Source organism: Oncorhynchus masou, chromosome 2 (genome assembly GCF_036934945.1).
Source record: "Oncorhynchus masou masou isolate Uvic2021 chromosome 2, UVic_Omas_1.1, whole genome shotgun sequence".
Classification (NCBI taxonomy): domain Eukaryota; kingdom Metazoa; phylum Chordata; class Actinopteri; order Salmoniformes; family Salmonidae; genus Oncorhynchus; species Oncorhynchus masou.
The window spans coordinates 6740642-6812730 of record NC_088213.1 but is presented as its reverse complement, the minus strand read 5'-3'; the positions used below and the strand labels follow the sequence as shown (position 1 = coordinate 6812730).

General features: G+C 47.3%; 1 protein-coding gene and 1 pseudogene across 1 annotated transcript in view; both read right to left on the bottom strand.

The window, feature by feature from the left end:
• The window catches only part of LOC135552319 (telomeric repeat-binding factor 2-like), a 15123-nt gene extending 8820 nt beyond the window's left edge, over window positions 1-6303 (bottom strand). Inside the window, exons 1-4 of the mRNA XM_064983878.1 lie at window positions 6066-6303; window positions 3292-3387; window positions 2941-3071; window positions 1541-1627 (exon numbers count right to left, since the gene is read on the bottom strand). Coding sequence (XP_064839950.1) covers window positions 1541-1627; window positions 2941-3071; window positions 3292-3387; window positions 6066-6228 — 477 coding nt within the window. The 5' untranslated portion in view covers window positions 6229-6303. The remainder of the gene's footprint in view (window positions 1-1540; window positions 1628-2940; window positions 3072-3291; window positions 3388-6065) is intronic.
• Window positions 6304-21463: 15160 nt separating this feature from the next.
• On the bottom strand, window positions 21464-59963 carry LOC135554652 (palmitoyltransferase ZDHHC7-like; annotated as a pseudogene).
• Between the last annotated feature and the right edge of the window lie 12126 nt (window positions 59964-72089).

Genomic DNA, 72089 nt, shown 5'->3' with positions numbered 1-72089 from the left:
CCATCAGCCCCTGGAGACATTACCCCCCATCAGCCCCTGGGGACATTACTACCCCCCCATCAGCCCTGGGGACATTACCCCCCCCATCAGCCTCTGGAGACATTACCCCCCCCCCATCAGCCCCTGGAGACATTACCCCCCCCATCAGCCCCCTGGAGACATTACCCCCCCCATCAGCCCCTGGAGACATTACCCCCCCCCATCAGCCTCTGGAGACATTACCCCCCTGGAGACAGGTCTAAATCAGCCCATTAGGTCCCCTCAGGTTAACAGACATCTAAATGTCCTGTCCCTCAGGTTAACAGACATTAAATGTCCTGTCCTCCCATCAGCCTGTCCTCAGGAGACATTAAATGTCCTCTGTCCCATCAGCCCAGACTGGTCTAAATGTCCCCCTCAGGTTGGGAGACATCAAATGTCCCCTCAGGTTAACAGACAGGTCTAAATGTCCCATCAGCCCCTGGTTAGACATCTAAATGTCTCTGTCCCATCAGGTTGGAGACAGGTCTAAATGTCTCTGTCCCTCAGGTTAACAGACAGGTCTAAATGTCTCTGTCCCTCAGGTTAACAGACTCTAAATGTCCTGTCCCATCAGCCTAACAGACAGGTTAAATGTCCCATCAGTCCCTCAGGTTAACAGACATCTAAATGTCTCTGTCCCTGGTTAACAGACAGGTCTAAATGTCTCTGTCCCTCAGCCCCTTAACAGACAGGTCTACTCTGTCCCATCAGGTTAACTGGAGACATCTAAATGTCCTCCCCATCAGCCCCTGGAACAGACATTAAATGTCTCCCTCAGGTTAACAGACATCCCATCAGCCTGTCTGGAGACATTACCTCCCCATCAGCCCCTGGAGACAGGGGAACCTGTCCCTCAGGTTAGACAGACATCAAATGTCTCTGGAGACCCTCATTACCCCCAGGTCTAAATGTCTCTGGAGACAGGTCTAAATGTCTCTGTCCCTCATCAGACAGGTCTGGAGAATGTCTCTGTCCCATCAGGTTAACAGACAGGTCTAAATGTCTCTGTCCCTCAGCCCCTGGAGAATTCCCCCTCCCTCAGGTTAACAGACAGGTTAAATGTCTCTGTCCCTCAGGAACAGACATTCTAAATGTCTCTGTCCCTCAGGAGACATAACAGACAGTCTCTGGAGACATTCTAAATGTCTCTGTCCCATCAGGTTAACAGGGTCTAGACATGTCTCTGTCCTCAGGTTAACAGACAGGTCTAAATGTCTCTGTCCCTCAGGTTAACAGACATGTCTAAATGTCTCTGTCCCTCAGGTTAACAGACATGTCTAAATGTCTCTGTCCCTCAGGTTAACAGACAGGTCTAAATGTCTCTGTCCCTCAGGTTAACAGACAGGTCTAAATGTCTCTGTCCCTCAGGTTAACAGACAGGTCTAAATGTCTCTGTCCCTCAGGTTAACAGACAGGTCTAAATGTCTCTGTCCCTCAGGTTAACAGACAGGTCTAAATGTCTCTCTGTACTGTTCGTGTTGTTGCCATCGTCTCTCTAGGAGTTTAGGAGTTAGCTCACCTTTCCAACCTTGCTTTTGGGGAAGTATTTCATCAAAACCTCCTTGGCTTTGTCAAAGGCCTGGTTCTTAATGCACACAATCACCAACTACAGAGAAAAACACAACAGGGTTCACCGTTATAATGATGTCAGAACAACATGGCAGAATACAACTACACCAGAATGAGAAGACATGAACGGACAACTACACCAGAACGAAGACATGAACCACCAGAATGAGAAGACGAACGACAACTACACCAGAACGGAAGACATGAACGGACAAATGCACCAGAACGAGAAGACGTGAACGGACAACTACACCAGAACGAGAAGACATGAACGGACAATTACACCAGAACGAAAGATGTGAACGGACAACTACACCAGAACGAGAAGACATGAACGGACAATTACACCAGAATGAGAAGACATGAACGGACAATTACACCAGAATGAGAAGACATGAACGGACAATTACACCAGAATGAGAAGACATGAACGGACAATTACACCAGAATGAGAAGACGTGAGCGGACAATTACACCAGAATGAGAAGACATGAACGGACAATTACACCAGAACGAGAAGACGTGAACGGCCAACTACACCAGAACGAGAAGACGTGAACGGCCAACTACACCAGAATGAGAAGGGGAAGACATGACTGGACAATCACACCAGAATGAGAAGGGGAAGACATGAACGGACAACTACACCAGAATGAGAAGACATGAACGGACAATTACACCAGAATGAGAAGACGTGAACGGACAACTACACCAGAACGAGAAGACGTGAACGGACAACTACACCAGAACGAGAAGACGTGAACGGCCAACTACACCAGAATGAGAAGACGTGAACGGCCAACTACACCAGAACGAGAAGACGTGAACGGCCAACTACACCAGAATGAGAAGACATGAACAGACAAATACACCTGAACGAGAAGACATGAACGGACAATTACACCAGAATGAGAAGTCATGAACGGACAAATAGTTGTGCAATTCACTACAGTGCACAATAGTGTTGACCGCAGTACACGGTGTCATCTTATAATGTTGGACAGGGCTGACATGAAAATCAGAACAGTGTGTCGGGTTTCAACGGGGGACCAATCAATGACTACACACAGTGTGTCGGGTTTCAACGGGGGACCAATCAATGACTGGACACAGTGTGTCAACGGGGACCAATCAGACTAACACAGTGTGTCGGGTTTCAACGGGGACCAATCAATGACTACACAGTGTATCGGGTTTCAACGGGGACCAATCAATGACTGTGTCGGGTTCAACGGGGACCAATCAATGACTACACACAGTGTGTCGGGTTTCAACGGGGACCAATCAATGACTACACACAGTGTGTCGGGTTTCAACGGGGGACCAAATCACAGTGTGGCCAGATCTCACCATCTCTCTGACAGACTTCTGTACTCTCTCCAAGTCTTTCTGGGGAACCGGCAACTCGTCGCGGATGCTGTCCAATACGCTCAGAGCAGACTCCAGTGGCGTGAGGTCCTCCTGGGAGTCAAACGAGAAGTCTGTGGATGGCAAGAAAACAACTGTGTCAGTGATCTCGGACTTGATTTCCGAAAGACACGGCTAGCTAGCTATAAGGAAGAGCAGATTCTGGGACTTGGGGTCATTCCAGATGTCTCTGATTTTCAACAGGGAAGGAATATTAGTTTGTACTGTTACATAGATAGATGTTGTGATGTAGCTAGCGAGGAAGTTACTTCGTGTTTCACTCAAAACTCTCACCGAGTTTGTCACCGTCATTTATCCTGGTGAGGAACTGTATTGCTCGAATCTTCTTGGGTGTGGCGTCGTTGGCTTCCAACGGCCGGACCAGATGACCTGAAAGAGGATGTTGTTGGATGTGTTAGCTAGCGTCTATTAAATGGGGCTAACTGCTTTAGCGCCTATTGACGATAGGCTCCTCTGACCGGGGACGTTTTGTTAAGAGGCCGAGCTCCCTGACACTTGCTCTAAACAGTAACACTCATCGCCGCGCAGTTCTGGAAACAAACGGAACGGTACTTTCAGATCAGTGAGAAATCATTTTCAAAAAACAAAAGGTTAAATTACTACACACCTTTATAGGGTTAGTGTTCCCACACGGGCATACCTCCATGTTCCAGCTTCTACCCCAAGCCATCAGACTGCTGAACAGCTTCTACCCCCAAGCCATCAGACTGCTGAACAGCTTCTACCCCCAAGCCATCAGACTGCTGAACAGCTTCTACCCCAAGCCATCAGACTGCTGAACAGCTTCTACCCCAAGCCATCAGACTGCTGAACAGCTTCTACCCCCAAGCCATCAGACTGCTGAACAGCTTCTACCCCCCCCCAAGCCATCAGACTGCTGAACAGCTTCTACCCCAAGCCATCAGACTGCTGAACAGCTTCTACCCCCAAGCCATCAGACTGCTGAACAGCTTCCCCCAAGCCATCAGACTGCTGAACAGCTTCAAGCCATCAGACTGCTGAACAGCTTCTACCCCCAAGCCATCAGACTGCTGAACAGCTTCTACCCCCAAGCCATCAGACTGCTGAACAGCTTCTACCCCCAAGCCATCAGACTGCTGAACAGCTTCTACCCCCAAGCCATCAGACTGCTGAACAGCTTCCACCCCAAGCCATCAGACTGCTGAACAGCTTCTACCCCAAGCCATCAGACTGCTGAACAGCTTCTACCCCAAGCCATCAGACTGCTGAACAGCTTCTACCCCCAAGCCATTAGACTGCTGAACAGCTTCTACCCCAAGCCATCAGACTGCTGAACAGCTTCTACCCCCAAGCCATCAGACTGCTGAACAGCTTCTACCCACAAGCCATCAGACTGCTGAACAGCTTCTACCCCCAAGCCATCAGACTGCTGAACAGCTTCTACCCCCAAGCCATCAGACTGCTGAACAGCTTCTACCCCCAAGCCATCAGGGCTGGAGGGTGACTGCTGAACAGCAAAGCCATCAGGGCTGGTACCTCTGGGGCAGGCAGAGGCCAAATCAAGCCCCGCACCGCGAGCCTCTCAAATGTTGTAACAATGTGGAGGGCTCTGTATAGTTCCGCATTAACATGATTGGTAGGTGGGGGCGGTACAGTCCGGTACAGTCCTGTGTAAATACAAACTCACATCCTTGACAACAGCTCTGCTGAGTGCTGGAGGTATGAAAGCCCTGAAGTCTGTATTGCTGCTCTGCTAAGTGCTGGAGGTGAAAGCCCTGAAGTCTGTATTGCTGCTCTGCTAAGTGCTGGAGGTATGAAAGCCCTGATGTCTGTATTGCTGCTCTGCTAAGTGCTGGAGGTATGAAAGCCCTGATGTCTGTATTGCTGCTGCTCTGGAGGTATGAAAGCCCTGATGTCTGTATTGCTGCTCTGCTAAGTGCTGGAGGTATGAAAGCCCTGATGTCTGTATTGCTGCTCTGCTACTTCATGATTGCGACTGGAGGTATGAAAGCCCTGATGTCTGTATTGGCTGGAGGTATGAAAGCCCTGAGAGCCTGATGAGCCTTTAAGTGCTGGATAAGAGCTGTATTGCTGCTAAATGACTTAAATGTAAATGTAAAATGTCTTTGTCAAACAGATGCACGCACAGATTGGATCTGTGCAAAAATTGATAAAGTGTAAATATATATATATTATTTTTTAAATATTATTTCACGTTGATATGAAAGATAAGGGGCATATTTGCATATGTTTTGAAAGGTACTACAGACCCTGGTTAGATTCCAGGCTGTATCACAACCGGCAGTGATATGGCGGCACACAATCGGCCCAGCGTTGCCCGGGTTTGGGGAGGGCGTCATTGTAAATAAGAAGTTGTTGTTAAATGACTTAGTGAAATAAATGTGTAGCTAACTCAGCATTTCCCAAACTCGGTCCTGGGCAGCGTTCAGTACATAAAAACGCAACAGAACGTTAATTGAACGAAAACGGTGCTGTACTGAACGACAGCTCTGAAAAACGGTGAGGGGTTGTAGCTTCAAAAACGCACCGCTTGTCTTTAACAACGACAAGTCACTGCTTCAAACTAAACCCGACACACCGAACGGACCAAACTAGTCTGTTCACGACACGTTTTGGGGAAAACGTCTCGTTCAATACAAAACGCTCCGCACCGTAGCAAACGTTCAAACGAAATGAACGCACCCCCGCAGGTTTCGTTTATGTCCTTGCGCTACACAGCTGATTCAGATAATAAATAATGAGTTGACTTAAGGTTATTTAAATCAGCTGTGTGGTGTTAAAGTTAGGACAAAAACTAACCTGTTCACCGGGGGATCTAGTCCAACCAACTGGTCCAGCGCACAGTCAACGTTACCACACAGTTAGCTAACATATAGCTGGGTATCACGTGGTATAAAACGAAAAGTTTATAAGCATAGCTAGCTAAACAAACTGTTAACGCGGGAGTTAATTATTCATTAAATATTTTAGGCAGAAACGGTATTAGAAACCTCTATTGGGTTCGCGTAGATGCTAACGTTAGTTAGCGAGTTAGCTAACTGCATCTGTGAGAAAACGTTACTAACATTGAAGGATGTCTCTGATCTCACAGAAATCACTGTCCTGTTCATTCCTGAACGCCTCAAACGCCACAGATATGTAATAATCCACTATCCACCGATTAACAACACATTCCACATCTAGTCCGCGGTCCGCACTCGACTCCATGTTGTCTTGTTGCCGCCACATCTACGATGTAAATAAACTGATGAGTATTTCATCTGCCGCGCTGGTTCGTGTTCAGTCAAACTTCCGTCTGGCCGCATTACGCTCACCTTACGCCCACCGACGCTCACATTACGTCAATGACGTCATCGCGGCAAACTGATTACCATAAATTGTGTTTTTTATATATATAATATTGGATTTTAATTTAAAAAATATTGCATTTGGTGACAGATTTTTTTTTAAGTGTTTGTGTATATAACATTTACCAGACAGAATGAAGAAATGGAAGGACTAATTCAATGGTTTTGTTTTCATTTTAGTAACATCTTTCATCGTAAATACATGGGTCTTATTAATGAAATAAAACATTTAAATACTTAACTCGCTCCAAAATAACTTCACAGAGTCACACTCGTAAAAAATGTGTATAATAATTTACCCTTTATCACAGAAAAGGCATTATTATGTCCTCTTGTCCTCCATGAATTTAGACAAGTTATTGCAAGGGTATATTTTGTGCTTGATTTAAAAGGGAGCAAACAAGCTTTCTTCCATTTAATTTCAGTAATATATGCATTCCAGAAGAATTTCCCTCGAGGAGGGATCTTGTTCGAGTTAAAGTTATCTGAAGAATGTATTATATTTCTTATCCAGCAGGGGGCAACCTCTTAACATACATTGTGCATCTATCCTGACATGTTCTCCAAAGCAAAAATGCGATTTAATTAAGTTCTGAAGGTATTGGTTTGAATACAGAATTAACATCTTACTTTATTCTTACAACTATTGTAGGTTTATACAATTGTAACCCCTGACCTTAGTTTAGGTACTTACATTTTTGAAACTCAATTCATATGTTTCTTCAGATAAAATATACGTGCAGTGATGTCCTATGTATTTTTATTGTTGTATTATAATACAGTACATACAAATATATACCATTGATTTAGTGAAGGCGGAGGCAGTTGGTCATGGCTAGAAGGGATCCAGCATCTGTCAAGTTAACGTCAGATTTGATTTACTTTAGCAGGTTTGGAAGACGCTGCTGTTGCTGCGCTCCATTTAAAGGCACAATCTTTAGATTTCTTGGTGTCCGTCATTGATTCTTGAATACTCTGATTTATATGAATCTAATATTATCTTATCAGATTCAAATTCGGTGCATATTGTTTCACACGTTTTTGCACAGGGCAATAAATGGAACAGCCAAATAGCCATCATTATTTTAATTGAATCAGGTTTATTATGCAAAACAACACATTATAAAGACAATTTAAGACACATTTAAAACCATCTTTCAATAATTGGTAGATACCAGGCACACCGGTTTGAGTGTCACGAACTGCAACTCTGTTAGTTTGTCAACAGTTTCCTGTTTATCAAGAAAGGTCTTGAAAAAAAGGAGCCGCACACTCTAGGAGCTCCGGTGCAAAAATGTAATATCCAACGTTTCGACAGACAAGCTGTCTTCATCAGGGTATAATCACAAACACTGCGGGATGACTCGTTTATGTAGTGTCAAAAGACACAGGTGTCTGTAATCATGGCCAAGAGTGGCCTAATATCATTGGTTAATTATCAAATATTAAAATGGCATACAAAGAACAGCATACAAACAACAAATGGATAGCATACGATCATAGATTAATTTTAGACCGCACGAGTTTACAAACAATTACAATGGCAAAGGTCACAATAATCACAAGATTATGATCATTATCATGCCCTATGGCACCCTATTCCCTATATAGTGCACTACTTTAGACCAGAGCCCTATGGCACCCTATTCCCTATATAGTACACTACTTTAGACAAGAGCCCTATGGCACCCTATTCCCTATATAGTGCACTACTTTAGACAAGAGCCCTATGGCACCCTATTCCCTATATATAGTACACTACTTTAGACCAGAGCCCTATGGCACCCTATTCCCTATATATAGTGCACTACTTTAGACCAGAGCCCTATGGCACCCTATTCCCTATATAGTACACTACTTTAGACCGAGCCCTATGGAACCCTATTCCCTATATAGTGCACTACTTTAGACAAGAGCCCTATGGCACCCTATTCCCTATATATAGTGCACTACTTTAGACCAGAGCCCTATGGCACCCTATTCCCTATATATAGTGCACTACTTTAGCCCAGAGCCTATGGCACCCTATTCCCTATATAGTACACTACTTTAGACCAGAGCCCTATGGCACCCTATTCCCTATATATAGTGCACTACTTTAGACCAGAGCCCTATGGCACCCTATCCCCTATATATAGTGCACTACTTTAGACCAGAGCCCTATGGCACCCTATCCCCTATATAGTGCACTACTTTAGACCAGAGCCCTATGGCACCCTATTCCCTATACACTGCACTACTTTAGACCAGAGCCCTATGGCACCCTATTCTCTATATAGTGCACTACTTTAGACCAGAGCCCTACGGCACCCTATCCCCTATATATAGTGCACTACTTTAGACCAGAGCCCTATGGCACCCTATTCCCTATATAGTGCACTACTTTAGACCAGAGCGCCTTGGCACCTATTCCCTATATAGTGCACTACTTTAGACCAGAGCCCTATGGCACCCTATCCCCTATATAGTGCACTACTTTAGACCAGAGCGTATGTCTTTCACCATATCCCCTATATATAGTACACAACTTTGGACCAGAGCCCTCTTTCATGTTCTAAAGCAGTGCCCTATATAGGGAATAGGGTCCCATTGGGACAGATCCGTTGTCTTTCAGTGTTCCCTCCCTCTTTCAGTGTTTCCTCCCTCTTTCAGTGTTTCCTCCCTCTTTCAGTGTTTCCTCCCTCTTTCAGTGTTCCCTCCCTCTTTCAGTGTTCCCTCCCTCTTTCAGTGTTCCCTCCCTCTTTCAGTGTTCCCTCCCTCTTTCAGTGTTCCCTCCCTCTTTCAGTGTTCCCTCCCTCTTTCAGTGTTCCCTCAGTCCCAACTTCCCTCCGTCTTTCTGTTCCCTTCATCCCAACGTATAAGTATCTAAATAACATACATGCTCATTACAGCATTGTAATGTAAGGGAATTCACCCCGTAGTGGACAAAAATGAATGGCAAATTATTGGCATAGGACAAACCATGTACACATTGGCCAATACCACCCAAAGCGGCGTTGATTCATGCAAAGTTTACTTCAATTGCAATATGGCTATTGCCAGTTGTAACACTTCAAAAATCCAACAGGTGGCGATTGCGCTCCACCATGGTTTTTCATATTGATATTGGACTCCAAGTCAACATCCAAAAGCCAAATTTTGAAAAAATGAATTTTTTGAAAAAAACTTATCACCCCTTAAAAAAGTGCTTTCTGGACCGTTTTTCGAAATTCTTTCGCTTTTTTGACAATTACACATGTATAAGAACTGTATGAAAATACTTTTGTCCAATTTTATTATCATAATTGTTTTATTTTTTTTACTTGCGCATTATTGCATATGTTTTGTCCATCTGCAATATGATTTCATAGGAAGTCAGAAGTCAAAAGTCAAAAATTATTACATTTCATAAAAAACTTCACACACCCCTAAAAAAGTGCTTTCTGGACCGTTTTTCGAAATTTTTTCGAATTTTGTGTCAGTTACACATGTATAAGAACTGTATCAACATACTTTAGTCATATTTAATTATCATAATTTATTTATTTTTTACTTGCGCATTATTGCATGTGTTTTGTCCATCTGCAATATGATTTCATAGGAAGTCAGAAGTCAAAAGTCAAAAATTATTAAATTTCATAAAAAACTTCACACACCCCTAAAAAAGTGCTTTCTGGACCGTTTTTTGAAAAAATTTCGAATTTTGTGTCAGTTACACACGTATAAGAACTGTATCTACATACTTTAGTCATATTTTATTATCATAATGTTTAGTTTTTTTTTGCTTGTGCATAAGGCATATGTTTTGTGGGGGCCAAATGTCATAAGAAATTTGACATGCTCAAAAATCCTTCAGAAATGCAAAATTGACTGGCCTGATGAACTCGGGATGGCCAGGCAGTGATTGTTGTTCCTTTCAATCACTCGTGGTGTTGATTTCATCATGTCCATTTGTTTATGTTTTCTCACTTTTGCAAAGTCACTGTGCATTTGCCATATGGTTAACTGGGCATTCACCATCACCAATTTGTCATGCTATAAAAATCATGCAGGAATGCCAAATTGACTGGCCCGATGACCTCGGGATGGCTGGGCAGTGATTCTGGTACCTCTCCATTGCTCGTTAGGGTTGATTTCAGAATGTCGCTTTTGGTGATGGTACCTCACCGCTTAAACATATTGCTAATGGACAAGAGTCACCTGCAAGTCACCGTCCATCAGTCAATTTGATATCATTCAAAGCTAACTATTGGAGGCACTGTCAGTCTCTACGCACCCCAATGATACGTCCCTCCATCCATGTTGTGTATCTGTGTGATTTAGTTTTCCTTTGAATTTTTATGGGAAAAATGACTGATTTACAGTTCATGGGGGTTGCCTAATCATATATATGAAGTTTTGGAAAGATCTGAATTTTTTAACCCCTCCAAACAGCCCATGAGAGACCAATTATGGCACTTCCGGTTGGCACAGGAAGCTGTAACTCAACATACATCCTCATTGGGGTATTCCATTAGAGAATCCTGAGTTTTAAGTCTTTACCATGAAAACTGACTGATTTACACAGGGTTCAATGCACTATGTCCATCAAATTGCAGGCAGTGTATGGGTATACACTTTTAGGCGATTTGAACCACTTCCGGTTGGTCCAGGAAGCTTAGAATCGACACAGGTAGACCTCATAGTGGTCTGATGGAATGTCGTAGAAGACAGGTTCATACAGCATTCATAACCCATATAGACTCCAGGTTGTATTTAGGGGAGCAGGCAATGTATTCCTATGGGGAGAGAAGTCAATGCACACTGTTTTTTGTAAACACCTTCTTTTAACTGTGAAAGGTTAATGCCACACAGTCAAGGTTAGGCTTGCACAGATCGGGAGGACCTTAGGAACAGTCCTGTGTTTGAATTGTCCTTCTAAACCTAACGGTTCCGCCTCTGTCACCCAAAATCCAATGACATTGTGGTGCAGGCATCATTGTGGGCCTATTTTTCTCATGGTCGCTGCGCTCAGACCGAGCGAGCTACGGTCAAGCGGGGCACCTCGTTGGACTCGGCACGGCCTTGGGATTATGTTTATGCCATTGCCTGCTCTCTGTGTCTTTAAACACCACGCTTTGTCACTCCATCCTTGCTGTGTGTGTGTGTGTGAGCTTTTCTTTGACATCTGTTGGGAAAAATGACTGATTTACAGTTCATGGGGGTTGTCTAATCACACATATGAAGTTTTGGACAGATCTGATTTTTTAACCCTTCCAAACAGCCCCTGAGACACCAATTATGGCACTTCCGGTTGGCACAGGAAGCTATAAATAAACTCATATCCTCATTGGGGTATGCCTTTAAAGAATCCTGAGTTTTAAGTCTTTACGTTAAGAACTGAGTTATTTACGGAGGGTTTAGGGAGTGTGTTATTTCAGAAAATCATAGAAAATCACAGAAATGTCGCAGAGCTCCGCAGCACATTTTAAAAATATTCGTATGAACACCCTGCAACTGGATCTGTAACCGTTGAAAAAAAAAAACCTATATCTGAACATCACGATCTGGTCATCGTACGATTTCTCTTAAATGACGATAGATAAATGGCCGATTTTTTTTATTGACACCGGAGGCTCCTTGACTTTGACGTGAAGTGAAAAAATCTTTTCTCTATTTTCATTTTGGACCTTTAATCCCAGAAATATGGCCATAACTCAAAAACCGTTGAGGCCTAGACGCCATCTTGTTCGGGGCCATCTTCCCATAATGCCAAACCTACGCTCACCAAGTTTCGGCTTCGAAATATTTTCAGTTTTCGAGATATGGCATGTCGTGATTCGGGATGTTTTGTCCAATAGCAATATGATTGCTTATGCCCTCTTGTGGGATATTCCGGCATAGCGCAAAAATGGGCCAAAATTTGTTTATTTTATTAAACGAAAACCGAATGTCCGACAAAGTTCATTTGATGACTTCCCGGTAGGTCTGGCCCTGCCGCTCGGCCCGACGCCGTCCCGAATTTTTAAAATGTTTTCGGACGTCTAGTAAGGGACCGTACAGTTCCAATAGGGACTTTCTCACTAACCATACGGTGATTGTCAAAATGTTCCCTTAAGGTATGAAAGGCTTGTGTTGTCTTCAGAGACACATCCTACAGACCCTCAGGTTGTCACGACTTCCGCCGAAGTTGGTCCCTCTCACGCACCTTTAGTATTTGTTTTATACTGGTGCTGTTCGTGGAATAAATGACCTTACTACACTCATCTCTGCTCTCCTGCGCCTGATTCCATGCACCAGTTACCCACAGCCTGACAGAAACACACCCCACAAGTCAGCAGGACCAGTTACCCACGGCCTGACAGAAACACACACCACAAGTCAGCAGGACCAGTTACCCACAGCCTGACAGAAACACGCACCACAAATGGAGTCAGCAGGACCAGTTACCCCGGTACTAGGGGTTGAGGAGCACGTCTAGCAGCATGAGGCGATTCTACAACATCTCGGCACCGCCATGGATCGCATCCTCGATCCATGGCGGTCACTACCGTTGTAGTTTGCGTGAGGACGTCCATCGGGAGTTGGCCTGTAGGGACACAACGCTGACCTTCGACCAGCTGGTGCTGGGAGGTGCCGCAATTAGGGCGACCGGAGGAGGGTCGATCCATGCACCATCTGTGGTCGCAGAGGGCACACTGCCGGTCGGTGCTGGGGAGGTTCCTCTAGGAGTCGAGGCAGCAGGCAGGGCACTATCGTGTCACCCCAGGTGAGTCGGTGCAAGGCTCACCCAGAGCCCCTGTTGCTCACATGTTTTTGTTTATTAATTTTCCTGAGATTTCCCCGCATAAGGCGCTCGTAGATTCAGGCGCAGCAGGAATTTTATTGACCGATCATTTAGGGATCCCCATTGGTCCTGTGGATATGCCTTTCCCTGTGCGCCTAGATAGTCGACCATTGGGGTCAGGGCTGATGAGGAGGCCACCGCTCCACTGGGCATGGTTACGCAGGAGGATCACAAGGAGAGAATCACTATCTTCCTTATTGATTCTCCTGCGTTTCCCGTGGTGCTGGGCCTACCCTGGTTGGCCTGTCATGACCCCACTATTTCGTGGCAACAGAGGGCTCTCCCAGGGTGGTCACGAGAGTGCTCAGGAGGTGTTTAGGGGGTTTCCGTCGGTGCGACTACAGTGGAAAGTCCAAACCAGATCTCCACCGTGCTCATCCCCTCTGAATATGCCGATATGGTTCTCGCTTCCTGTAAAAAGAAGGCGACTCAACCCCCCCATCGACGGGGGGGGGGGGGGTTGTGCGATAAATCTCCTGTTAGACGCAGCACCTCCCAGGAGTCACGTGTATCGACGCAAGAGGAGACGGCGGCTATGGAAACATATGTCTCCGAATCTCTGGGGCACATTCGGCCTTCCACTTCACCTGCCACCTCGAGTTTCTTTTTTGTGAAAAAAAAAGGATGGAGGTTTGCACCCATGTGTGTATTGACTATCGAGGCATCAACCAAATCACTGTGAGGTACAGTTACCCGCTACCTCATCGCCAGTGCAATCGAGTCAATGCACGGGGCGCGCTTCTTCACAAAATTGGATCTCAGGAGCGCTTACAACCCGGTGCGTATCCGGGAGGGGGACGAGTGGAAGACGGATTTCAGTACCACCTCAGGGCATGATGAGTACCTCGTCATGCCGTACAGGTTGATGAATGCTCCATCAGTCTTCCAAGCCTTTGTAGACAAGATTTTCCGGGACCTACACGGGCAGGGTGTAGTGGTGTATATAGACAACATTCTGATATACTCCGCTACACTCGCCGAGCATGTGTCTCTGGGGCGCAAGGCGCTTGGTCGACTGTTGGGGCATGACCTGTACGTCAAGGCTGAGAAATGCTGTTTTTTCAACAGTCTGTTTCCTTCCTAGGGTACCGCATTTCCACGTCAGGGGTGGAGATGGAGAGTGACCGCGTTACAGCCGTGCGTAATTGGCCGACTCCACCACGGTAAAGGAAATGCAGGTTTCTGGGGTTTTCCAACTACTACTGGAGGTTTATCTGGGGTCTGTCAACTACTACCAGAGGTTTATCTGGGGTTTGTCAACTACTACCGGAGGTTTATCTGGGGTTTGTCAACTACTACCAGAGGTTTATCTGGGGTTTGTCAACTACTACCGGAGGTTTATCTGGGGTTTTTATCTGCCAACTACTACCGGAGGTTTATCAACTACTACCGGAGGTTTATCTGGGGTTTTCCAACTACTACCGGAGGTTTATCTGGGGTTTGCCAACTACTACCGGAGGTTTATCAACTACTACCGGAGGTTTATCCGGGGTTTGTCAACTACTACCGGAGGTTTATCAACTACTACCGGAGGTTTATCCGGGGTTTGTCAACTACTACCGGAGGTTTATCTGGGGTTTGTCAACTACTACCGGAGGTTTATCCGGGGTTTGCCAACTACTACCGGAGGTTTATCCAGGGTTTTGGTCAGGTAGCGGCTCCCATTAACTCACTGCTGAAGGGGGGACCGGTGCGTTTGCAGCGGTCGGCTGAGGCGGACAGGGCTTTTGGTCACCTGAAGGCTCTGTTTACCTCGGCTCCGGCTCACTCGGATCCCATCCATCCTGGTCGTTGTGGATTGTTTTCTAAGTCCTGTCGTCTCCTCCCTTTGCCCGGTCTCCCTACGACCCTACAGACTGCAGAGGCCCTGTTCACACACGTCTTCTGATCGGGGTCCCCAGTTCACGTCAAGAGTCTGGAGGGCGTTTATGGAACATCTGGGGATCTCGGTTAGTCTTACCTCAGGTTTTCACCCCGAGAGAAATGGGCAGGTGGAGAGAGTGAACCAGGACGTGGTAGGTTTCTGCGGGCGTATTGCCAGGACCGGCCGGGGGAGTGGGCGGCACTCATACCCTGGGCAGAGATGGCCCAGAACTCGCTCCGCCACTCCTCTACTAACCTCTCCCCCTGCCAGTGCGTACTGGGGTACCAGCCGGTTCTGGCGCCATGGCATCAGAGCCAGATCGAGGTTCCTGCAGTGGACAACTGGTTTAGGCGCTCGGGGGGAGACATGGGACGCAGCTCATGTGCACCTTCAGCGGGCCATGAGGCGTCAGAAAGTGAGCGCAGACCGCCACCGCAGTGAGGCCCCGGTGTTCGTACTGGTTGGCTGGTATTGTTTGTGTGCATGTTTGTATATAATGTTCAGGTCGTTACTGGTTGGCTGGTATTGTCTGTGTGTGTTTGTATATAATGTACAGGTCATTACTGGTTGGCTGGTATTGTTTGCCGGGTTGGTTATTACGCCCGTTATTTACGAGTGACCGGTCGTAATTTCACGCACCGTTAGTATTTGTTTTATACTGGTGCTATTTGTGGAATAAATTACTTTGTACACTCATTTCTGACACACCACAAGTCAGCAGGACCAGTTACCCACAGCCTGACAGAAACACGCACCACAAGTCAGCAGGACCAGTTACCCACAGCCTGACAGAAACACACACCACAAGTCAGCAGGACCAGTTACCCACAGCCTGACAGAAGCACACACCACAAGTCAGCAGGACCAGTTACCCACAGCCTGACACAGGGAGTAAAATAACGAGATCCTTTTTCCACATCAGGCTTTTACATATGGGACATGTTGTTCAGACTAAAGCTCTTTATTTTAAAACAAATTATATCTACAATCATAAACCAAATGGATACAGTTTAAAACATACAGCATTAATCAATGGCGGATATTTACATGATTGATGATTGTATTGATTAGGGTAACGCATATCTCATAAAACAAACGGGTGGTTGATGATCATCAATACCCCGTGTCACAATGGCTCTGTTGTGAAGACAACTAAATCAGCAGAGAGATGAGGTCAGGAGGGCTGAGGGGGAACAAAATGGTGGACTGAATTAGCCTTCCTCATGAGGGAGGTCAGGAGGGCTGAGGGGGAACAAAATGGTGGACTGAATTAGCCTTCATCATGATGGAGGTCAGGAGGGCTGAGGGGGAACAAAATGGTGGACTGAATTAGCCTTCCTCATGAGGGAGGTCAGGAGGGCTGAGGGGGAACAAAATGGTGGACTGAATTAACCTTCCTCATGAGGGAGGTCAGGAGGGCTGAGGGGAAGAAAATGGTGGACTGAATTAGCCTTCATCATGAGGGAGGTCAGGAGGGCTGAGGGGAACAAAATGGTGGACTGAATTAGCCTTCATCATGAGGGAGGTCAGGAGGGCTGAGGGGGAACAAAATGGTGGACTGAATTAGCCTTCATCATGAGGGAGGTCAGGAGGGCTGAGGGGGAACAAAATGGTGGACTGAATTAGCCTTCCTCATGAGGGAGGTCAGGAGGGCTGAGGGGGAACAAAATGGTGGACTGAATTAGCCTTCCTCATGAGGGAGGTCAGGAGGGCTGAGGGGGAACAAAATGGTGGACTGAATTAGCCTTCCTCATGAGGGAGGTCAGGAGGGCTGAGGGGGAACAAAATGGTGGACTGAATTAGCCTTCTTCATGAGGGAGGTCAGGAGGGCTGAGGGGGAACAAAATGGTGGACTGAATTAGCCTTCCTCATGAGGGAGGTCAGGAGGGCTGAGGGGGAACAAAATGGTGGACTGAATTAGCCTTCCTCATGAGGGAGGTCAGGAGGGCTGAGGGGGAACAAAATGGTGGACTGAATTAGCCTTCATCATGAGGGGAGGTCAGGAGGGATGAGGGGGAACAAAATGGTGGACTGAATTAGCCTTCCTCATGAGGGAGGTCAGGAGGGCTGAGGGGGAACAAAATGGTGGACTGAATTAGCCTTCCTCATGAGGGAGGTCAGGAGGGCTGAGGGGGAACAAAATGGTGGACTGAATTAGCCTTCCTCATGAGGGAGGTCAGGAGGGCTGAGGGGGAACAAAATGGTGGACTGAATTAGCCTTCCTCATGAGGGAGGTCAGGAGGGCTGAGGGGGAACAAAATGGTGGACTGAATTAGCCTTCCTCATGAGGGAGGTCAGGATGGCTGAGGGGGAACAAAATGGTGGACTGAATTAGCCTTCCTCATGAGGGAGGTCAGGAGGGCTGAGGGGGAACAAAATGGTGGACTGAATTAGCCTTCCTCATGAGGGAGGTCAGGAGGGCTGAGGGGGAACAAAATGGTGGACTGAATTAGCCTTCCTCATGAGGGAGGTCAGGAGGGCTGAGGGGGAACAAAATGGTGGACTGAATTAGCCTTCCTCATGAGGGGGAGGTCAGGAGGGCTGAGGGGGAACAAAATGGTGGACTGAATTAGCCTTCCTCATGAGGGAGGTCAGGAGGGCTGAGGGGGAACAAAATGGTGGACTGAATTAGCCTTCCTCATGAGGGAGGTCAGGAGGGCTGAGGGGGAACAAAATGGTGGACTGAATTAGCCTTCCTCATGAGGGAGGTCAGGAGGGCTGAGGGGGAACAAAATGGTGGACTGAATTAGCCTTCTTCATGAGGGGAGGTCAGGAGGGCTGAGGGGGAACAAAATGGTGGACTGAATTAGCCTTCATCATGAGGGAGGTCAGGAGGGCTGAGGGGGAACAAAATGGTGGACTGAATTAGCCTTCCTCATGAGGGAGGGTCAGGAGGGCTGAGGGGGAACAAAATGGTGGACTGAATTAGCCTTCATCATGAGGGAGGTCAGGAGGGCTGAGGGGGAACAAAATGGTGGACTGAATTAGCCTTCCTCATGAGGGAGGTCAGGAGGGCTGAGGGGGAACAAAATGGTGGACTGAATTAGCCTTCATCATGAGGGAGGTCAGGAGGGCTGAGGGGGAACAAAATGGTGGTAGTGATGGTCTGTGTTCAGTAGGGTAGAGTCTATGTCCAGACTGTTTAATGTCAGGACACTTGGGTTGTGGCCAGAGGCAGGGAGCATCAGGGTGTTTAATGTCAGGACACTTGGGTTGTGGCCAGAGGCAGGGAGCATCCGGATGTTTAATGTCAGGACACTTGGGTTGTGGCCAGAGGCAGGGAGCATCCGGCTTCTTGAGAAGCGTCACAGAACCACACGAGCTCAACACAGTCTTCATCCCTGTCACCTGTTTGTCCTCAATGCCTGAAGTGTTCAAGTCCTGGAATGTAGTTAACTCAGAACGTCATTTCACTCCTGTCCTGTCTGTCCATTGGGTGTCCTAGACAAATCCTGTTTAACATCCAATCACAACTCAGTGTCTTCAGAGCAGAACAATGATTGTGACTGACACCTCTACAGTTCCATACAGCAGGTTCTTCATCAAAAAGACAGAAGAGGAGCTCCTTAAAAAAGCAAATGCTGACTGGCTGACTGGTTGGCTGGCTGACTGGCTGGCTGACTGACTGGCTGGCTGACTGACTGGCTGACTGACTGACTGACTGGCTGACTGGCTGACTGACTGACTGGCTGACTGACTGACTGATTGACTGACCGGCTGACTGATTGACTGACTGACTGACTGGCTGATTGACTGATTGACTGACCGGCTGACTGATTGACTGACCGGCTGACTGACTGGCTGATTGACTGACTGATTGACTGACTGGCTGACTGACTGACTGATTGACTGACCGGCTGACTGATTGACTGACCGGCTGACTGACTGGCTGACTGACTGACTGATTGACTGACCGGCTGACTGATTGACTGACCGGCTGACTGATTGACTGACCGGCTGACTGATTGACTGACTGACTGACTGGCTGATTGACTGATTGACTGACCGGCTGACTGATTGACTGACCGGCTGACTGACTGACTGGCTGATTGACTGATTGACTGACCGGCTGACTGATTGACTGACCGGCTGACTGACTGGCTGATTGACTGACTGATTGACTGACTGGCTGACTGACTGACTGATTGACTGACCGGCTGACTGATTGACTGACCGGCTGACTGACTGGCTGACTGACTGACTGATTGACTGACCGGCTGACTGATTGACTGACCGGCTGACTGACTGGCTGATTGACTGACTGGCTGGCTGGCTGGCTGACTGGCTGGCTGATTGACTGATTGACTGGCTGGCTGATTGACTGACTGGCTGACTGGCTGACTGACTGACTGGCTGAATGGGGCTCACAGTAGAGGAGGGCAGGCTGGTCTCTCCCTGTCCCAGAACAGTGGCAGTTGAGTGATCACTATCAAACAAAGGGATTAGCGGCCAAGGGTTCAGCTTGAGATTCAGCCCCAGTCTCTCTGTGTAGAGGACTGACCCAGTCTCTCTGTGTAGAGAACAGACCCAGACCCATATTTAGCCCTAGTCTCTCTGTGTAGAGGACTGACCCAGACCCATATTCAGCCCCAGTCTCTCTGTGTAGAGGACTGACCCAGAAACAGACCCATATTCAGCCCCAGTCTCTCTGTGTAGAGGACTGACCCAGACCCATATTCAGCCCTAGTCTCTCTGTGTAGAGGACTGACCCATAAACAGACCCATATTTAGCCCTAGTCTCTCTGTGTAGAGGACTGACCCAGACCCATATTCAGCCCCAGTCTCTCTGTGTAGAGGACTGACCCAGAAACAGACCCATATTCAGCCCCAGTCTCTCTGTGTAGAGAACAGACCCAGACCCATATTTAGCCCTAGTCTCTGTCCAGTAGAGGACTGACCCAGACCCATATTCAGCCCCAGTCTCTCTGTGTAGAGGACTGACCCAGAAACAGACCCATATTCAGCCCCAGTCTCTCTGTGTAGAGGACTGACCCAGACCCATATTCAGCCCTAGTCTCTCTGTGTAGAGGACTGACCCATAAACAGACCCATATTTAGCCCCAGTCTCTCTGTGTAGAGGACTGACCCAGACCCATATTCAGCCCCAGTCTCTCTGTGTAGAGGACTGACCCAGACCCATATTTAGCCCTAGTCTCTGTGTAGAGGACTGACCCAGAAACAGACCCATATTCAGCCCCAGTCTCTCTGTGTAGAGGACTGACCCAGAAACAGACCCATATTCAGCCCCAGTCTCTCTGTGTAGAGGACTGACCCAGACCCATATTCAGCCCCAGTCTCTCTGTGTAGAGAACAGACCCAGACCCATATTCAGCCCCAGTCGCTCTGTGTAGAGGACTGACCCAGACCCATATTCAGCCCCAGTCTCTCTGTGTAGAGGACTGACCCAGACCATATTCAGCCCTAGTCTCTCTGTGTAGAGGACTGACCCAGAAACAGACCCATATTCAGCCCCAGTCTCTCTGTGTAGAGGACTGACCCAGACCCATATTCAGCCCCAGTCGCTCTGTGTAGAGGACTGACCCAGAAACAGACCCATATTCAGCCCCAGTCTCTGTGTAGAGGACTGACCCAGAAACAGACCCATATTCAGCCCCAGTCTCTCTGTGTAGAGGACTGACCCAGACCCATATTTAGCCCTAGTCTCTCTGTGTAGAGGACTGACCCAGAAACAGACCCATATTCAGCCCCAGTCTCTCTGTGTAGAGGACTGACCCAGACCCATATTCAGCCCCAGTCTCTCTGTGTAGAGGACTGACCCAGAAACAGACCCATATTTAGCCCCAGTCTCTCTGTGTGGACAGACTGACCCAGATAAAGCCCTAGTCTCACTGTGTGGACAGACTGACCCAGACCCATATTTAGCCCTAGTCTTTCTGTGTAGAGGACTGACCCAGAAACAGACCCATATTCAGCCCTAGTCTCTCTGTGTGGACAGACTGACCCAGATAAAGCCCAAAGTGTGTTCAACGGTCCAGAGAGGCCCGGGGTATCAGACTGTCCAGAGAGGCCGGGGGTATCAGACTGTCCAGAGAGGCCGGGGTATCAGACTGTCCAGAGAGGCCCGGGGGTATCAGACTGTCCAGAGAGGCCCGGGGTATCAGACTGTCCAGAGAGGCCCGGGGGTATCAGACTGTCCAGAGAGGCCGGGGTATCAGACTGTCCAGAGAGGCCCGGGGTATCAGACTGTCCAGAGAGGCCCGGGGTATCAGACTGTCCAGAGAGGCCCGGGGGTATCAGACTGTCCAGAGAGGCCGGGGGTATCAGACTGTCCAGAGAGGCCCGGGGTATCAGACTGTCCAGAGAGGCCCGGGGGTATCAGACTGTCCAGAGAGGCCGGGGGTATCAGACTGTGCAGAGAGGCCCGGGGGTATCAGACTGTCCAGAGAGGCCCTAGGTATCAGACTGTCCAGAGAGGCCTTTGGGGTATCAGACTGTCCAGAGAGGCCCGGGGGTATCAGACTGTCCAGAGAGGCCCGGGGTATCAGACTGTCCAGAGAGGCCCGGGGGTATCAGACTGTCCAGAGAGGCCCGGGGGTATCAGACAGGAAGAGCTGTGTTTGGCTGCTCAGCCCTCAGACAGAGAACTCCACACCACTATGGCGTGTAGTACGTGTCATCAGTAGGCGCCGCAGACGCAGGCCGGCGAATGGGTTGAACCAGAGGAAGGAGGGCGGGCCTCCGAACACGGCCTTCATCCCCTCCCAGCGCACACGCCGCTCCCACGTCGGCTTCTCATTCTTCAGACGCTCGATCTCCTGGGAGATGAAACAGACACAGACCGACAGACAGACACAGACAACAGACAGACACTTTAGTCAAACACACTATTTTAATGAAACCGTGCTACTGCTGCCTCAACAGGTCGATTCAGGACAGACATTTTGTTCTATTTGTTTATGGATATCAGGGGAAAACTGAAGGAGTTGAATACCTTGGTACCTTCAGGCATTTGTAAAATGCTCCCAAGGATGAACCAGAGGTCTTGGGGGATTTCTTTTGATTTTCCCATGATGTCAAGCAAAGAGGCACTGAGTTTGAAGCTAGGCCTTGAAATACATCCACAGGTACACCTCCAATTGATTCAAATGATGTCAATTAGCCTAGCAGAAGCTTCTAAAGCCATGACATAATTTTCTGGAATTTTCCAAGCTGTTTAAAGGCACAGTCAGCTTAGTGTATGTAAACTTCAGACCCCTTCTGACCCAAAATTACTTGTGTCATGCACAAAGTAGATGTCCTAACCGACTTGCCAAAACTATAGTTTGTTAACAAGAAATGTGTGGAGTGGTTGAAAACGCGTTTTTTAATGAGTCCAACCTAAGTGTATGTAAACTAGTTTTAATGACTCCAACCTAAGTGTATGTAAACTAGTTTTAATGAGTCCAACCTAAGTGTAGTAAACTAGTTTTAATGACTCCAACCTAAGTGTAGTAAACTAGTTTTAATGAGTCCAACCAAAGTGTATGTAAACTTCCCACTTCAACTGCACTTGTACATTTACTTTCGATACGTACGTACATTTAAAAGCAGACTTTTACTCAAGTAGTATTTTACCTGGGTGACTTTCACTTGATTCATTATCTATTAAAGTATCTTTATTTTTACTCAAGACAATTGAGAACGTTTTCCACCACTGCTGTTAACCTGGTTCCTTTAAGTGGTGACGACCACAGAGTTTTCCACCACTGCTGTTAACCTGGTTCCTTTAAGTGGTGACGACCACAGAGCTTTCCACCACTGCTGTTAACCTGGTTCCTTTAAGTGGTGACGAACACAGAGCGTTTTCCACCACTGCTGTTAACCTGGTTCCTTTAAGTGGTGACGACCACAGAGCTTTCCACCACTGCTGTTAACCTGGTTCCTTTAAGTGGTGACGACCACAGAGCTTTCCACCACTGCTGTTAACCTGGTTCCTTTAAGTGGTGACGACCACAGAGCTTTCCACCACTGCTGTTAACCTGGTTCCTTTAAGTGGTGACGAACACAGAGCGTTTTCCACCACTGCTGTTAACCTGGTTCCTTTAAGTGGTGACGACCACAGAGCTTTCCACCACTGCTGTTAACCTGGTTCCTTTAAGTGGTGACGACCACAGAGCGTTTTCCACCACTGCTGTTAACCTGGTTCCTTTAAGTGGTGACGACCACAGAGCTTTCCACCACTGCTGTTAACCTGGTTCCTTTAAGTGGTGACGACCACAGAGCTTTCCACCACTGCTGTTAACCTGGTTCCTTTAAGTGGTGACGACCACAGAGCTTTCCACCACTGCTGTTAACCTGGTTCCTTTAAGTGGTCGAACACAAAGCGTTTTCCACCACTGCTGTTAACCTGGTTCCTTTAAGTGGTGACGACCACAGAGCTTTCCACCACTGCTGTTAACCTGGTTCCTTTAAGTGGTGACGACCACAGAGCGTTTTCCACCACTGCTGTTAACCTGGTTCCTTTAAGTGGTGACGACCACAGAGCTTTCCACCACTGCTGTTAACCTGGTTCCTTTAAGTGGTGACGACCACAGAGCTTTCCACCACTGCTGTTAACCTGGTTCCTTTAAGTGGTGACGACCACAGAGCTTTCCACCACTGCTGTTAACCTGGTTCCTTTAAGTGGTGACGAACACAGAGCGTTTTCCACCACTGCTGTTAACCTGGTTCCTTTAAGTGGTGACGACCACAGAGCTTTCCACCACTGCTGTTAACCTGGTTCCTTTAAGTGGTGACGACCACAGAGCGTTTTCCACCACTGCTGTTAACCTGGTTCCTTTAAGTGGTGACGACCAAATAAGAGCTTTCCACCACTGCTGTTAACCTGGTTCCTTTAAGTGGTGACGACCACAGAGCTTTCCACCACTGCTGTTAACCTGGTTCCTTTAAGTGGTTGACCACAGAGCTTTCCACCACTGCTGTTAACCTGGTTCCTTTAAGTGGTGAACCACAGAGCTTTCCACCACTGCTGTTAACCTGGTTCCTTTAAGTGGTGACGACCACAGAGCTTTCCACCACTGCTGTTAACCTGGTTCCTTTAAGTGGTGACGACCACAGAGCTTTCCACCACTGCTGTTAACCTGGTTCCTTTAAGTGGTGACGACCACAGAGCTTTCCACCACTGCTGTTAACCTGGTTCCTTTAAGTGGTGACGACCACAGAGCTTTCCACCACTGCTGTTAACCTGGTTCCTTTAAGTGGTGACGAACACAGAGCTTTCCACCACTGCTGTTAACCTGGTTCCTTTAAGTGGTGACGACCACAGAGCTTTCCACCACTGCTGTTAACCTGGTTCCTTTAAGTGGTGACGACCACAGAGCTTTCCACCACTGCTGTTAACCTGGTTCCTTTAAGTGGTGACGAACACAGAGCTTTCCACCACTGCTGTTCACCTGGTTCCTTTAATGTGGTTAACCTTGACAAGTGTTCCACCACTGCTGTTAACCTGGTTTTCCACCACTGCAGGCTGGGCACGGTGTCAGTAATCCACCACTGCTGTTAACCTGACAAGTTTCCTTTAAGTGGTGACGAACACAGAGCTTTCCACCACTGCAGGCTGGGCACTTTGTCAGTAATAATGTGTTAACCTTGACAAGTGTTCCTTTAAGTGGTGACGACCACAGAGCTTGGTGCCTCACCGTCTCGTCGTTGCAGATGGAGTGTATCTGCGTTCCGAACATCACCACGGTGAAGGTGAGGAAGAGGAAGGCCTCCAGACAGAGGAAGATCATCAGCATCACCGCCACTGGCGGAGAGAAGTTGGTGCATTCTGGGAGATGGATTTGTGGGAGGAGAGGAGAGGAGAGAGGTGTCATTATTTTGTCCTCTGATCATAAAGATTCTATTAACATTTAAAAGCATTTAAAATCAAATGTATCATCATTATAAACACCATCATCATCATCATCATTATTATAAACATCATCATTATCAATCTTCTTCATTATTATAATCATCATCACCATCATCATCATCATTATTATAAACATCATCATCAATCTTCTTCATTATTATAATCATCATCATCATCATTATTTCTTCTTCATTATTATAATCAGTCAGGCATCTTATTCTAATCATCTTCATCATGTCCAATCTTCTTCATCTTTATTTTTTTCTTCGCATTTTCTTCGCATTTATTTTTAAAAATATGTTTTAAACCTCAACTTCAACATACTCTCCTGCAACGTGCCTCACCCAATGTGGTATAGATCTGCTATTTTCTTTACTTTAGAACCGGAAGCCCCAACAGAAGCTAGCCAGCTAACTAGCTAGTAGTCAGCTCGCCACTGCTCAAGGTCATAAGCTTAACCTTTAGCCCGGACAAGTCCTGCCAGTCTGCACAGCGCGATTCAACCCAGAGCATACTGGACGCTTTTTCCCCACATATACTGATTCCTACCGCAAGCTCTGAACCTTCTCATCTGGACCATCACAACTAGCTAGCTGCTATCCAAGGGCTACCCCCTGGCTAATGTCTCTGTCCCAAAGAAAGCACCAATTAGCCTGGAGCTAGCCTGTGCTAGGCCCATCCCCCAGCAAGCTGAAGAGGTCCATCAGCCACCTGGGATACAATACCTATTTTGCCAATTGGCCTGGACCCTTTTATTACACGTAGCCCCAATGATCCTTCATGACTGGTCTACCGACGTAAGCCGCCCAAGGGGGCTACAACTGACTCTTCCGTTGCGAGTCTGCTAGCCCCGGCCCGCTAGCTGTCTGAATCACTGTGTCTCCAGCCCACCGAGCTACTCACTAGACCCCATGGTCACTCGGCTACGCCTCTCCCTGTAAATATGCCTTGTCCATCACTGTTTTGGTTAGTGATTATGGTCTTATTTCACTGTGGAGCCTCCAGCCCTGCTCAATATGCCTCAGCTAACCATTTTGTTCCACCTCTCACACATGCGGTGACCTCACCTGGTTTAAAAGGGGTCTCTAGAGACAATACCCCTCTCATCGTTACTCAATGCCTAGGTTTACCTCCACTGTATTCACATCCTGCTATACCCTTGTCTGTACATTATGCCTTGAGTTTATTCTTCCGTGCCCAGAAACCTGCTCCTTTTACTCTCTGTTCCGAACGTACTAGACAACCAGTTTTTATAGCCTTTAGCCGCACCCTCATCCTACTCCTCCTCTGTTCCTCTGGTGATGTAGAGGTTAATCCAGGCCCTGCAGTGCCTAGCTCCACTCCTATTCCCCAGGGCTCTCTTTTGATGACTTCTGTAACCGTAAAAGCCTTGGTTTCATGCATTTTAACATAAGAAGCCTCCTCAAGTTTGTTTTATTCACTGCTTTACCACACTCTGCCAACGCAAATGTCCTAGCTGTGTCTGAATCCTGGCTTAGGAAGGCCACCAAAAACCCTGACATTTCCATCCCTAACTATAACATTTTCCGACAAGATAGAAATGCCAAAGGGGGCGGAGTTACAGGCTATCTCTGCAGTAGATTGCATCAATGAACCTACCAGATACAACCCCAAATCCGTAAACACGGGCAACCTCATAGATGTCATCCTAACCAACCTGCCCTCCAAATCTACCTCTGCTGTCTTCAACCAGGATCTCAGAGATCACTGCCTCCGTGCCTGCGTCTGTGGTCAAACGCCCTCATCACTGTCAAACGCTCCCGAAAACACTTCAGTGAGCAGGCCTTTCAAATCGACCTGGCCCGGGTATCCTGGAAGGACATTGACTTCATTCCGTCAGTAGAGGATGCCTGGTTATTCTTTAAAGGCGCTTTCCTCACCATCTTAAATAAGCCATGCTCCGTTCAAGAAATTTAGAACCAGGAACAGATATAGCCCTTGGTTCACTCCAGACCTAACTGCCCTCGACCAGCACAAACACATCCTGTGGCGTAGCATCGAATACCCCCCGCGATATGCAACTTTTCAGGGAAGTTAGGAACCAACATACACAGGCAGTTAGGAAAGCAAAGGCTAGCTTTTTCAAACAGATATTTGCATCCTTTCGCACAAACTACAAAACGTTCTGGGACACTGTAAAGTCCATGGAGAATAAGAGCACCTCCTCACAGCTGCCCACTGCTCTGAGGCTAGGAAACACTGTCACCACAGATAAATACACGATAATTGGGAATTTCAATAAGCATTTTTCTACGGCTGGCCATGCTTTCCACCTTGCTACCCCTACTCCGGTCAACAGCCATGCGCCCCCCTCAGCAACTTTCCCAAATTTCTCCTTCCCCCAAATCCAGATAGCCGATGTTCTGAAAAAGCTGCAAAATCTGGACCTCTACAAATCAGCCAGCCTAGACACTCTGGACCCTCTCTTTCTAAAATTATCCACCGCAATTGTTGCAACCCTTATTACTAGCCTGTTCAACCTCTCTTTCGTATCGTCTGAGATTCCTAAAGATTGGAAACCTGCCACGGTCATCCCCCTCTTCAAAGGGGGAAACACTCTAGACCCAAACTGTTATAGACCTATATCTATCCTACCCTGTCTTTCTAAGGTCTTCAAAAGCCAAGTTAACAAACAGCTCACAGACCATTTCGAATCTCACCATTGCTTTTTCGCTATGCAATCTGGTTTCAGAGCTGGTCATGGGTGCACCTCAGCCACGCTCAAGGTTCTAAACGACATCATAACCGCCATCTATAAGAGACATTACTGTGCAGCCGTATTCATCGACCTTGCCAAGGCTTTCGACTCTGTCAATCACCACATTCTTATCAGCAGACTCAATAGCCTTGGCTTCTCAAATGACTGCCTCACCTGGTTCACCAACTACTTCTCCGATAGAGTTCAGTGTGTTAAATCGGAGGGCCTGTTGTCTGGACCTCTGGCAGTCTCTATGGGGGTGCCACAGGGTTCAATTCTCGGGCCGACTCTCTTCTATGTATACATCAATGATGTCGCTCTTGCAGCTGGCGATTCTCTGATCCACCTCTACGCAGACGACACCATTCTGTATACTTCTGGCCCTTCCTTGGACACTGTGTTAACTAACCTCCAGATGAGCTTCAATGCCATACAACTCTCCTTCCAAGTAAAACTAAATGCATGCTCTTCAACCGATCACTACCAGCACCTGCTTACTGCCTGGTTCCGCTGACCAGCACCTGCTTACTGTCTGCTGCCTGGTTCCACTGACCAGCGCCTGCTTACTGCCTGGTTCCACTGACCAGCGCCTGCTTACTGTCTGCTGCCTGGTTCCGCTGACCAGCACCTGCTTACTGTCTGCTGCCTGGTTCCACTGACCAGCGCCTGCTTACTGTCTGCTGCCTGGTTCCACTGACCAGCGCCTGCTTACTGTCTGCTGCCTGGTTCCACTGACCAGCGCCTGCTTACTGCCTGGTTCCACTGACCAGCGCCTGCTTACTGCCTGGTTCCACTGACCAGCGCCTGCTTACTGTCTGCTGCCTGGTTCCACTGACCAGCGCCTGCTTACTGTCTGCTGCCTGGTTCCACTGACCAGCGCCTGCTTGCTGTCTGCTGCCTGGTTCCACTGACCAGCGCCTGCTTACTGTCTGCTGCCTGGTTCCACTGACCAGCGCCTGCTTACTGTCTGCTGCCTGGTTCCACTGACCAGCGCCTGCTTACTGTCTGCTGCCTGGTTCCACTGACCAGCGCCTGCTTACTGTCTGCTGCCTGGTTCCACTGACCAGCGCCTGCTTACTGTCTGCTGCCTGGTTCCACTGACCAGCGCCTGCTTACTGTCTGCTGCCTGGTTCCACTGACCAGCGCCTGCTTACTGTCTGCTGCCTGGTTCCACTGACCAGCACCTGCTGCCTGTCTGCTGCCTGGTTCCACTGACCAGCACCTGCTAACTGCCTGGTTCCACTGACCAGCACCTGCTTACTACCTGGTTCCGCTGACCAGCACCTGCTTACTACCTGGTTCCACTGACCAGCACCTGCTTACTGCCTGGTTCCGCTGACCAGCACCTGCTTACTAGGTGTCTGGTTAGACTGTAAACTCTCCTTCCAGACTCACATTAAGCATCTCCAATCCAAAGTTAAATCTAGAATTGGCTTCATATTTCGCAACAAAGCATCCTTCACTCATGCTGCCAAACATACCCTCACTAAAACTGACCATCCTACCGATCCTCGACCGGTGATGTCATCTATAAAATATCCTCCAATACCCTACTCAACAAACTGGATGTAGTCTATCACAGTGCAATCCGTTTTGTCACCAAAGCCCCATATACTACCCACCACTAAACATAGCCACCATGGCCTATTTATTGCCTTACCTCTCTTATCCTACCTCATTTGCACACACTGTATATAGACCTTTCTACTGTATTATTGACTGTATGTTTGTTTTACTCCATGTGTAACTCTGTGTTGTTGTTTACTCCATGTGTAACTCTGTGTTGTTGACTGTATGTTTGTTTTACTCCATGTGTAACTCTGTGTTGTTGTTTGTGTCAAACTGCTTTGCTTTATCTCTATCTGCCATTACACTAAACAAAGAAACACAGTAGCCTACCATTACACTAAACATAGAAACACAGTAGCCTACCATTACACTAAACATAGAAACACAGTAGCATACCATTACACTAAACATAGAAACACAGTAGCCTACCATTACACTAAACATAGAAACACAGTAGCCTACCACAGTGAATGTAGAAGTAAACAGTAGCCTACCACAGTGAATGTAGAAGTAAACAGTAGCCTACCACAGTGAATGTAGAAGTAAACAGTAGCCTACCACAGTGAATGTAGAAGTAAACAGTAGCCTACCACAGTGAATGTAACAGTAGCATACCACAGTGAATGTAACAGTAGCCTACCACAGTGAATGTAGAAGTAAACAGTAGCCTACCACAGTGAATGTAGAAGTAAATAGTAGCCTACCACAGTGAATGTAGAAGTAAACAGTAGCCTACCATTACACTAAACGTAGAAACACAGCAGCCTACCACAGTGAATGTAGCAGTAAACAGTAGCCTAACATTACACTAAACGTAGAAACACAGTAGCCTACCACAGTGAATGTAGAAGTAAACAGTATCCTACCAAAGTGAATGTAGAAGTAAATAGTAGCCTACCATTACACTAAACGTAGAAACACAGTAGCCTACCACAGTGAATGTAGCAGTAAACCGTAGCCTACCAGAGTGAATGTAGCAGTAAACAGTAGCCTACCACAGTGAATGTAACAGTAGCCTACCAGAGTGAATGTAGAAGTAAACAGTAGCCTACCAGAGTGAATGTAGCCGTAAACAGTAGCCTACCAGAGTGAATGTAACAGTAGCCTACCAGAGTGAATGTAGCCGTAAACAGTAGCCTACCACAGTGAATGTAGCCGTAAACAGTAGCCTACCACAGTGAATGTAACAGTAGCCTACCACAGTGAATGTATCAGTAGCCTACCACAGTGAATGTAGAAGTAAACAGTAGCCTACCACAGTGAATGTAGCAGTAAACAGTAGCCTACCATTACACTAAACATAGAAACACAGTAGCCTACCACAGTGAATGTAACAGTAGCCTACCACAGTGAATGTAGCAGTAAACAGTAGCCTACCACAGTGAATGTAGCCGTAAACAGTAGCCTACCACAGTGAATGTATCAGTAGCCTATCTCAGTGAATGTAGAAGTAAACAGTAGCCTACCACAGTGAATGTAGCAGTAAACAGTAGCCTACCACAGTAAATGTATCAGTAGCCTACCACAGTGAATGTAACAGTAGCCTACCACAGTGAATGTAGCAGTAGCCTACCACAGTGAATGTAGCAGTAGCCTACCACAGTGAATGTAGAAGTAAATAGTAGCCTACCACAGTGAATGTAGCAGTAAACAGTAGCCTACCACAGTGAATGTAACAGTAGCCTACCACAGTGAATGTAGAAGTAAACAGTAGCCTACCACAGTGAATGTAACAGTAGCCTACCACAGTGAATGTAGCCGTAAACAGTAGCCTACCACAGTGAATGTAGCAGTAGCCTACCACAGTGAATGTAGAAGTAAACAGTAGCCTACCACAGTGAATGTAGAAGTAAACAGTAGCCTACCACAGTGAATGTAGCAGTAAACAGTAGCCTACCATTACACTAAACATAGAAACACAGCAGCCTACCACAGTGAATGTAGCAGTAAACAGTAGCCTACCACAGTGAATGTAGCAGTAAACAGTAGCCTACCACAGTGAATGTAACAGTAGCCTACCACAGTGATTGTAGCAGTAAACAGTAGCCTACCACAGTGAATGTAACAGTAGCCTACCACAGTGAATGTAACAGTAAACAGTAGCCTACCACAGTGAATGTAACAGTAGCCTACCACAGTGAATGTAGCAGTAAACAGTAGCCTACCACAGTGAATGTAACAGTAGCCTACCACAGTGAATGTAACAGTAGCCTACCACAGTGAATGTAACAGTAAACAGTAGCCTACCACAGTGAATGTAACAGTAAACAGTAGCCTACCACAGTGAATGTAACAGTAAACAGTAGCCTACCACAGTGAATGTAACAGTAAACAGTAGCCTACCACAGTGAATGTAACAGTAGCCTACCACAGTGAATGTAGAAGTAAACAGTAGCCTACCACAGTGAATGTAGCAGTAAACAGTAGCCTACCACAATGAATGTAGCAGTAAACAGTAGCCTACCACAGTGAATGTAACAGTAGCCTACCACAGTGAATGTAACAGTAAACAGTAGCCTACCACAGTGAATGTAACAGTAGCCTACCACAGTGAATGTAGCAGTAAACAGTAGCCTACCACAGTGAATGTAACAGTAGCCTACCACAGTGAATGTAACAGTAAACAGTAGCCTACCACAGTGAATGTAACAGTAGCCTACCACAGTGAATGTAACAGTAGCCTACCACAGTGAATGTAGCAGTAAACAGTAGCCTACCACAGTGAATGTAACAGTAGCCTACCACAGTGAATGTAGAAGTAAACAGTAGCCTACCACAGTGAATGTAACAGTAGCCTACCACAGTGAATGTAACAGTAAACAGTAGCCTACCACAGTGAATGTAACAGTAAACAGTAGCCTACCACAGTGAATGTAACAGTAGCCTACCACAGTGAATGTAGAAGTAAACAGTAGCCTACCATTCCACTGGTCATTGACACAGCTGTAGAACTGTAGGAAACTGAGGCAGAGGGCGTAGACCGAGATCAGAGCTATGTACATCTGAAGGCAGGAGAGAGGGAGGAGAGAGGGAGGAAGAGAGAAGGGAGGAGTGGGGAAGGAGAGAGGGAGGAAGAGAGAAGGGAGGCGTGGGGAAGTTGAGAGGGGAGGAAGAGAGACGGGAGGAGAGAGGGTAATTATAGAGTCAGAGAAAGGAGAGGGATAGGGGAAGGAGGTAAAGAGAGGAATGGAGAGGTGGGAGAGAGCGAGGGAACAGGAGAGAGTAGAAAGGGAAAGTGAGTGGGAGGAAGAGAGAGACAGACAGAAAGAGAGGTGGAGAGGAAGAGAGAGACAGACAGAAAGAGAGGTGGAGAGGAAGAGAGAGCGAGAGAGACAGAAAGAGAGGTGGAGAGGAAGAGAGAGCGAAAGAGACAGAAAGAGAGGAAGAGAGAGAGAGAGAGAGAGAGAGAGAGAGAGAGAGAGAGAGAGAGAGAAGAGAGAGAGAGAGAGAAACAGAAGAGAAGAGAAAGAGGAAGAGAGAGGAGAAAGAAGAGAAGAGAGAGAGAGACAGAAAGAGGAAGAGAGAGAGAGAGAAAGAGGAAGAGAGAGAAACAGAAAGAGGAGAAGAGAGAGAGAAACAGAAAGAGGAAGAGAGAGAGACAGAAAGAGAAGAAAGAGAGAGAGAGAGAAACAGAAAGAAGAGAAGAAAGAGAAAGAGGAAGAGAGAGAGAAGAAACAGAAAGAGAAAGAGAGAAAAGAGGAAGAGAGAGAGAGAGAGAAACAGAAAGAGAGAAGAGAAAGAAAGAGAAGAGAGAGAGAAACAGAAAGAGAGAAGAAGAGAAACAGAAAGAGAGGAAGAGAGAGAGAGAAACAGAAAGAGGAAGAGAGAGAGAGAAACAGAAAGAGAAGAGAGAGAGAAACAGAGGAAGAGACAGAAAGAGGAAAGAAGAGAGAGAAACAGAAAGAGAGGAAGAGAGAGAGAAAACAGAAAGAGAGGTGGAAAGGAAGAGGACAGAGAAAACAGTGAATGAAGGGTTATTACCCACACAGACACTGGGATAGATAAACATCACTTGCTGGACATTAATGTAAGACCACAGCTCTCGTCAGGGTAACCTAGTGGTTAGAGCGTTGGACTATATGTTGTTCTGCCCCTGTACAAGCAGTTAACCCACTGTTCCTAGGTCGTCATTGAAAATAATAATTTGTTATTGTTATAATAGTTTGTTATAATTTGTTTGACCTGACATAATGAGGTACAGTCAGGAAGGATCCCCCCTACACTGAGGTACGGTAGGACCTGACATAATGAGGTACAGTCAGGAAGGATCCCCCCTACACTGAGGACTTGACATAATGGTAGGACCTGACATAATGAGGTACAGTCAGGAAGGATCCTCCCTACACTGAGGTACGGTAGGACCTGACATAATGAGGTACAGTCAGGAAGGATCTCCCCCTACACTGAGGACCTGACATAATGAGGTACAGTCAGGAAGGATCCCCCCTACACTGAGGTACGGTAGGACCTGACATAATGAGGTACAGTCAGGAAGGATCCCCCTACACTGAGGTATGGTAGGACCTGACATAATGAGGTACAGTCAGGAAGGATCCCCCCTACACTGAGGACCTGACATAATGAGGTACAGTCAGGAAGGATCCCCCCTACACTGAGGACCTGACATAATGAGGTACAGTCAGGAAGGATCCCCCCTACACTGAGGACCTGACATAATGAGGTACAGTCAGGAAGGATCCCCCCTACACTGAGGTATGGTAGGACCTGACATAATGAGGTACAGTCAGGAAGGATCCCCCCTACACTGAGGTATGGTAGGACCTGACATAATGAGGTACAGTCAGGAAGGATCCCCCCTACACTGAGGTATGGTAGGACCTGACATAATGAGGTACAGTCAGGAAGGATCCCCCTACACTGAGGACCTGACATAATGAGGTACAGTCAGGAAGGATCCCCCTACACTGAGGACCTGACATAATGAGGTACAGTCAGGAAGGATCCCCCTACACTGAGGTATGGTAGGACCTGACATAATGAGGTACAGTCAGGAAGGATCCCCCCTACACTGAGGACTTGACATAATGAGGTACAGTCAGGAAGGATCCCCCCTACACTGAGGACTTGACATAATGAGGTACAGTCAGGAAGGATCCCCCTACACTGAGGTATGGTAGGACCTGACATAATGAGGTACAGTCAGGAAGGATCCCCCTACACTGAGGTACGGTAGGACCTGACATAATGAGGTACAGTCAGGAAGGATCCCCCTACACTGAGGACCTGACATAATGAGGTACAGTCAGGAAGGATCCCCCTACACTGAGGACCCTGACATAATGAGGTACAGTCAGGAAGGATCCCCCACTACACATAATGAGGTACAGTCAGGAAGGATCCCCCCTACACTGAGGACCTGACAGGGTACCTGACATAATGAGGTACAGTCAGGAAGGATCCCCCTACACTGAGGACCTGACATAATGAGGTACAGTCAGGAAGGATCCCCCCTACACTGAGGACCTGACATAATGAGGTAGGAAGGATCCCCCTGAGGACCTGACATAATGAGGTACAGTCAGGAAGGATCCCCCCTACACTGAGGTACGGTAGGACCTGACATAATGAGGTACAGTCAGGAAGGATCCCCCACTACACTGAGGTACAGTCAGGAAGGACTCCCCCTACACTGAGGACCTGACATAATGAGGTACAGTCAGGAAGGATCCCCCTACACTGAGGTATGGTAGGACCTGACATAATGAGGTACAGTCAGGAAGGATCCCCCTACACTGAGGACCTGACATAATGAGGTACAGTCAGGAAGGATCCCCCTACACTGAGGACCTGACATAATGAGGTACAGTCAGGAAGGATCCCCCCTACACTGAGGACCTGACATAATGAGGTACAGTCAGGAAGGATCCCCCCTACACTGAGGACCTGACATAATGAGGTACAGTCAGGAAGGATCCCCCCTACACTGAGGACCTGACATAATGAGGTAGTCAGGAAGGATCCCCCTACACTGAGGTATGGTAGGACCTGACATAATGAGGTACAGTCAGGAAGGATCCCCCCTACACTGAGGACCTGACATAATGAGGTACAGTCAGGAAGGATCCCCCTACACTGAGGACCCTGACATAATGAGGTACAGTCAGGAAGGATCCCCCTACACTGAGGACCTGACATAATGGGTACAGTCAGGAAGGATCCCCCTACACTGAGAACCTGACATAATGAGGTACAGTCAGGAAGGATCCCCTACACTGAGGACCTGACATAATGAGGTACAGTCAGGAAGGATCCCCCTACACTGAGGACATACCTGACATAATGAGGTACAGTCAGGAAGGATCCCCCTACACTGAGGACCTGACATAATGAGGTACAGTCAGGAAGGATCCCCCTACACTGAGGTACGGTAGGACCTGACATAATGAGGTACAGTCAGGAAGGATCCCCCTACACTGAGGACCTGACATAATGAGGTACAGTCAGGAAGGATCCCCCTACACTGAGGTATGGTAGGACCTGACATAATGAGGTACAGTCAGGAAGGATCTCCCCCTACACTGAGGACCTGACATAATGAGGTACAGTCAGGAAGGACTCCCCCTACACTGAGGACCTGACATAATGAGGTACAGTCAGGAAGGATCCCCCCCTACACTGAGGTATGGTAGGACCTGACATAATGAGGTACAGTCAGGAAGGATCCCCCCTACACTGAGGACCTGACATAATGAGGTACAGTCAGGAAGGATACACTGAGACCTGACATAATGAGGTACAGTCAGGAAGGAGGACCTGACCAGTCCCCCCTACACTGAGGACCTGACATAATGAGGAACAGTCAGGAAGACCTGACATAATGAGGTACAGTCAGGAAGGATCCCCCTACACTGAGGTACCTGACATAATGAGGTACAGTCAGGAAGGATCCCCCTACACTGAGGACCTGACATAATGAGGTACAGTCAGGAAGGATCCCCCCTACACTGAGGTACCTGACATAACCTGACATAATGAGGTACAGTCAGGAAGGATCCCCCTACACTGAGGTACGGTAGGACCTGACATAATGAGGTACAGTCAGGAAGGATCCCCCCTACACTGAGGACCTGACATAATGAGGTACAGTAAGGAAGGATCCCCACTAGGACCTGACATAATGAGGTACAGTCAGGAAGGATCCCCCCTACACTGAGGACCTGACATAATGAGGTACAGTCAGGAAGGATCCCCCTACACTGAGGACCTGACATAATGAGGTACAGTCAGGAAGGATCCCCCCTACACTGAGGACCTGACATAATGAGGTACAGTCAGGAAGGATCCCCTACACTGAGGTACCTGACATAATGAGGTACAGTCAGGAAGGATCCCCCTACACTGAGGTATGGTAGGACCTGACATAATGAGGTACAGTCAGGAAGGATCCCCCTACACTGAGGTACGGTAGGACCTGACATAATGAGGTACAGTCAGGAAGGATCCCCCCACACTGAGGACCTGACATAATGAGGTACAGTCAGGAAGGATCCCCCTACACTGAGGTATGGTAGGACCTGACATAATGAGGTACAGTCAGGACCCCCTACACATAATGAGGACCTGACATAATGAGGTACAGTCAGGAAGGATCCCCCACTGAGGTACTGAGGACCTGACATAATGAGGTACAGTCAGGAAGGATCCCCCCTACACTGAGGACCTGACATAATGAGGTACAGTCAGGAAGGATCCCCCCTACACTGAGGACCTGACATAATGACATAATGAGGTACAGTCAGGAAGGATCCCCCTACACTGAGGACCTGACATAATGAGGTACAGTCAGGAAGGATCCCCCTACACTGAGGTATGGTAGGACCTGACATAATGAGGTACAGTCAGGAAGGATCCCCCTACACTGAGGACCTGACATAATGAGGTACAGTCAGGAAGGATCCCCCTACACTAATGAGGTACAGTCAGGAAGGATCCCCCTACACTGAGGACCTGACATAATGAGGTACAGTCAGGAAGGATCCCCCTACACTGAGGTATGGTAGGACCTGACATAATGAGGTACAGTCAGGAAGGATCCCCCTACACTGAGGACCTGACATAATGAGGTACAGTCAGGAAGGATCCCCCTACACTGAGGTATGGTAGGACCTGACATAATGAGGTACAGTCAGGAAGGATCCCCCTACACTGAGGTACGGTAGGACCTGACATAATGAGGTACAGTCAGGAAGGATCCCCCTACACTGAGGACCTGACATAATGAGGTACAGTCAGGAAGGATCCCCCTACACTGAGGACCTGACCTGACATAATGAGGTACAGTCAGGAAGGATCCCCCACTGAGGTACACATAATGAGGTACAGTCAGGAAGGACCTGAGGACCTGACATAATGAGGTACAGTCAGGAAGGATCCCCCTACACTGAGGTACGGTAGGACCTGACATAATGAGGTACAGTCAGGAAGGATCCCCCTACACTGAGGACCTGACATAATGAGGTACAGTCAGGAAGGATCCCCCTACACTGAGGACCTGACATAATGAGGTACAGTCAGGAAGGATCCCCCCTACACTGAGGTACAGGTAGGACCTGACATAATGAGGTACAGTCAGGAAGGATCCCCACTACACTGAGGACCTGACATAATGAGGTACAGTCAGGAAGGATCCCCCTACACTGAGGACCTAGGACCTGACATAATGAGGTACAGTCAGGAAGGATCCCCCTACACTGAGGTACATAATGAGGTACAGGAAGGGTACAGTCATCCCCCTACACTGAGGTATGGTAGGACCTGACATAATAAGTTAGGAAGGATTCCCCCCTATAATGAGGTACAGTCAGGAAGGATCCCCCTACACTGAGGTATGGTAGGACCTGACATAATGAGGTACAGTCAGGAAGGATCCCCCTACACTGAGGTATGGTAGGACCTGACATAATGAGGTACAGTCAGGAAGGATCCCCCACTGAGGACCTGACATAATGAGGTACAGTCTGAAGGACCTGACATAATGAGGTACAGTCAGGAAGGATCCCCCTACACTGAGGTATGGTAGGACCTGACATAATGAGGTACAGTCAGGAAGGATCCCCCTACACTGAGGACCTGACATAATGAGGTACAGTCAGGAAGGATCCCCCTACACTGAGGACCTGACATAATGAGGTACAGTCAGGAAGGATCCCCCTACACTGAGGTACGGTAGGACCTGACATAATGAGGTACAGTCAGGAAGGATCCCCCCTACACTGAGGTACAGTCAGGTAGGACCTGACATAATGAGGTACAGTCAGGAAGGATCCCCCTACACTGAGGTATGGTAGGACCTGACATAATGAGGTACAGTCAGGAAGGATCCCCCTACACTGAGGACCTGACATAATGAGGTACAGTCAGGAAGGATCCCCCTACACTGAGGTATGGTAGGACCTGACATAATGAGGTACAGTCAGGAAGGATCCCCCTACACTGAGGTATGGTAGGACCTGACATAATGAGGTACAGTCAGGAAGGATCCCCCTACACTGAGGACCTGACATAATGGTCAGGACCTGACATAATGAGGTACAGTCAGGAAGGATCCCCCTACACTGAGGACCTGACATAATGAGGTACAGTCAGGAAGGATCCCCCTACACTGAGGTATGGTAGGACCTGACATAATGAGGTACAGTCAGGAAGGATCCCCCTACACTGACACTGAGGTACAGTGGTAGGACCTGACATAATGAGGTAAGTCAGGAAGGATCCCCTACACTGAGGACCTGACAAATGACCCTGGAAGGATCCCCCTACATGAGTGACCTGACATAATGATTAAGATCCCCTACAAACTTCACAGGTGACACCCCCTAACTGAGAAGGACAGTCAGGAAGGATCCATCACACACTAGATACTGCAGGAAGACATAATGAGGTACAGTTGGAAGGATCCCCACACTAGACCAACAGTGTAGGACCTGACATAATGATGGTGTGAGTCAGGAAGGATCCCCCTACACTGAGGACCTGACATAATGGAGGTGATTAACAGGAAGGATCCCCCTACACTGAGGACCTGACATAATGAGGTACCAGTCAGGAAGGATCCCCCCACACTGAGGTATGTAGCCTGACATAATGAGGTACAGTGGAAGGATCCTCCTGTATGGTAGGACCTGGTAATGAGGTACAGTGTGAGGACCCTGACATAATGAGGTGTCAGGAAGGATCCCCCCTACACTGAGGTGTGTGGACCTGTGTGGGCTTACAGTGAAGAGCACAAAGAAGCTGGTTCTTCTCCCCCGACACAGTTGTTGACCCAGGGACAGTGGTGGTCCATCTTACGAACCTTACAGATGAAGGAGAGGGAGATGGAAAACCTACATTTTTTGACAAAGACCCTGGAAGAAATGTGTGATTATATGACTGTACAACCGTGGTAGACAGTAGCCAATACATGCAGTGACACACACACAATGTATTAGATGGTAAAGACAAGTTGAACCCCAACTAGTGAGGACATCAAAACTATGAAATAACACGTATGGAATCATGTCAGGTAACCAAAACAAGTGTTAAACAAGTCAAAGTATATTTTATATTTGAGTTTCTTCAAAATAGCCACCCTTTGCCTTGACAGCTCCACTCTTGGCATTCTCTCAACCAGCTTTATTTGGAAAGCTTTTCAAACAGTCTTCAATGAGTTCCCACATATGCTGAGCACTTATTGGCTGCTTTTCCTTCACTCTGCGGTCCAACTCATCCCAAACCATCTCAATGGGTTGAGGTCAGGTGATTGTGAAGGCCAGGTCATCTGATGCAGCACTCCATCACTCTCCTTCTTGGTCAAAACGCCCTTACACAGCCTGGAGGTGTGTTGGGTCATTGTCCTGTTGAAAAACAAATGATAGCCCCACTAAGCGCAAACCAGATGGGATGGTAGAATGCTGTGGTTGCCATGATGGATGGTTAAGTGTTTTCAACTCTAAATAAATCACTGACAGCGTCACCAGCAAAGCACCCCCACACCTCCTCCTCCATGCTTCACGGTGGGAACCACACATGCGGAGATCATCCGTTCACCTACTCTGCGTCTCACAAAGTCACATTGGTTGGAACCAAAAATCGCACATCAGACCAAAGGACAGATTTCCACCGGTCTAAATGTCCATTGCTCGTGTTACTTGGCCCAAGCAAGTCTCTTCTTCTTAATGGTGTCCTTTAGTAGTGGTTTCTCTGAAGCAATTCAACCACGAAGGCCTGATTCACCCAGTCTCCTCTGAACTTATCCTCTGATGTTGAACTCTATTTGAACTCAAGCTTGTCCTCTGATGAGCAACTCTAATGAACTAGAGGTAACTCTGGGTCTTCCTTTCCTGTGGCGGTCCTCATGAGAGACAGGTAACTCTAATGAACTGATCCTCTGCAGTAGAGGGAACTCTGGGTCTTCCTTTCCTGTGGCGGTCCTCATGAGAGACAGTTAACTCTAATGATTTTTGATCCTCTGCAGAAACTTTAAAAATTCTTGAAATGTTCCGGACTGACTCTCATGTCTTAAATTAATGATGGACTTCATTTCTCTGTTATTTGAGCTGTTCTTGCCATAATATGGACTTGGTATTTTACTCAAATGAATCTTCTGATCCTCTGTCAGTACAACTGAATGGCTCAAACGCATTAAGGAAAGAAATTCCCAAATTAACTTTAACAAGGCACACCTGTCCTTGAAATGCATTCAGGTTACTACAGGAGAGAATGCCAAGAGTGTGCAAAGCTGATCCTCTGCAGTCTTTGAGAATCTAAAATCTATTTTGATTTGTTTAACACTTTTTTGGTCTTGATTCCATTCCTGTGTTTTGATGTCTTCACCTCAATGAAGCCAGTTTCATCATGTTCTAAAACTTTGATTTTACTGTACTGTTTCTCTGAAGCAAACCTTAAAAAATTCTTGTAAATGTTCTATTGTCATGGTGTCTACCTGCAGTATGTATCTATAGAGATCTATACTCTCTGTCATGGTGTCTACCTGCATCTATAGAGATCTATACCATCTATCTGTCATGGTGTCTACCTGCAGTATGTATCTATAGAGATCTATAGAGATCTAGGTATCTATAGAGATCTATACATCTCTGTCATGGTGTCTACCTGTAGTATCTATAGAGATCTATACCATCTCTGTCATGGTGTCTACCTGCAGTATGTATCTATAGAGATCTATACCATCTCTGTCATGGTGTCTACCTGCAGATGTATCTATAGAGATCTATACCATCTCTGTCATGGTGTCTTAAATTAATGATGGACTGTCATTTCTCTACCTGCAGTATTTGAGCTGTTCTTGCCATAATATGGACTTGGTGTTTTACAAAATAGGTCTATCTTCATGTATACCACCCCTGCAGTACTTGTCACAACCAACTGAATGGCTCAAACGTTAAGGAAAGAAATTCCACAAATTAACTTTTAACAATGGCACACTGCTAATTGAACCTGCATTCCAGGTCTATAGAGATCTATACCATCTCTAGGTGATGGGCCATCTCTGTGGCTTGATGCTCATGAAGCTGGTTGAGAGAATGTCCAAGTAGTGTTTGGTGGCGTTGCCCTTAGGAACCGCCCCCCTGAAGCTGTCATCAGGCAAAGACTATTCAATGTCTTCTTGAAACAACCTGAAGAATCTAAAACATCTATTTTTACCCTGATTTCTATATAGTTTTACACTGAGGAAACATCAGTTTATAGTTACTACATGATTCTTTACAATGTGTTATTCAATCTATAGTTTTACCCTGAGGAAACATCAATCTATATCTTTATTCTACAATTTACCCTGAGGGGAAAACATCAATCTATATAGTCTTTACCCTGAGGAAACATCAATCTATAGTCTTTAAAATAAAGAAAAAAAATCAATCTATGAGTCTTTACCCTGAGGAGAGGAAACATCAATCTATATAGTTTTACCCTAAAACATCAATCTATAGTCTTTACCCTGAGGAAACATCAATCTATATAGTCTTTACCCTGAGGAAACATCAAACTATATAGTCTTTGTACTGAGGAAAACATCAGTCTATCTTTACCCTGAGGAAACATCAATCTATATAGTCTTTACCCTGAGGAGAGGAAACATTATAGTCTTTACCCTGAGGAAAAACATCAATCTATATAGTCTTTATAGAGATCAATCTATACTTTACATCAATCTATATAGTCTTTACCCTGGTCAATCTATATAGTCTTTACCTGAGGAAACATCAGTATGTATCTGAGGAATCAATCTATATAGTCTTTACCCTGAGGAAACATCAATCTATATAGTCTTTACCCTGAGGAGAGGAAACATCAATCTATATAGTCTTTACCCTGAGGAAACATCAATCTATATAGTCTTTACCCTGAGGAAACATCAATCTATATAGTCTTTACCCTGAGGAGAGGAAACATCAATCTACCTTTACCCTGAGGAAACATCAATCTATATAGTATCAATCTATATAGTCTTTACCCTGATCAATATACCATCTTTACTGTCATCTATGTCTTTACCCTGAGGAAACATCAATCTATATAGTCTTTACCCTGAGAGATCAATCTATACCATCTCTGTCATGGTGTCTTTACCTGCAGTATGTATCTATACCCTGAGGATCTATACCATCTCTGTCATGGTGTCTTTACCTGAGTATGTATCTATAGAGATTTACCCTACCATCTCTATATGTCTTTACCCTGAGGAAACATCAATCTATATCTTTACCCTGTCTACCTGCAGTCAATCTATCTATAGAGATCTATACCATCTCTATAGTCATGGTGTCTTTACCCTGACCTGCAGTATGTATCTATAGAGATCTATACCATCAATCTATATAGTCATGGTGTCTTTACCTGCAGTATGTATCTATAGAGATCTATACCATCTCTATAGTCACCTGCAGTATGTATCTATAGAGGAAACATCAATCTCTGTCATATAGTCTTTACCTGCATCAATATATATCTTTATGAGGAAACATCAATCTATATAGTCTTTACCCTGATCAATCTATATAGTCTTTACCCTGGTGTCTTTACCTGCATCAATATATAGTCTTTATAGGGATCTATACATCATCTTTACTGTCATGGTGTCTACCTGCAGTCTGGTCTTTACCTCTCAATCTTGATGCTGCAACACTTTACCCTGGGACATTTATAGATGACATCAATCTCTCCAGGTTTCAGCTGCAGACTGTCCATGTACTCTTTGGTGTCTTTACCCTGAGGAAACATCAATCTAGGACCCATCAATCTATATAGTCTTTACCTGAGGAGAGGGTCAATAGTCTTTACCCTGAGGAAACATCAATCTATATAGTCTTTACCCTGAGGAAACATCAATCTATATAGTCTTTACCCTGAGGAAACATCAATCTATAGTCTTTACCCTGAGGAAACATCAATCTATATAGCCATCAGAACACGGCGGACACAAACAGGCTTCAGAGACTCATTCAATGTCCTATCTAGTCTGTACATGAAACAACCTGAGGAATCTGAGGAAACATCAATCTATAGTCTTTACCCTGAGGAAACATCAATCTATAGTCTTTACCCTGAGAAGAGGAAACATCAGTCTATATAGTCTTTACCCTGAGGAGAGGAAACATCAATCTATAGTCTTTACCCTGAGAAGAGGAAACATCAATCTATAGTCTTTACCCTGAGGAAACATCAATCTATATAGTCTTTACCCTGAGGAGAGAAACATCAATCTATAGTCTTTACCCTGAGGAAACATCAATCTATAGTCTTTACATCAATGTCTTTACCCTGAGGGAGGAAACATCAATCTATAGTCTTTACCCTGAGGAAACATCAGTCTATATAGTCTTTACCCTGAGGAGAGGAAACATCAATCTATAGTCTTTACCCTGAGAAGAGGAAACATCAATCTATATAGTCTTTACCCTGAGGAAACATCAATCTATAGTCTTTACCCTGAGGGGAGGAAACATCAATCTATAGTCTTTACCCTGAGGAAACATCAGTCTATATAGTCTTTACCCTGAGGAAACATCAGTCTATATAGTCTTTACCCTGAGGAAACATCAGTCTATATAGTCTTTACCCTGAGGAAACATCAGTCTATATAGTCTTTACCCTGAGGAGAGGAAACATCAATCTATAGTCTTTACCCTGAGGAAACATCAGTCTATATAGTCTTTACCCTGAGGAAACATCAGTCTATATAGTCTTTACCCTGAGGGGAGGAAACATCTATATATACAGTCTTTCCTGGTCTCTCTCTCTCCTTCCTCGAACCGCCTGGTCTCTCTCTCTCTCTCGTTCCTCCCACCGCCTTGTCTCTCCCTCTCCTTCCTCCCACCGCCTGGTCTCTCTCTCTCCTTCCTCCCACCGCCTGGTCTCTCTCTCCTTCCTCCCACCGCCTGGTCTCTCTCTCCTTCCTCCCACCGCCTGGTCTCTCTCTCTCTCTCCTTCCTCCCACCGCCTTGTCTCTCTCTCTCTCCTTCCTCCCACCGCCTTGTCTCTCGCTCTCTCCTTCCTCCCACCGCCTTGTCTCTCGCTCTCTCCTTCCTCCCACCGCCTTGTCTCTCGCTCTCTCTCGCCACCGCCTTGTCTCTCTCTCTCTCCTCCCACCGCCTTGTCTCTCTCTCTCTCCACCCACCGCCTTGTCTCGCTCTCTCTCCTCCCACAGCCTGGTCTCTCTCTCTCTCTCCTCCCACCGCCTGGTCTCTCTCTCTCTCTCCTCCCACCGCCTGGTCTCTCTCTCTCTCCTTCCTCCCACCGCCTGGTCTCTCTCTCTCTCCTTCCTCCCACCGCCTGGTCTCTCTCTCTCTCTCCTCCCACCGCCTGGTCTCTCTCTCTCTCTCCTCCCACCGCCTGGTCTCTCTCTCTCTCCCTCCCACCGCCTGGTCTCTCTCTCTCTCTCTCCTTCCTCCCACCGCCTTGTCTCGCTCTCCTTCCTCCCACCGCCTGGTCTCTCTCTCTCTCCTTCCTCCCACCGCCTGGTCTCTCTCTCTCTCCCTTCCTCCCACCGCCTGGTCTCTCTCTCTCTCTCCTTCCTCCCACCGCCTGGTCTCTCTCTCTCCTTCCTCCCACCGCCTGGTCTCTCTCTCTCTCCTTCCTCCCACCGCCTGGTCTCTCTCTCTCTCCTTCCTCCCACCACCTGGTCTCTCTCTCTCTCCTTCCTCCCACCGCCTGGTCTCTCTCTCTCTCCTTCCTCCCACCGCCTGGTCTCTCTCTCTATCCTTACTCCCACCGCCTGGTCTCTCGCTCTCTCCTTCCTCCCACCGCCTTGTCTCTCGCTCTCTCCTTCCTCCCACCGCCTTGTCTCTCGCTCTCTCTCGCCACCGCCTTGTCTCTCTCTCTCTCTCCTCCCACCGCCTTGTCTCTCCCTCTCCACCCACCGCCTTGTCTCGCTCTCTCTCCTCCCACAGCCTGGTCTCTCTCTCTCTCCTCCCACCGCCTGGTCTCTCTCTCTCTCCTCCCACCGCCTGGTCTCTCTCTCTCTCCTCCCACCGCCTGGTCTCTCCTTCCTCCCACCGCCTGGTCTCTCCTTCCTCCCCCCTGTCTTGTCTCTCCTTCCTCCCACCGCCTGGTCTCTCCTTCCTCCCCCCTGTCTTGTCTCTCCTTCCTCCCCCCTGTCTTGTCTCTCCTTCCTCCCCCGTCTTCTCTCCTTCCTCCCCCTTCCTCCCGTCTTCTCTCCTTCCTCCCCCGTCTTCTCTCCTTCCTCCCCCGTCTTGTCTCTCCTTCCTCCCCCCTGTCTTGTCTCTCCTTCCTCCCCCCTGTCTTGTCTCTCCTTCCTCCCCTTCAGTCTGTTCCCTCTCCAACCCCTCCAACTTCTCACCGGGTCTGACAGCATGGCCCGTAGATGCGAGGCCAGCGCCATGACGACCAGGAAGTTAAACAGCGCTCCGTTGATCACGGAGTACCACAAGCTCTTGTTTGGCAGCAGCATCACCAGATTGACCACAAAGTCAGCGTAGAGGACCAACAACCAGGTCACCACACCACAGACTATACCACAGCCGTCCTGGATAAACCACAGACCGTCCTGGTCAGCCGGAGGACACAGAGGACCTGCCCCAGCCTCAGGGTCATCGTCAGCTGACAGCAGGGGTTGGTGCTGCTCTGTGTCGCGCTGCCGGTGGCCTGAAGACTGCATCCTGCACTGGAAGGAAGGGGAGGACAGAGATGGAGAGAAAAGGCATCAGAAATAGTCATTTACCAAAAGTCTATTTCACAGCTCCACAAAATAGTGTTCCACCCTTACTGTGCTGTCAAGTCCATTAACGACTGGACCACAGGCAAAATATTGGACTTTATTTGGACTGAATGTGATAGAATCTTTGAATAAATCATTCTGAAGCTTCTCTCGGTCTCCCCTAAAACTTCAGTCATACACCCAGAGGTGAGTCAACCTTGAACTCTCAACTCCCAAAGCACAGAGCCCAGTTAGAGCCCTGCTGCCTGGTTCTGCTGACCAGCGCCTGCTTACTGTCTGCTGCCTGGTTCCGCTGACCAGCACCTGCTTACTGCCTGGTTCCGCTGACCAGCACCTGCTTACTGCCTGGTTCCGCTGACCAGCACCTGCTTACTGCCTGGTTCCACTGACAGTAAGGGTCATCGCATTATGACAAGTCAAACTAAATGCTTGCTCTTCAACCGATCGCTACCTGCACCTGCCCGCCTGTCCAACATCACTACTCTGGACGGCTCTGACTTAGAATACGTGGACAACTACAAATACTTAGGTGTCTGGTTAGACTGTAAACTCTCCTTCCAGACCCATATCAAACATCTCCAATCCAAAGTTAAATCTAGAATTGGCTTCCTATTTCGCAACAAAGCATCCTTCACTCATGCTGCCAAACATACCCTTGTAAAACTGACCATCCTACCAATCCTCGACTTCGGCGATGTCATTTACAAAATAGCCTCCAATACCCTACTCAACTAATTGGATTTAATTTTATTTATTTATTTATTTTGCTCCTTTGCACCCCATTATTTTTTATTTCTACTTTGCACATTCTTCCATTGCAAATCTACCATTCCAGTGTTTTACTTGCTATATTGTATTTACTTTGCCACCATGGCCTTTTTTTGCCTTTACCTCAATTATCTCACCTCATTTGCTCACATCGTATATAGACTTGATTATACTGTATTATTGACTGTATGTTTGTTTTACTCCATGTGTAACTCTGTGTCGTTGTATGTGTCGAACTGCTTTGCTTTATCTTGGCCATGTCGCAATTGTAAATGAGAACTTGTTCTCAACTTGCCTACATGGTTAAATAAAGGTGAAATATAATGTTTTTTTTAAATGCCCATCGGTCTAGAGGCTATAAAGCATTATGTCCATCAGTGTAGAGGCTATAAAGCATTATGTCCATCAGTCTAGAGGCTATAAAGCATTATGTCCATCAGTGTAGAGGCTATAAAGCATTATGTCCATCAGTGTAGAGGCTATAAAGCATTATGTCCATCAGTCTAGAGGCTATAAAGCATTATGACCATCAGTCTAGAGGCTATAAAGCATTATGTCCATCAGTCTAGAGGCTATAAAGCATTATGACCATCAGTCTAGAGGCTATAAAGCATTATGTCCATCAGTCTAGAGGCTATAAAGCATTATGTCCATCAGTGTAGAGGCTATAAAGCATTATGTCCATCAGTCTAGAGGCTATAAAGCATTATGTCCATCAGTCTAGAGGCTATAAAGCATTATGACCATCAGTGTAGAGGCTATAAAGCATTATGCCCATCAGTCTAGAGGCTATAAAGCATTATGTCCATCAGTCTAGAGGCTATAAAGCATAATGTCCATCAGTCTAGAGGCTATAAAGCATTATGTCCATCGGTCTAGAGGCTATAAAGCATTATGTCCATCAGTGTAGAGGCTATAAAGCATTATGTCCATCAGTCTAGAGGCTATAAAGCATTATGTCCATCGGTCTAGAGGCTATAAAGCATTATGTCCATCAGTCTAGAGGCTATAAAGCATTATGTCCATCAGTCTAGAGGCTATAAAGCATTATGTCCATCAGTGTAGAGGCTATAAAGCATTATGTCCATCGGTCTAGAGGCTATAAAGCATTATGTCCATCGGTCTAGAGGCTATAAAGCATTATGTCCATCAGTGTAGAGGCTATAAAGCATTATGTCCATCAGTGTAGAGGCTATAAAGCATTATGTCCATCAGTCTTGAGGCTATAAAGCATTATGTCCATCAGTTCCCAGCCCTACTGCCTTCCTCTCCCTGTATCCTTGCACCCCCGTCTCTTGTGGAGCACAGCTCTGTCCGTCTGTCTCCTGTCTAAATGGGTCAGACTGTGGAACAGTCCCTGAACAACCAGCCAGCCAGGAGACCCAGCTTCTTCGTCACCACTAACTGGGTCTCTCTCACCCGTAAAGCAACATTAGCCATCAGAGTGAGACATTAAGCCTAACAGAGACAGTCACACTCCAATACAAAATATTCTGAAAAGGCAATAATACACTACTGTAAAGCCCATGTTGATAATATGAATCTGTAAAGCAGATAGAATAGAACCAAGATTCACACCTGGTACCTGGTACCCATCACTACAACACAGGAATCAACCTGGTACCTGGTACCCATCACTACAACACAGGAATAAACCTGGTACCTGGTAACATCACTACAACACAGGAATAGAACCAGGAATCAACTGGTACCATCACTACAACACAGGAATAGAACCAGGAATCAACCTGGTACCATCACTACAACACAGGAATAGAACCAGGAATCAACTGGTACCATCACTACAACACAGGAATAGAACCAGGAATCAACCTGGTACCATCACTACAACACAGGAATAGAACCAGGAATCAACCTGGTACCTGGTACCATCACTACAACACAGGAATAGAACCAGGAATCAACTGGTACCATCACTACAACACAGGAATAGAACCAGGAATCAACCTGGTACCTGGTACCATCACTACAACACAGGAATAGAACCAGGAATAAACCTGGTACCTGGTACCCATCACTACCACACAGGAATAGACCAGGAATCAACCTGGTACCATCACTACAACACAGGAATAGAACCAGGAATCAACCTGGTACCTGGTACCATCACTACAACACAGGAATAGAACCAGAAATAAACCTGGTACCTGGTACCATCACTACAACACAGGAATAGAACCAGGAATCAACCTGGTACCATCACTACCACACAGGAATAGACCAGGAATCAACCTGGTACCTGGTACCATCACTACAACACAGGAATAGAACCAGGAATCAACCTGGTACCATCACTACAACACAGGAATAGAACCAGGAATCAACCTGGTACCATCACTACAACACAGGAATAGAACCAGGAATCAACCTGGTACCTGGTACCATCACTACAACACAGGAATAGACCAGGAATCTAAGTGTCTCAGGACGTTCAGCGTGACCCCTAGCGTGTCAAAAATTGTGTATTACAGGGGTTTTGAATGTCAAGATAATGATTTTAAACCCCAGAAAAGCTATTTTTAATGGGGGTGTGAAAGTGCTCTCTGGACAATTGTACACGGTAAGTGTTTCAGAACAATGACAGCATATATAAGCCTAGCCTAGTGTCAGTGCAGGTCACCATAACAACAACTAGCCCAGTGTCAATGCAGGTCACCACAACAACAACTAGCCTAGTGTCAGTGCAGGTCACCACAGCAACAACTAGCCTAGTGTCAGTGCAGGTCACAACAGCAACAACTAGCCTAGTGTCAGTGCAGGTCACCACAACAACAACTAGCCTAGTGTCAGTGCAGGTCACCACAACAACAACTAGCCTAGTGTCAGTGCAGGTCACCAAAGCAACAACTAGCCCAGTGTCAGTGCAGGTCACCACAGCAACAACTAGCCCAGTGTCAGTGCAGGTCACCACAGCAACAACTAGCTCAGTGTCAGTACAGGTCACCACATCAACAACTAGCCTAGTGTCAGTGCAGGTCACCATAACAACAACTAGCTCAGTGTCAGTGCAGGTCACCACAACAACAACTAGCCTAATGTCAGTACAGGTCACCACAACAACAACTAGCTCAGTGTCAGTGCAGGTCACCATAACAACAACTAGCCTAATGTCAGTACAGGTCACCACATCAACAACTAGCTCAGTGTCAGTGCAGGTCACCACAACAACAACTAGCCTAATGTCAGTACAGGTCACCACATCAACAACTAGCCTAGTGTCAGTGCAGGTCACCATAACAACAACTAGCTCAGTGTCGGTGCAGGTCACCACAACAACAACTAGCCTATTGTCAGTGCAGGTCACAACAACAACAACTAGCCTAGTGTCAGTGCAGGTCACCAAAGCAACAACTAGCTCAGTGTCAGTACAGGTCACCACAACAACAACTAGCCTAGTGTCAGTGCAGGTCACCACAACAACAACTAGCCTAGTGTCAGTGCAGGTCACCACAACAACAACTAGCCTAGTGTCAGTGTAGGTCACCACAGCAACAACTAGCCTAGTGTCAGTACAGGTCACCACAACAACAACTAGCTCAGTGTCAGTGCAGGTCACCACAGCAACAACTAGCCTAGTGTCAGTACAGGTCACCACAACAACAACTAGCTCAGTGTCAGTGCAGGTCACCACAGCAACAACTAGCCTAGTGTCAGTGCAGGTCACCACAGCAACAACTAGCCTAGTGTCAGTACAGGTCACCACAGCAACAACTAGCTCAGTGTCAGTGCAGGTCACCACAGCAACAACTAGCCTAATGTCAGTGCAGGTCACCACAGCAACAACTAGCCTAATGTCAGTGCAGGTCACCACAGCAACAACTAGCCTAATGTCAGTGCAGGTCACCACAGCAACAACTAGCTCAGTGTCAGTGCAGGTCACCACAACAACAACTAGCCTAGTGTCAGTGCAGGTCACCACAACAACAACTAGCTCAGTGTCCGTGCAGGTCACCACAGCAACAACTAGCCTAGTGTCAGTGCAGGTCACCACAGCAACAACTAGCCTAGTGTCAGTGCAGGTCACCATAACAACAACTAGCCTAGTGTCAGTGCAGGTCACCACAGCAACAACTAGCCTAATGTCAGTGCAGGTCACCAAAACAACAACTAGCTCAGTGTCAGTGCAGGTCACCACAGCAACAACTAGCCTAGTGTCAGTGCAGGTCACCACAGCAACAACTAGCCTAGTGTCAGTGCAGGTCACCACAGCAACAACTAGCCTAGTGTCAGTGCAGGTCACCACAACAACAACTAGCCTAATGTCAGTGCAGGTCACCACAACAACAACTAGCCTAGTGTCAGTGCAGGTCACCACAACAACAACTAGCTCAGTGTCCGTGCAGGTCACCACAACAACAACTAGCTCAGTGTCCTTGCAGGTCACCACAGCAACAACTAACTCAGTGTCAGTGCAGGTCACCACAGCAACAACTAGCCTAGTGTCCGTGCAGGTCACCATAACAACAACTAGCCCAGTGTCAATGCAGGTCACCACAGCAACAACTAGCCTAGTGTCAGTGCAGGTCACCACAGCAACAACTAGCTCAGTGTCAGTGCAGGTCACCACAGCAACAACATCTACTATCACAACTATATGTGTACAGCCTAGGTATCTGCCCTCGTCAGAGCATCGCCCCTAGTACAGCCTAGGTATCTGACCTCGTCAGAGCATCGCCCCTAGTACAGCCTAGGTATCTGACCTCGTCAGAGCATCGCCCCTAGTACAGCCTAGGTATCTGACCCTGTCAGAGCATCACCCCTAGTACAGCCTAGGTATCTGACCTCATCAGAGCATCGCCCCTAGTACAGCCTAGGTATCTGACCTCGTCAGAGCATCACCCCTAGTACAGCCCAGGTATCTGACCCTGTCAGAGCATCACCCCTAGTACAGCCCAGGTATCTGACCTCGTCAGAGCATCACCCCTAGTACAGCCCAGGTATCTGACCCTGTCAGAGCATCACCCCTAGTACAGCCCAGGTATCTGACCTCGTCAGAGCATCGCCCCTAGTACAGCCCAGGTATCTGACCTCGTCAGAGCATCACCCCTAGTACAGCCTAGGTATCTGACCTCGTCAGAGCATCACCCCTAGTACAGCCTAGGTATCTGACCTCGTCAGAGCATCACCCCTAGTACAGCCTAGGTATCTGACCTCATCGGACCATCACCCCTAGTACAGCCTAGGTATCTGACCTCGTCAGACCATCACCCCTAGTACAGCCTAGGTATCTGACCTCGTCAGAGCATCACCCCTAGTACAGCCTAGGTATCTGACCTCATCGGACCATCACCCCTAGTACAGCCTAGGTATCTGACCTCGTCAGAGCATCACCCCTAGTACAGCCTAGGTATCTGACCTCATCAGAGCATCGCCCCTAGTACAGCCTAGGTATCTGACCTCGTCAGAGCATCACGCCTAGTACAGCCTAGGTATCTGACCTCGTCAGAGCATCACCCCTAGTACAGCCTAGGTATCTGACCTCGTCAGAGCATCACCCCTAGTACAGCCTAGGTATCTGACCTCATCAGAGCATCGCCCCTAGTACAGCCTAGGTATCTGACCTCATCAGAGCATCACGCCTAGTACAGCCTAGGTATCTGACCTCGTCAGAGCATCACCCCTAGTACAGCCTAGGTATCTGACCTCGTCAGAGCATCGCCCCTAGTACAGCCTAGGTATCTGACATCGTCAGAGCATCGCCCCTAGTACAGCCTAGGTATCTGACCTCGTCAGAGCATCGCCCCTAGTACAGCCTAGGTATCTGACCTCGTCAGAGCATCACGCCTAGTACAGCCTAGGTATCTGACCCTGTCAGAGCATCACCCCTAGTACAGCCTAGGTATCTGACCTCGTCAGAGCATCGCCCCTAGTACAGCCTAGGTATCTGACCTCGTCAGAGCATCGCCCCTAGTACAGCCTAGGTATCTGACCTCGTCAGACCATCACCCCTAGTACAGCCTAGGTATCTGACCTCGTCAGAGCATCACCCCTAGTACAGCCTAGGTATCTGACCTCGTCAGAGCATCACCCCTAGTACAGCCTAGGTATCTGACCTCGTCAGAGCATCACCCCTACTACAGCCTAGGTATCTGACCTCATCAGAGCATCACCCCTACTACAGCCTAGGTATCTGACCTCGTCAGAGCATCACCCCTACTACAGCCTAGGTATCTGACCTCGTCAGAGCATCACCCCTACTACAGCCTAGGTATCTGACCTCGTCAGAGCATCACCCCTAGTACAGCCCAGGTATCTGACCTCGTCAGAGCATCACCCCTAGTACAGCCTAGGTATCTGACCTCATCAGAGCATCACCCCTACTACAGCCTAGGTATCTGACCTCATCAGAGCATCACCCCTACTACAGCCTAGGTATCTGACCTCGTCAGAGCATCACCCCTAGTACAGCCTAGGTATCTGACCTCGTCAGAGCGTCGCCCCTACTACAGCCTAGGTATCTGACCTCGTCAGAGCATCGCCCCTAGTACAGCCCAGGTATCTGACCTCGTCAGAGCATCGCCCCTAGTACAGCCTAGGTATCTGACCTCGTCAGAGCATCACCCCTAGTACAGCCTAGGTATCTGACCTCGTCAGAGCATCACCCCTAGTATAGCCTAGGTATCTGACCTCGTCAGAGCATCACCCCTAGTACAGCCCAGGTATCTGACCTCGTCAGAGCATCACCCCTAGTACAGCCTAGGTATCTGACCTCGTCAGAGCATCACCCCTAGTACAGCCTAGGTATCTGACCTCATCAGAGCATCACCCCTAGTACAGCCTAGGTATCTGACCTCGTCAGAGCATCACCCCTAGTACAGCCTAGGTATCTGACCTCGTCAGAGCATCACCCCTAGTACAGCCTAGGTATCTGACCTCGTCAGAGCATCACCCCTACTACAGCCTAGGTATCTGACCTCATCAGAGCATCACCCCTACTACAGCCTAGGTATCTGACCTCGTCAGAGCATCACCCCTACTACAGCCTAGGTATCTGACCTCGTCAGAGCATCACCCCTACTACAGCCTAGGTATCTGACCTCGTCAGAGCATCACCCCTAGTACAGCCCAGGTATCTGACCTCGTCAGAGCATCACCCCTAGTACAGCCTAGGTATCTGACCTCGTCAGAGCATCGCCCCTAGTACAGCCTAGGTATCTGACCTCATCAGAGCATCACCCCTAGTACAGCCTAGGTATCTGACCTCATCAGAGCATCACCCCTAGTACAGCCTAGGTATCTGACCCTGTCAGAGCATCACCCCTAGTACAGCCTAGGTGTCTGACCTCGTCAGAGCATCACCCCTAGTACAGCCTAGTACAGCCTAGGTATCTGACCCTGTCAGAGCATCACCCCTAGTACAGCCTAGGTATCTGACCTCGTCAGAGCATCACCCCTAGTACAGCCTAGGTGTCTGACCTCGTCAGAGCATCACCCCTAGTACAGCCTAGGTATCTGACCTCGTCAGAGCATCACCCCTAGTACAGCCTAGGTATCTGACCTCGTCAGAGCATCACCCCTAGTACAGCCTAGGTATCTGACCTCGTCAGAGCATCGCCCCTAGTACAGCCTAGGTATCTGACCTCGTCAGAGCATCACCCCTAGTACAGCCTAGGTATCTGACCTCGTCAGAGCATCACCCCTAGTACAGCCTAGGTATCTGACCTCGTCAGAGCATCACCCCTAGTGCAGCCTAGGTATCTGACCTCGTCAGAGCATCACCCCTAGTACAGCCTAGGTATCTGACCTCGTCAGAGCATCACCCCTAGTACAGCCTAGGTATCTGACCCTGTCAGAGCATCACCCCTAGTACAGCCTAGGTATCTGACCTCATCAGAGCATCACCCCTAGTACAGCCTAGGTATCTGACCTCATCAGAGCATCACGCCTATTACAGCCTAGGTATCTGACCTCATCAGAGCATCACGCCTATTACAGCCTAGGTATCTGACCTCGTCAGAGCATCGCCCCTAGTACAGCCTAGGTATCTGACCTCGTCAGAGCATCACCCCTAGTACAGCCTAGGTATCTGACCTCGTCAGAGCATCACCCCTAGTACAGATAATTTGGTAAGTCAGTCTGGATAAGACTGTCTGCTTAATGACTAAAATGTAGACATCACTGTCTGGGGCGGCAGGGTAGCCTAGTGGTTAGAGCGTTGGACTAATAACCAAAAAGGTTGTGAGTTCAAACCCCCGAGCTGACAAGGTACAAATCTGTCGTTCTGCACTTGAACAGGCAGTTAACCCACTGTTCCTAGGCCGTCATTGAAAATAAGAATTTGTTCTTAACTGACTTGCCTGGTTAAATAAAGGTAAAATTAAAAAAAAAATTTAAATCACTAATTGGTCTTTGTGCGAGGTGTCGATGTTACTAAACTCCCAGTTCAACCAGAGGTCTCTTCACAGTTCAGACACTCATCGGGTACAAGACATTCAACCAGAGGTCTCTTCACAGTTCAGACACTCATCAGGTACAAGACATTCAACCAGAGGTCTCTTCACAGTTCAGACACTCATCGGGTACAAGACATTCAACCAGAGGTCTCTTCACAGTTCAGACACTCATCATGTACAAGACATTCAACCAGAGGTCTCTTCACAGTTCAGACACTCATCGGGTACAAGACATTCAACCAGAGGTCTATTCACAGTTCAGACACTCATCAGGTACAAGACATTCAACCAGAGGTCTCTTCACAGTTCAGACACTCATCATGTACAAGACATTCAACCAGAGGTCTCTTCACAGTTCAGACACTCATCGGGTACAAGACATTCAACCAGAGGTCTCTTCACAGTTCAGACACTCATCATGTACAAGACATTCAACCAGAGGTCTCTTCACAGTTCAGACACTCATCGGGTACAAGACATTCAACCAGAGGTCTCTTCACAGTTCAGACACTCATAATGTACAAGACATTCAACCAGAGGTCTCTTCACAGTTCAGACACTCATCGGGTACAAGACATTCAACCAGAGGTCTATTCACAGTTCAGACACTCATCGGGTACAAGACATTCAACCAGAGGTCTCTTCACAGTTCAGACACTCATCGGGTACAAGACATTCAACCAGAGGTCTCTTCACAGTTCAGACACTCATCGGGTACAAGACATCCAACCAGAGGTCTCTTCACAGTTCAGACACTCATCGGGTACAAGACATCCAACCAGAGGTCTCTTCACAGTTCAGACACTCATCGGGTACAAGACATCCAACCAGAGGTCTCTTCACAGTTCAGACACTCATCGGGTACAAGACACCTTACTGCACATAGGGCTGTGACTCTTCACAGTCCCCTTTCATACAGATGTACACTGTGTGATGTATTAGACCTAGATATTGTGTGTGTGTGCTAACATGTAGACTGTGTGATGTATTAGACCTAGATATTGTGTGTGTGTGCTAACATGTAGACTGTGTGATGTATTAGACCTAGATATTGTGTGTGTGTGCTAACATGTAGACTGTGTGATGTATTAGACCTAGATAGTGTGTGTGTGTGCTAACATGTAGACTGTGTGATGTATTAGACCTAGATAGTGTGTGTGTGTGCTAACATGTAGACTGTGTGATGTTTTAAAGGTATGTATTTCAGTCCTTGACTAATAACTACTCCTCTCCTATGTATCATGTCATGTTTCATGTGGATCTCTGGAAGAGTAACTGTAGTGGACAGACACCAGACCTGGGCTACAGGTTACCCCCTACATAACTGTAGTGGACAGACACCAGACCTGGGCTACAGGTTACCCCCTACATAACTGTAGTAGACAGACACCAGACCTGGGCTACAGGTTACCCCCTACATAACTGTAGTAGACAGACACCAGACCTGGGCTACAGGTTACCCCCTACATAACTGTAGTGGACAGACACCAGACCTGGGCTACAGGTTACCCCCTACATAACTGTAGTAGACAGACACCAGACCTGGGCTACAGGTTACCCCCTACATAACTGTAGTAGACAGACACCAGACCTGGGCTACAGGTTACCCCCTACATAACTGTAGTAGACAGACACCAGACCTGGGCTACAGGTTACCCCCTACATAACTGTAGTAGACAGACACCAGACCTGGGCTACAGGTTACCCCCTACATAACTGTAGTAGACAGACACCAGACCTGGGCTACAGGTTACCCCCTACATAACTGTAGTAGACAGACACCAGACCTCCTGGGCTACAGGTTACCCCCTACATAACTGTAGTGGACAGACACCAGACCTGGGCTACAGGTTACCCCCTACATAACTGTAGTAGACAGACACCAGACCTGGGCTACAGGTTACCCCCTACATAACTGTAGTAGACAGACACCAGATCTGGGCTACAGGTTACCCCCTACATAACTGTAGTAGACAGACACCAGACCTGGGCTACAGGTTACCCCCTACATAACTGTAGTAGACAGACACCAGACCTGGGCTACAGGTTACCCCCTACATAACTGTAGTAGACAGACACCAGACCTGGGCTACAGGTTACCCCTACATAACTGTAGTAGACAGACACCAGACCTGGGCTACAGGTTACCCCCTACATAACTGTAGTAGACAGACACCAGACCTGGGCTACAGGTTACCCCCTACATAACTGTAGTAGACAGACACCAGACCTGGGCTACAGGTTACCCCCTACATAACTGTAGTAGACAGACACCAGACCTGGGCTACAGGTTACCCCCTACATAACTGTAGTAGACAGACACCAGATCTGGGCTACAGGTTACCCCCTACATAACTGTAGTAGACAGACACCAGACCTGGGCTACAGGTTACCCCCTACATAACTGTAGTAGACAGACACCAGACCTGGGCTACAGGTTACCCCCTACATAACTGTAGTAGACAGACACCAGACCTGGGCAACAGGTTACCCCCTACATAACTGTAGTAGACAGACACCAGACCTGGGCTACAGGAGGCCCTAGCCTACAGGAAGCCCAAGCCTACAGGAAGCCCGAGCCTACAGGAAGCCCGAGCCTACAGGAAGCCCGAGCCTACAGGAAGCCCTAGCCTACAGGAAGCCCTAGCCTACAGGAAGCCCTAGCCTACAGGAAGCCCTAGCCTACAGGAAGCCCTAGCCTCTGTCTGTATGGTGTGTAGAACTAGTAGTATTTAAACTAGGTCTAATAGCCATCTCCACAACACACTAACCATATGTAACTCACCTCACAATGTCCTCTTCACAATGACATTGAATTCTACTGTCTGTCTACTCCTCTCCTCTGGTCTGCTGTGTTGTGGTGGAGCAGGGGAACATGGTTGGCTACAAGACCTCATCCAGGCCCAAATACCTGCGCAGACACACACCATGTTAGACCACGAGCCACGGAAGTGTGTCAGCAATGTGAGGTGGTGGAGTGCCAAGTGTGTGTGTGTGTGTGTGTATTCCCATAGATGCAACCCAGATCTGCACACCGGCGTCTATCCCTTCCACAACAGCATATTTCCCTGATGGGGACACAAACACACATGTGGCTATGTAGCTTTCTCCCACACCCATGTTTGGATGTACAAACACATTAAACTACTTGAGTCTCAAGGCCAAATGTGTACTTTGTGTATAATGTGGTCCAGGCCAGGTTTAATGTGAACTAGGCTGAGCATTTAGACGCCAAGAGTCACAATGAGCTTGCCCTGAATAACATAGTGTGCGTCCCAAATGGCACTATAAAAGGGAATGGAGAGCATTTTAGGATGCGGTCATGTCTCGGTGCAGCTGTCCACACAACAAAGAGTGGAGAAACAGCACAGCCGTGGCTGTAGTATCGGGTATCATTCAGCCAAGCTCCACCTTCCTCTGCAGTTGAGGAAACTCACTCATCTCCTAATAGTCGGGTCTGGTATGTTGTCTACAAAGCCTGGCTACTGGTCACACCCATACACTCTTTAAATAGCCTAGACTAGCAGGCTCTTACATGCTCTGATAGTCAGTGACAGGTTATGACGACTCACACATGCCACATTGTTCTGATCCAGTCCACATCGTCTCTTTGGTTTACTGTGTTACGAGAAGAACACCGGTCATATCTGATCTACTAGCGAATCATTTGATCACTACTTTCTGAGGAATATTTATTATTGTTTCTTTAGTAGCTAACGTTGCTAGTAACTCCTGGTGTGAAACATGATTATTCCCCACAACAACATTCGCCAAATCTGTTTGAGCGACAGACACACAACAGCGGGTGTCTAAACGGATTAAAATGGTCAAATACATTAGCTAAGCCCAGCTACAATTATTAACTACAACAATCATTCACACAAATAAGAAAGTCATTACTCTTCACGAGTCGTGATTAACGTTAGTTAACATTGACAACATGTTACACAGGTTGTTATTTTGTCCTATTTGACCAACAGTTGTTTCTAGATAAATCAAAGCTAGCTAGCCAGTTAGCATAACAATACCAAAAGATGTTTGTATCTGTGACAACACTGCCAATTCTGTTAGCATAGCTAAGCTCACTGGCCAAACTAACTTAACGTTATCTGTCGCTTCTTACCACAATGTTCCTTGTTTGAGACCAGACGTGGATTTATGTCGTCGGTTACATTTTTATACGGTGTATTATTTTCATCCCAAAGAAAGCCACAAACAACCACCATCTCCTCTCTCTCTGTTTCTCTCTCTATGTTTCTCTCTCACACACACCAACAGCTGCATAAATTACTTCCGGGTTTAGCTTTTTCCCGATTGGGCGTTTTAGCAAAGCTGATTTATGGTCAAACTGGTTTCTGCATTGTCCGTACAGTATTTACGGTGATGCGTCTCGGGAGATGCAGAGTATTCATCGTTCTTGCCTTTCGCAGAGCCACAAATATAACGAGACAGATATTTCACCGGATGTATAAATGTGAAGCATCCGCTTGGGGGTACCATATTTGGTAGTGAGAGGAGGCCGGTAGTGGGAGAAGATGGAAAGAGATGGATTTTGGCCGATATTCTGCAAATGTTCTCATCGATGAAACAATTAATTATCAATACAGTTTTCTGTTCCCAAAACTTCAATCTGTTACGGACAGAGTGGACTAAGTTTTGTAGACCTTACGCTTTGCCAACGTTTTAAAAAACATTTGCGTTGTTTTGAAGGAGCGCATGGGCAAATTGAGATTTTGCACACACGCACCTCACAGAGTCGGCGTTCCCTAACGGAAATATACGCAACGAGCAAATAGGATCTCGTTGCGTCGTTCTTGGCTCTGCAACTCCTTGCATGGCCTGCCCACTGTGACTAAATTTTCCCCATTGGAAACAACAGGCTGTGGTCTATCTTGGGTTAGTCATAAACATCTTTGCAAGAGCTACTGCTTCTTCTTCGGTATCATGGCATTCGCACGTTTTGTTTGTGCATGCTGCCACCTACTGTGTTGTGTGGTACTGTGTCCACCTACTGTGTTGTGTGGTACTGTGTCCACCTACTGTGCTGTGTGGTACTGTGTCCACCTACTGTGTTGTGTGGTACTGTGTCCACCTACTGTGCTGTGTGGTACTGTGTCCACCTACTGTGCTGTGTGGTACTGTGTCCATCTACTGTGCTGTGTGGTACTGTGTCCATCTACTGTGCTGTGTGGTACTGTGTCCACCTACTGTGTTGTGTGGTACTGTGTCCACCTACTGTGTTGTGTGGTACTGTGTCCACCTACTGTGCTGTGTGGTACTGTGTCCACCTACTGTGCTGTGTGGTACTGTGTCCACCTACTGTGCTGTGTGGTACTGTGTCCACCTACTGTGCTGTGTGGTACTGTGTCCATCTACTGTGCTGTGTGGTACTGTGTCCATCTACAGTGCTGTGTGGTACTGTGTCCACCTACTGTGCTGTGTGGTACTGTGTCCACCTACTGTGCTGTGTGGTACTGTGTCCACCATCTAACATCTATATACCACTATTACATACCACCAACTAACATCTATATACCACTATTACATACCACCATCTATATACCACTATTACACACCACCATCTAACATCTATATACCACTATTACATACCACCATCTATATACCACTATTACATACCACCATCTAACATCTATATACCACTATTACATACCACCATCTAACATCTATATACCACTATTACATACCACCACCTATATACCACTATTACATACCACCATCTAACATCTATATACCACTATTACATACCACCATCTAACATATATATATACCACTATTACATACCACCATCTATATACCACTATTACATACCACCATCTAACATCTATATACCACTATTACATACCACCATCTAACATATATATATACCACTATTACATACCACCATCTATATACCACTATTACACACCACCATCTATATACCACTATTACATACCACCAACTAACATCTATATACCACTATTACATACCACCATCTAACATATATATACCACTATTACATACAACCATCTATATACCACTATTACATACCACCACCTATATACCACTATTACATACCACCATCTAACATCTATATACCACTATTACATACAACCATCTATATACCACTATTACATACCACAACCTATATACCACTATTACATACCACCATCTAACATATATATATACCACTATTACATACCACCATCTATATACCACTATTACATACCACCACCTATATACCACTATTACATACCACCAACTAACATCTATATACCACTATTACATACCACCAACTATATACCACTATTACATACCACCATCTATATGCCACTATTACACACCACCATCTATATACCACTATTACATACCACCATCTATATACCACTATTACATACCACCATCTAACATCTATATACCACTATTACACACCACCATCTATCATCTATATACCACTATTACACACCCCCATCTTTATACCATTATTACACACCACCATCTATATACCACTATTACATACCACCATCTATATACCACTATTACACACCACCATCTATATACCACTATTACACACCACCATCTATATACCACTATTACACACCACCATCTATATACCACTATTACACACCACCATCTATATACCACTATTACATACCACCATCTATATACCACTATTACACACCACCATCTATATACCACTATTACATACCACCATCTATATACCACTATTACATACCACCATCTAACATCTATATACCACTATTACATACCACCATCTATATACCACTATTACATACCACCATCTATATACCACTATTACACACCACCATCTATATACCACTATTACACACCACCATCTATATACCACTATTACATACCACCATCTATATACCACTATTACATACCACCACCTATATACCACTATTACATACCACCAACTAACTTCTATATACCACTATTACACACCACCATCTATATACCACTATTACATACCACCAACTAACATCTATATACCACTATTACACACCACCATCTATATACCACTATTACATACCACCAACTAACATCTATATACCACTATTACACACCACCATCTATATACCACTATTACACACCACCATCTATATACCACTATTACATACCACCATCTATATACCACTATTACACACCACCATCTATATACCACTATTACATACCACCATCTAACATCTATATACCACTATTACATACCACCATCTATATACCACTATTACATACCACCATCTATATACCACTATTACACACCACCACCTATATACCACTATTACATACCACCATCTATATACCACTATTACATACCACCATCTAACATCTATATACCACTATTACATACCACCATCTAACATATATATATACCACTATTACATACCACCATCTATATACCACTATTACATACCACCATCTATATACCACTATTACATACCACCACCTATATACCACTATTACATACCACCATCTATATACCACTATTACATACCACCATCTATATACCACTATTACATACCACCATCTATATACCACTATTACATACCACCATCTAACATCTATATACCACCATTACACACCACCATCTATCATCTATATACCACTATTACACACCACCATCTATATACCACTATTACATACCACCATCTATATACCACTATTACATACCACCATATACCACTATATACCACTATTATTACATACCACCATCTATATACCACTATTACATACCACCATCTATATACCACTATTACATACCACCATCTATATACCACTATTACATACCACCATCTATATACCACTATTACATATCACCATCTACATACCACTATTACATACCACTATTACATACCACCATCTATATACCACTATTACACACCACCATCTATATACCACTATTACATACCACCATCTATATACCACTATTACACACCACCTATAATCTATATACCACTATTACACACCACCATCTATATACCACTATTACTGACTCCATAATTCATAATGGTGACGTTAATTGACTGATATTTTCTCATAGAACAAAACCTATAAGATCTCCTAAGCCTGTGTTTACCTCAGACCTTATTTTCGGGCGTTTATCCCAAAACCATAATCTTTCCCCATTCATTTCCGCCATAGGAATGGCTGAACGAACCAGAGGAAACTCATATAAGGGTTTTCAGCTGGCAACGTCTATAAAAACCAGTACATATACTTGGGGTCCTTGGAGTATCACCTTTCCAATCATCTCTGTTTTCTCCGCTTATCAGATGGCGCTGTTGCATGGTTTCAAGTCTGGGACAGTAAGTGACCGGTATGTTGGTAAACATCGCCATCCAGTGGACAAGACTGAACGTGCACCTGGTGGTCTGTCACGTCACAGAAGTCCCATAGCAGTTGAGACATGGTCATTTCCACTCTTGGTACTGTGGCTAGAATGTTCCAGACCAGTAGTCTAACAGAGTAGTGTTGTCTCTATGGTCCAGACCAGTAGTCTAACAGAGTAGTGTTCTGTCTCTATGGTCCAGACCAGTAGTCTAACAGAGTAGTGTTCTGTCTCTATGGTCCAAACCAGTAGTCTAACAGAGTAGTGTTGTCTCTATGGTCCAGACCAGTAGTCTAACAGAGTAGTGTTCTGTATCTATGGTCCAGACCAGTAGTCTAACAGAGTAGTGTTCTGTATCTATGGTCCAGACCAGTAGTCTAACAGAGTAGTGTTGTCTCTATGGTCCAGACCAGTAGTCTAACAGAGTAGTGTTGTCTCTATGGTCCAGACCAGTAGTCTAACAGGGTAGTGTTGTCTCTATGGTCCAGACCAGTAGTCTAACAGAGTAGTGTTCTGTCTCTATGGTCCAGACCAGTAGTCTAACAGAGTAGTGTTGTCTCTATGGTCCAGACCAGTAGTCTAACAGAGTAGTGTTGTCTCTATGGTCCAGACCAGTAGTCTAACAGAGTAGTGTTGTCTCTATGGTCCAGACCAGTAGTCTAACAGAGTAGTGTTGTCTCTATGGTCCAGACCAGTAGTCTAACAGAGTAGTGTTGTCTCTATGGTCCAGACCAGTAGTCTAACAGAGTAGTGTTGTCTATATGGTCCAGACCAGTAGTCTAACAGAGTAGTGTTCTGTCTCTATGGTCCAGACCAGTAGTCTAACAGAGTAGTGTTGTCTCTATGGTCCAGACCAGTAGTCTAACAGAGTAGTGTTCTGTCTCTATGGTCCAGACCAGTAGTCTAACAGAGAAGTGTTGTCTCTATGGTCCAGACCAGTAGTCTATCAGAGTAGTGTTGTCTCGTTGGTCCAGACCAGTAGTCTAACAGAGTAGTGTTCTGTCTCTATGGTCCAGACCAGTAGTCTAACAGAGTAGTGTTGTCTCTATGGTCCAGACCAGTAGTCTAACAGAGTAGTGTTGTCTCTATGGTCCAGACCAGTAGTCTAACAGAGTAGTGTTGTCTCTATGGTCCAGACCAGTAGTCTAACAGAGTAGTGTTCTGTCTCTATGGTCCAGACCAGTAGTCTAACAGAGTAGTGTTGTCTCTATGGTCCAGACCAGTAGTCTAACAGAGTAGTGTTGTCTCTATGGTCCAGACCAGTAGTCTAACAGAGTAGTGTTGTCTCTATGGTCCAGACCAGTAGTCTAACAGAGTAGTGTTCTGTCTCTATGGTCCAGACCAGTAGTCCAACAGAGTAGTGTTGTCTCTATGGTCCAGACCAGTAGTCTAACAGAGTAGTGTTGTCTCTATGGTCCAGACCAGTAGTCTAACAGAGTAGTGTTCTGTCTCTATTGTCCAGACCAATAGTCTAACAGAGTAGTGTTGTCTCTATGGTCCAGACCAGTAGTCTAACAGAGTAGTGTTGTCTCTATGGTCCAGACCAGTAGTCTAACTGAGTAGTGTTGTCTCTATGGTCCAGACCAGTAGTCTAACAGAGTAGTGTTGTCTCTATGGTCCAGACCAGTGGTCTAACAGAGTAGTGTTGTCTCTATGGTCCAGACCAGTAGTCTAACAGAGTAGTGTTGTCTCTATGGTCCAGACCAGTAGTCTAACAGAGTAGTGTTGTCTCTATGGTCCAGACCAGTAGTCTAACAGAGTAGTGTTGTCTCTATGGTCCAGACCAGTAGTCTAACAGAGTAGTGTTGTCTCTATGGTCCAGACCAGTAGTCTAACAGAGTAGTGTTCTGTCTCTATTGTCCAGACCAATAGTCTAACAGAGTAGTGTTGTCTCTATGGTCCAGACCAGTAGTCTAACAGAGTAGTGTTGTCTCTATGGTCCAGACCAGTAGTCTAACAGAGTAGTGTTCTGTCTCTATGGTCCAGACCAGTAGTCTAACAGAGTAGTGTTGTCTCTATGGTCCAGACCAGTAGTCTAACAGAGTAGTGTTGTCTCTATGGTCCAGACCAGTAGTCTAACAGAGTAGTGTTGTCTCTATGGTCCAGACCAGTAGTCTAACAGAGTAGTGTTGTCTCTATGGTCCAGACCAGTAGTCTAACAGAGTAGTGTTCTGTCTCTATGGTCCAGACCAGTAGTCTAACAGAGTAGTGTTGTCTCTATGGTCCAGACCAGTAGTCTAACAGAGTAGTGTTCTGTCTCTATGGTCCAGACCAGTAGTCTAACAGAGTAGTGTTCTGTCTCTATGGTCCAGACCAGTAGTCTAACAGAGTAGTGTTGTCTCTATGGTCCAGACCAGTAGTCTAACAGAGTAGTGTTCTGTCTCTATGGTCCAGACCAGTAGTCTAACAGAGTAGTGTTGTCTCTATGGTCCAGACCAGTAGTCTAACAGAGTAGTGTTGTCTCTATGGTCCAGACCAGTAGTCTAACAGAGTAGTGTTCTGTCTCTATGGTCCAGACCAGTAGTCTAACAGAGTAGTGTTGTTTCTATGGTCCAGACCAGTAGTCTAACAGTAGACAAGGACATCCCTGCCAGCCAAACTCTCCTCTAACCCGGACGACGCTGGGCCAATAGGTAGATGATCAGCATCAGTCAGTTCAGTAAGCGCTGTGAGTAATCTCTGAGTCCTCTGAGTGAGCAGGTTAGTGACTGAGTGACTGAGTGACTAGCAGGTCAGGATAGAGTGAGGGTGAGCAGGACACTAGGTCCCCACAGTCCCCACTCTCCCACGCTGAATAGCCTGAAGAGACACCGGGTCCCCACAGTCCCCACTCTCCCACGCTGAATAGCCTGAAGAGACACTGGGCCCCCACAGTCCCCACTCTCCCACGCTGAATAGCCTGAAGAGACACTGGGCCCCCACAGTCCCCACTCTCCCACGCTGAATAGCCTGAAGAGACACTAGGTCCCCACAGTCCCCACTCTCCCACGCTGAATAGCCTGAAGAGACACCGGGCCCTCACAGTCCCCACTCTCCCACGCTGAATAGCCTGAAGAGACACCGGGCCCCCACAGTCCCCACTCTCCCACGCTGAATAGCCTGAAGAGACACTAGGTCCCCACAGTCCCCACTCTCCCACGCTGAATAGCCTGAAGAGACACCGGGCCCTCACAGTCCCCACTCTCCCACGCTGAATAGCCTGAAGAGACACCGGGCCCCCACAGTCCCCACTCTCCCACGCTGAATAGCCTGAAGAGACACCGGGTCCCCACAGTCCCCACTCTCCCACGCTGAATAGCCTGAAGAGACACCGGGTCCCCACAGTCCCCACTCCCCCACGCTGAATAGCCTGAAGAGACACCGGGTCCCCACAGTCCCCACTCTCCCACGCTGAATAGCCTGAAGAGCCACTGGGTCCCCACAGTCCCCACTCTCCCAAGCTGAATAGCCTGAAGAGACACTGGGCCCCCACAGTCCCCACTCTCCCACGCTGAATAGCCTGAAGAGACACCGGGTCCCCACAGTCCCCACTCTCCCACGCTGAATAGCCTGAAGAGACAGGGCCCCCACAGTCCCCACTCTCCCACGCTGAATAGCCTGAAGAGACACTGGGCCCCCACAGTCCCCACTCTCCCACGCTGAATAGCCTGAAGAGACACCGGGTCCCCACAGTCCCCACTCTCCCACGCTGAATAGCCTGAAGAGACAGGGCCCCCACAGTCCCCACTCTCCCACACTGAATAGGCTGAAGAGACAGGGCCCCCACAGTCCCCACTCTCCCACGCTGAATAGCCTGAAGAGACAGGGCTCCCACAGTCCCCACTCTCCCACGCTGAATAGCCTGAAGAGACACCGGGCCCCCACAGTCCCCACTCCCCCACGCTGAATAGCCTGAAGAGACAGGGCCCCCACAGTCCCCACTCTCCCACGCTGAATAGCCTGAAGAGACACTGGGCCCCCACAGTCCCCACTCTCCCACGCTGAATAGCCTGAAGAGACACTGGGCCCCCACAGTCCCCACTCTCCCACGCTGAATAGCCTGAAGAGACACTGGGCCCCCACAGTCCCCACTCTCCCACGCTGAATAGCCTGAAGAGACACTGGGCCCCCACAGTCCCCACTCTCCCACGCTGAATAGCCTGAAGAGACACCGGGTCCCCACAGTCCCCACTCTCCCACGCTGAATAGGCTGAAGAGACACCGGGTCCCCACAGTCCCCACTCTCCCACTCTGAATAGCCTGAAGAGACACTGGGTCCCCACAGTCCCCACTCTCCCACGCTGAATAGCCTGAAGAGACAGGGCCCCCACAGTCCCCACTCTCCCACTCTGAATAGCCTGAAGAGACACTGGGCCCCCACAGTCCCCACTCCCCCACGCTGAATAGCTTGAAGAGACAGGGCCCCCACAGTCCCCACTCTCCCACGCTGAATAGCCTGAAGAGACACCGGGCCCCCACAGTCCCCACTCTCCCACGCTGAATAGCCTGAAGAGACACCGGGTCCCCACAGTCCCCACTCTCCCACGCTGAATAGCCTGAAGAGACACCGGGCCCCCACAGTCCCCACTCTCCCACGCTGAATAGCCTGAAGAGACACTGGGTCCCCACAGTCCCCACTCTCCCACGCTGAATAGCCTGAAGAGACACCGGGCCCCCACAGTCCCCACTCTCCCACGCTGAATAGCCTGAAGAGACACCGGGCCCCACAGTCCCCACTCCCCCACGCTGAATAGCCTGAAGAGACACCGGGTCCCCACAGTCCCCACTCTCCCACGCTGAATAGCCTGAAGAGACACTGGGTCCCCACAGTCCCCACTCCCCACGCTGAATAGCCTGAAGAGACACCGGGCTCCCACAGTCCCCACTCTCCCACGCTGAATAGCCTGAAGAGACACCGGGTCCCCACAGTCCCCACTCCCCCACGCTGAATAGCCTGAAGAGACACTGGGTCCCCACAGTCCCCACTCCCCCACGCTGAATAGCCTGAAGAGACACCGGGCCCCCACAGTCCCCACTCTCCCACGCTGAATAGCCTGAAGAGACAGGGCCCCCACAGTCCCCACTCTCCCACGCTGAATAGCCTGAAGAGACACTGGGCCCCCACAGTCCCCACTCTCCCACGCTGAATAGCCTGAAGAGACACTGGGCCCCCACAGTCCCCACTCTCCCACGCTGAATAGCCTGAAGAGACACCGGGTCCCCACAGTCCCCACTCTCCCACGCTGAATAGCCTGAAGAGACACCGGGCCCCCACAGTCCCCACTCTCCCACGCTGAATAGCCTGAAGAGACAGGGTCCCCACAGTCCCCACTCTCCCACGCTGAATAGCCTGAAGAGACACCGGGTCCCCACAGTCCCCACTCTCCCACGCTGAATAGCCTGAAGAGACACCGGGCCCCCACAGTCCCCACTCTCCCACGCTGAATAGCCTGAAGAGACACTGGGTCCCCACAGTCCCCACTCTCCCACGCTGAATAGCCTGAAGAGACAGGGCCCCCACAGTCCCCACTCTCCCACGCTGAATAGCCTGAAGAGACACCGGGCCCCCACAGTCCCCACTCTCCCACGCTGAATAGCCTGAAGAGACAGAGCTCTTCTCACAGCCTGTATTTCCCTACCGGGGAGCATTGCAAACTGTCGGTCGGGTTTTTCGACCTGGTTACATTCGGAAAAGTATTCAGACCCCTTGACATTATCACATTTGCTTACGTTACAGCCTTGTTCTAAAATTGATTTTTGTTTAATATCTTCATCAATCTTCACACAATACACCATAATGACAAAGTGAAAACAGGTTTTCAATTTTTTTTTGCAAATTAATCAAAAATATTAAAACAGAAATACCTTGTTTACATCAGTATTCAGACCCTTTGCTATGAGACTCAATATTGAGCTCTGGTGCATCATGTTTCCATTGATCATCCTTGGGATGTTTCTACAAATTGATTGGAGTCCACCTGTGGGAAATTCAATTGATTGGACATGATTTGGAAAGACACACACCTGTCTATATGAGGTCCCACAGTTGACAGTGCATGTCAGAGCAAAAACCAAGACATGAGGTTGAAGGAATTGTCCGTAGAGCTCCGAGACAGGATTGTGTCGAGGCACAGATCTGAGGTGGTGACCAAGAACCCGATGGTCACTCTGACAGAAATCTAAAGTTCCTCTGTGGAGATGGGAGAACCTTCCAGAAGGACAACCATTTCTGCAGCACTCCACCAATCAGGCCTTTATGGTAGAGTGGCCAGACGGAAGCCACTCCTCAGTAAGAAAGGCACATGACAACCCACTTGGAGTTTTCCAAAAGGCACCTAAAGGACTGTCAGACCATGACAAACAAGATTCTCTGGTCTGATGAAATCAAGATTGAACTCTATGGCCTAAATGCCAAGTGTCACGTCTGGAGGAAACCTGGCATTGTCCCTACAGTGACGCATGGTGGTGGCAGCACCATGCTGTGGGGATTTCTGTCACCGGCAGGGACTGGGAGACTAGTCAGCATTGAGGGAAAGATGAACGGAGCAAAGTACAGAGAGATCCTTGATGAAAACCTGCTCCAGAGAGCTCAGGACCTCAGACTGGGGCAAAGGTTCACCTTCCAACAGGACAACGACCCTAAGCACACAGCCAAGCCATGGCTCAGGACATGTCTCTGAATGTCCTTGAGTGGTCCAGCCAGAGCCCAGACTTGAACCTGATCAAACATCTCTGGAGAGACCTGAAAATAGCAGTGCAGCAAAACTCCCCATCCAACCTGACAGAACTTGAGAGGATCTGCAGAGAAGAATGGGAGAAACTCCCCAAATACAGGTGTGCCAAGATTGTAGCGTGATAACCAAGAAGACTCAAGGCTATAATTGCTGCCAAAGGTGCTTCAACAAAAAGTACTGAGTAAAGGGTCTGAATACTTATGTAGGTCATGTGATGTTTCAGTTTTTTTCTTTTTAATACATTTGCAAATTTCCTAAACCTGTTTTTGCTTTATCATTATGGTGTATTGTGATGTCATTATGGGGTATTGTGATGTCATTATGGTGTTTTGTGATGTCATTATGGGGTATTGTGATGTCATTATGGGGTATTGTGATGTCATTATGGGGTATTGTGATGTCATTATGGTGTATTGTGATGTCATTATGGGGTATTGTGATGTCATTAAGGGATATTGTGATGTCATTATGGGGTATTGTGATGTCATTATGGGGTATTGTGATGTCATTAAGGGATATTGTGATGTCATTACAGGGTATTGTGTGTAGATTGATGAATGGGAACAAAACTATTGAATCCATTTTAGGACAAGGCTGTAACGTAACAAAATGTGGGAAAAGTCAAGGGGTCTGAATACTTTCTGAAGGCTCAACACAGCGGCTTTCATTTCCGTCAACTACCAAGTCGGCTCTTTTACAATGGGGGGTCAATGGGAAAGGCTCTTTTACAATGGGGGTCAATGGGAAAGGCTCTTTTACAATGGGGGTCAATGGGAAAGGCTCTTTTACAATGGGGGTCAATGGGAAAGGCTCTTTTAAAATGGGAAAGGCTCTTTTACAGTGGGGGGTCAATGGGAAAGGCTCTTTTACAATGGGGGTCAATGGGAAAGGCTCTTTTACAATGGGGGTCAATGGGAAAGAATGTTTGTTTTCCCCAATTTGTGGACCAGGAGAATTCCTTATGAGGTGAATATGGACTGGGGGTATAAAGTGAGGGTGAGCAGCTTGCTAATGGAGGATGACAGAGGGAAGGATGGAAAAGAGGGAGGAGCAGGTATGTTTTCCCTCTCACCTAAGAAGCTGGTGAACAGAGCTTTAACAGGGCTGCGGCAGGGCTCTGGGTGAAGATGGGATTAGCTCTAAGCTCCCAGCAGATGCTCCATCTCCTTTGAGCTCATCTCAGTTTAGCATGGAAAGCTCCTAACTCTATAGAGAGGCTGGACGAAGAGGCTTATTCTGTTACAAATTAAGCCAAAGGGGGTGTCGGGACTAATGCCAGCACACAGCAGCAGGTTACTAGTCCAACGCTCTAACCACTAGGCTACCCTGCCACCCCTAATGCCAGCACTATAGCACACAGCAGCAGGTTACTAGTCCAACGCTCTAACCACTAGGCTACCCTGCCACCCCTAATGCCAGCACTATAGCACACAGCAGCAGGTTACTAGTCCAACGCTCTAACCACTAGGCTACCCTGCCACCCCTAATGC